At 37.7% G+C, this 72,089-nt stretch overlaps 1 protein-coding gene and 1 pseudogene across 4 annotated transcripts; both read right to left on the minus strand.

Moving 5' to 3' along the window:
* Nucleotides 1–10,372: 10,372 nt before the first annotated feature.
* LOC129561651 (UDP-glucuronosyltransferase 2B31-like) lies at nucleotides 10,373–22,704 on the minus strand (annotated as a pseudogene).
* Nucleotides 22,705–34,548: 11,844 nt separating this feature from the next.
* On the minus strand, nucleotides 34,549–54,487 carry LOC129562005 (UDP-glucuronosyltransferase 2B4-like). Of its 4 annotated transcripts, none has more exons than XM_055434935.2 (6): nucleotides 53,758–54,487; nucleotides 52,795–52,943; nucleotides 43,954–44,085; nucleotides 38,733–38,820; nucleotides 37,653–37,872; nucleotides 34,549–34,856 (listed from the first exon to the last, which is right to left on the minus strand). In XM_055434935.2, exons 1-6 carry the CDS (start codon nucleotides 54,485–54,487, stop codon nucleotides 34,577–34,579), a joined length of 1,599 nt encoding a protein of 532 aa, XP_055290910.2. In that variant the 3' UTR covers nucleotides 34,549–34,576. The 4 variants fall into 4 exon arrangements, with proteins under 4 accessions (XP_055290910.2, XP_088692198.1, XP_088692200.1 ...); XM_088836072.1 differs by having other exon boundaries at nucleotides 52,795–52,939; nucleotides 53,754–54,487; XM_088836074.1 differs by having other exon boundaries at nucleotides 54,010–54,478.
* Nucleotides 54,488–72,089: the final 17,602 nt, after the last annotated feature.

The following is a 72,089-nucleotide window of genomic DNA, read 5'->3' on the forward strand; positions in this document are numbered from 1 at the left end:
GTAGATTTAGAAAAATCAGAGCAACCAGAGATAAAATTGCCAGCATTCATTGGATCATAGAAAAAGCAAGAGAATTCCAGAAAAAAAACTGCTTCAACTTCTTTGGCTACACCAAGGACTTTGGCTGTGTGGATCACAAGAAACTGTGGAAAATTGTTAAAGAGAAGGAAAGACAAGACAACCTTACTTGCCTCCTGATAAATCTGTATGCAGATCAAGAAGCAACAGTTAGAACCAGACATGGAACCATGGACTGGTTCAAAATTGCGAAAGGAGTATGTCAAGGCTGTACATTGTCACCGTGTTTCTTTGTTTGTTTTTAAATTACATGCAGAGTACATCACGTGAAATGCCAGACTGCAACAATCATAAGCTGGAATTAATATTGCCAGGGGAAATATTAGCAATCTCAGATATGCAGTTGATACTACCCTAATGACAGGAAGTGAAGAGGAACTGAAGAACCTCTAGATGAAGGTGAAAGAGGAAAGTAAAAAAGTTGGCTTAAAACTCAGCATTCTGAAAACTAAGATCATGGCATTCAGTCCCATCACTTCATGGAAAACAGGTGGGAAAAAATGGAAAGAGTAGAAGATTTTTTTTTTTTCTTTCTTTTTTTAAAAAATTTAATTGGAGGTAACTACTTTACAATATTGTAGTGGTTTTTGCCATACATTGACATGACTCAGCCATGGGTGTACATGTGTTCCCCATCCTGAACTCCCTCCCACCTTCCTCCCCATCCCATCCCTCAGGGTTGTCCCAGTGCACCATCTTTGAGTGCCCTGTTTCATACATAGAACTTGGACTGGTTATCTATTTCACATATAGTAATATACATGATTCAATGCTATTCTCTCATATAATCCCACCCTTGCCTTCTCCCACAGAGTCCAAAAGTCTGTTTTTTACATCTGTGTCTCTTTTGCTATCTCGCATATCGGGTCATTGTTACCATCTTACTAAATTCCATATATATGCATTAGTATACTGTATTGGTGTTTTTCTTTCTGACTTACTTCACTCTGTATAGTAGGCTCCAGTTTCATCCATCTCATTAGAACTGATTCAAATGTATTCTTTTTAATAGCTGAGTAATATTCCATTGTGTATATGTACCACAGCTTTCTTATCCATTCACTTGCCAATGGTTGCTTCCATGTCCTGGCTATTGTAAAAAGTGCTGCAATGAACATTGGGGTACACGTGTCTCTTTAAATTCTGGTTTCCTCAGTATGTATGCCCAGCAGTGGGATTGCTGGGTCGGGACGACAGAGAATGAGATGGCTGGATGGCATCACCCACTCGATGGACATGAGTTTGAGTGAACTCCGGGAGTTGGTGATGGACAGGGAGGCCTGACGTGCTGTGATTCATGAGGTCGCAAAGAATCGGACACGACTGAGCAACTGAACTGAACTGAACTGAACTGATGGCAATTCTATTTCCAATTTTTTTAAGACTTTCCACACTGTTCTCCATAGTGGCTGTACTAGTTTGCATTCCCACCAACAGTGTAAGAGGGTTTGTTTTCTCCGCACCCTCTTGAGCATTTATTGTTTGTAGACTTTTTAATAGCAGCCATTCTGACCGGCATGAGATTTTACCTCACTATGGTTTTGATTTGCATTTCTCTGATAATGAATGATGTTGAGCATCTTTTCATGTGTTTACTAGCCAATTGTATGTCTTCTTTGGAGAAATGTCTGTTTAGTTCTTTGGCCCATTTATTGATTGAGTCATTTATTTTTCTGGAATTGAGCTGCAGGAACTGCTTGTATATTTTTGAGATTAATTCTTTGTCAGCTGCTTCATTTGCTATATTTTTCTCCCATTTTGAAGGCTGTCTTCTCACCTTGCTAGTAGTTTCTTTCATTTTGCGAAAAGCTTTAAGTTTAATTAGGTCCCATTTGTTTATTTTTGCTTTTATTTCCATTACTCTGGGAGTTGGGTCATAGAAGATCCTGCTGTGATTTATGTCAGAGAGTGTTTTGCTTATGTTTTCCTCTAGGAGTTTTATAGTTTCTGTTCCTATATTTAGATCTTTAATCCATTTTGAGCTTATTTTCGTGTATGGTGTTAGAAAATGTTCTAGTGTCATTCTTTTACATGGGGTTGACCCATTTCCGAGCACCACTTGTTAAAGAGATTGTCTTTTCTCCATTGTATATTCTTGCCTCCTTTGTCAAAGATAAGGTGTCCATAGGTGAGTGGATTTATCTCTGGGCTTTCTATTTTGTTCCATTGATCTATATTTCTGTCTTTGTGCCAGTACCATACTGTCTTGATGACTGTAGCTTTATAGTATAGTCTGAAATCAGGCAGGTTGATTCCTCCAGTTCCATTCTTCTTTCTCAAGATTGCTTTGGCTATTCGAGGTTGGCTTTTGGCTATTTGTATTTCCATACAAACTGTGAAATTATTTGTACTAGTTCTCTGAAAAATACTGTTGGTAGCATCATAGGGATTGCATTGAATCTATAGATTGCTTTAGGAAGTACACTCATTTTCACTATATTGACTCTCCTGATCCATGAACATGGTATATTTCTCCATCTATTTTTGTCATCTTTGAATTCTTTCATCAGTGTTTTATAGTTTTTGATATATAGGTCTTTTGTTTTTTAGATAGGTTTATTCCTAAGTATTTTATTCTTTTCGTTGCAATGGTGAATGGAATTGTTTCCTTCATTTCTCTTTCTGTTTTCTCATTGTTAGTGTATAGGAATGCAAGGGATTTCTGTGTGTTAATTTTATATCCTACAACTTTACTATATTCATTGATTAGCTCTAGTAATTTTCTGATGCAGTCTTTAGGGTTTTCTATGTGGAGGATCATGTCATCTGCAAACAGTGAGAGTTTTGCTTCTTCTTTTCCAATCTGAATTTCTTTTATTTCTTTTTCTTCTCTGACTGCTGTGGCCAAAACTTCCAAAACTATCTGAAATAATAGTGGTGAGAGTGGGCACCCTTGTCTTGTTCCTGACTTTAGCGGAAATGGTTTCAATTTTTCACCATTGAGGATAATGTTTGCTGTGGGTTTATCATATTTGGCTTTTATTATGTTGAGGTGTGTTCCTTCTATGCCTGCCTTCTGGAGGTTTTTTTTTTTTTTTAATCATAAACAGATGTTTAATTTTGTCAAAGTCTTTCTCTGCATCTATTGAGATAATCATGTTTTTTATCTTTCAGTTTGTTAATGTGGTGTATCACTTGATTGATTAAGAATCCTTGCATCCCTGGGATAAAGTCCACGTGGTCATGATGTATGATTTTTTAAATATGTTGTTGGACTCTGTTTGCTAAAATTTTGTTAAGGGTTTTTGCATCTATGTTCATCAGTGATATTGGCCTGTAGTTTTCTTTTTTTGTGTGGTGTCTTTGCTTTTGGTATTAAGGTGATGGTGGCCTCATAGAATGAGTTTGGAAGTTTACCTTCCTCTGCAATTTTCTGGAAGAGTTTGAGTAGGATAGGTGTTAGCTCTTCTCTAAATTTTTAGTAGAATTCAGCTGTGAAGCTATCTGGTTCTGGGCTTTTGTTTGCTCTAAGATTTCTGATTACTCTTTCAATTTCTGGTTATGGTTTTGATTTCCGTGCTTGTGATGGATCAGTTAAGATTTTCTATTTCTTCCTGGTTTAGTTTTAGGAAGTTATATGTTTCTAAGAATTTGTCCATTTCTTCCAAGTTGTCCATTTTATTGGCATATAGTTGTTGATAGTAGTCTCTCATCCTTTGTATTTCTGTGTTGTCTGTTGTGATTTCTCCATTTTCATTACTAATTTTGTTGATTTGATTCTTCTCCCTTTTTTTCTTGATGAGTCTGGATAATGGTTTGTCTATTTTATTTATCTTCTAAAAGAACTAGCTTTTAGCTTTGTTGATTTTTGCTATGGTCCCCTTTGTTTCTTTTTCATTTATTTCTGCCGTCATTTTTATGATTTCTTTCCTTCTACTAACCGTTGGGTTCTTAATTTCTTCTTTTTCTAGTTGCTTTAGGTGTAGAGTTAGGGTATTTATTTGATTTTCCTCTTGTTTCTTGAGGTAATCTTGTATTGCTATGAATCTTCCCCTTAATATCGCTTTTACTGAATCCCACAGGTTTTGGGTTGTTGTGTTTTCATTTTCATTCTTTTCTGTGCATATTTTGGTTTCTTTTTTGATTTCTTCTGTGTTTTGTTGGTTAATCAGAAGCATATTGTTTAGCCTCTATATGTTTGTATTTTTAATATTTTTTTCCTGTAATATTTGTTCTTGTGTTTGATCTTCATTAATTGGATTAATATGTGTCTTGGGGTGTTTTGCCTTGGGTTTATCCTGTTTGGGACTCCCTGGGATTCTTGGAGTTGGTTGGCTATTTCCTTCCCCATTTTAGGGAAGTTTTCAACTATTATCTCCTCAAGTGTTTTCTCATGGCCTTTTCTTTGTCTTCTTCTTCTGGAACTCCTATGATCCAAAATGTTGGGGCATTTGACATTATCCCAGAGGTCTCTGAGGTTTTCCTCATTTCTTTTCTTTTTTCTCTTTTCCTCTCTGCTTCATTTATTTCCACCACTCTATCTGCCACCTCACTTATCCTATCTGTGGCAGAGTCTCAGTTATTCTACTGTTGGTTCCCTCCAGAGTGTTTTTGATCTCATTCATTGCATTATTCAGTATTGATTGACACTATTTATTTCTTCTAGGTCCTTGTTAAACATTTCTTGCATCTTCTCAATCCTTGTCTTCAGATTATTTATCTGTAACTCCATTTTGTTTTCAAGATTTTGGATCATTTTTCCTATCATTATTCTGAATTCTTTTTTAGGTAGACTCCCTATCTCCTCCTCTTTTGTTTGGTTTGGTGGGCATTTATCATCTTCCTTTACCTGCTGAATATTTCTCTGCCTTTTCATCTTGTTTAGATTGCTGTGTTTGGGGCAGCCTTTCTGTAGGCTGGAAGTTTGTGGTTCCTCTTTATTGCGGAGGTTCCTCTCTGTGGGGATGGACCAGTGGCCTGTCAAGGTTTCCTGGTTAGGGAAGCTTGCATCGGTGTTCTGGTGGGTGGATCTAGACCTCATGTTTCTGGAGTGCAATGAAGTGTTCAGTAGTGAGTTTTGAGGTGTCTAAGGGTTTGATGTGACTTTTGACCACCTGTGTTTTAATGCTCAGGTTATATTCCTGCATTGTTGGAGAATTAGCTTGCTATGTCTTGCTCTGAAACTGTTGACTCTTGGGTGTAGCTTTGTTTCAGTATAGGTATGGAGGCTTTTGTATAAGCTCTTGTTGATTAATGTTCCCTGGAGTCAGGAGTTTTCTGGAGTTCTCAAGTTTTGGATTTAAGCCTCCTGCTTCTGGCTTTCAGTCTTACAGTGGTCTCAAGGCTTTTCCATCCCTCCTTTCAAAGAGAATGGGCTGCCTTTCTGGGTGTCTGGTGTTCTCTGACAGTGTTCAGAAGTTGTTTTGTGGAATTTGCTCAGCATTCAAATGATCTTTCAATGAATTTGTTAGGGAGAAAGTGGTCTCCCTGTCCTATTCCGCCATCTTCAGACCACTTCCAGATTTTATTTTCTTGAACTCCAAAATTATGAAAATGGTGACTACAGCCATGAAATTAAAAGATGCTTATTCCTTGCAAGGAAAGTTGTGACAAACCTAGGCATAATATTAAAAAGCAGAGTCATCAATTGCTGACAAAGGTCCATCTAGTCAAAGCTATTGTTTTTACAGTAGTTATGTACAGATATGAGATTTGGGCCATAAAGAAGCTGAAGGACAAAGAATTGATACTTGCAAACTGTGGTGTTGGAGAAGACTCTTGAGAGTTCCTTGGAGACCAAGGAAATTCAACCAGTCAACCCTAAAGAAATCAGTACTGAATATTCAATGAAAGGACTGGCACAGATGCTGAAGCTCCAATACTTTGGCAACCTGATTTGAAAGAGTCAACTTATTGGAAAAGACTCTGATGCTGGGAAAGATTGAGGCTAGGCAGAGAAGGGGACAACAGAGGACAAGATGGTTGGATGGCATCACTGGCTCAACTGGCTTATGTTTGAGCAACCCTGAAGATAGTGAAGGACAGGGAAGCCTAGCGTGCTGCAGCACATGGGGTTGCAAAGAATCGGACATGACTTAGTGACTGAATAACAACAAATTATCATGGGTATTATTAAGGGAGAACAGTAATTCAATATAAGCAAGGCTTTGTATGGAAAATGTCTTTACTCCTTTTAACCAAAGATTTTACTGTTTATTTTTACGTAGCAAGCCAGTTAGCACCATTCAGAATTTCTGAAAGCATCAAAAAATACGTGAAAAAATGTTTTGTTTCTTGAAGTTTTTGAACTCTAAACTCCTATACAGAACAAAGAAGATGCTTAAACACTGTGTTTAGAGATTTGACCAACTTCAGCCTCACTTCAACCTGTACTGTATTGTAGCTTGTGTCTGTAAAGATAACCCCAACCATTATGCTGAGTTTTGTTCAAGAAAATGTGATCCCACAAACCACAAAATGTACGTTGTCTATTGAACTTTGGCAAACCATTTTTGGTATTTTTTCCACTTACCTCTGTAGTGCTAGTGGTAAAGAACCCGTTTGTCAATGCAGGAGACATAAAGAGATGCAGGTTCCATCTCTGGGTCAAGAAGATCCCCTTTAGAAGGAAATGCAACCCCTAAAGTATTCTTGCCTGGGAAATCCCACAGACAGAGAGGTCTGGCAGGTTACAGCCGATGGGGTCGCAAAAAGTTGGATATGACTGAAGCGACTTAGCATATAAGGTACCACTTGACCTTTTTGTAATTTTCCATTTCTACATAGCACCTCATCCTTTTATTTTCCTTTTTTCACTTCCCCATAGTCTCTTTGTTCCTTATCTGTTCACCCTTTAAAGACCTCAGTCACCTGTGTCTAATTTGAAGCAGAACCTCAGTTTATACTGGAAACTCTCTCTCTTCCCTATTTTAGCAGTCTGAATAAAATTTGTCTTTTTGTTCTTTAATGTGTCTAGCTCTGTTTTTCTTTGATAAGGATATCTGTTATATTTTTGAATTTTTAATGCAGAGTATGTTTCTGAAAATACATAGTGAAAACAATCTGCTCAATCTTTTTAAATCAACAGACTGAGATCCTAGTCAGTCTCATTTTTTCATAGTTATGAAATTATATGTAAATTGGTATGAAAAGCAGAATTGATCACTGAAAGATTTATAAAGTTAGAATTGTAAATTGAATATAATCCACTCATATCTTCAGTTACCACCTTTCTTTGTTTTCATGAAAAGAACTGACCATTTCAAGAGGAATATTTAAGTATTTATAAAAAATTGCACAGAATTATTTCCACCCATGGAATTGAATGGATTAACAAACACAATACGTTTAAGCAAGAATGAAATCTTGCGGTAAATGAGGAAAACACACTTCTTGTTAAATGTGGAGGAAAATCTTGGCACAACTTGATCCATAGTAGTTGAATTAAATGGAATTATCTTCTCTGTTATGCCTACTAGCCTGAGATCTCAAAATCTACTTCTTTTTCTTCTTTCTTGTCTTAATAAACTTTTGATAACAAAGCAAGCAACACTTTATGACAAGGAAAATAGCAGTTGCCACACAACCCAGCCAGAACCCAGTTACATCCAGAGAATGGTACTGGTACAAGGTGATGTCATGGGTGGTGGGCCACAGGTGCTTAGCTCTTTTGTGGTACATGACAAACTTGAACCAGAAGACTGCTCAGGGACTTCATAGGCTAAGTGGTTGATAACCACATAGCATTCTCTTTATACCTGAATGAAAAACAATGTGATATCAATTTATAGATTGAATTAGAAAAGATAAATATGTGAAATTTCCATGCAGATAGAAGAAATATGTGCCTCATAGAGAGGAAAAAGGATAGATTATTTTCTTCAGACACTTTATCTTATGGGATAAAATTTATTAAATGAAAAGAATTTCAAGCTATGAAGAAAAGAGAACATGGGAGAGGAGAAGTATTTATAACCGAAAGAATGGGATGAGTTAAGGCTCACAGATGGAAAGAAGAATATAGAAAAGAAATGAGAAAGGAAAAGAGATACATGATCTCAGTGTTCAAAGCTTGAGTTATCCAGTAAGGTTTTGTTAACAGACCTAAGAGACAAGTTTTAAAATACAATCATAATCAAGAAACAGGAGGCAAATCCATGATGAGGTTCAGAGATGCATCCATTCAGAGCTGATCAGGAGTTGGTACTGACCAGGAATTGATATTGACCTTATTTTAGTTAGTAGTTGTAGTAGTTTTAGTCACTCAGTCGTGACTGACTCTTTGTGACCCCACGGACTATAGCCCTCCAGGATCCTTTATCCATGGAATTCTCCAGTCAAGAATACTGGAGTGGGTTGCCATTCCCTTCTACCAGGGGAAATTCCTGACCCAATATTGAACCCCAGTCTTCTGCATCACGGGGCAGATTCTTTACCATTTGAACTAAGTTTGGGTTTAGCCTATTTCAGTGAAGTAGAGGTTGAAAGTGTGGAAGTGGATTGTCTTGGTTTGAAGATATTTATCTTGTTGCCTACATTTTAATTCTTTCTGTTCCTTACTTTTTCCTTTTTAAATGGAATACATAGGAATAGTTTCTTATCTGAGTCTTTAGAGGAATAATAAATTGATTCTTAGAGATATTCCTAGCATATAGTAAACTTTTATAAAATGTTTGCTAGTTTTATTGTTTTTATTGTCAGTTACTTTAGAATCTGGAGAAGGCTCAACTTTTCACTTTCAGGTTTTGCAGTTACACTTGTTTCTACCGTTGAAATGATGATGGACAAGGAAGAAGGGGTAAAAAAGAAATATGGCTCAGGAACTCTGGATCAAAAAATGCTACAACATGGCACTGTAGTGAAAACTATTGAGTTAACTTCTCTCCATATTCTGTTGAAAATACAGGGAGAGCACTGGGATTTTGGGAAAAGGGCAGTAAACCAGAAACATTTTTGTTTTACCCTAGGAAAAGACTTGGGGCTACCTGGTGGCTCAGCGATAAATAATCCACCTGCAATGCTGGAGATGCTAGAGTCACCGGTTCGATCTCTGGATTGGGAATATCTCCTGGAGGAGGGCATGCAACTAACTCCAATATCCTGACCTGGAGAATCCCATGGATGGAGGAGCCTGGTAGGTTACAGTCCATGGGGTCACAAAGAGTTGACACTCCCTGCATGCACGCAGGGAATTACTATAATGAGAAGTTACTTAGTATATGCAAAAGACTTAGTACAGAGTGTAAAGTTTCATAAACATTCAGTATACATCAGGTAATGATTTATCTTCATTTTTGGACACCACCTTTACAGTATTAAAGATTAAGAAATGTATAAAGATACTAGAGAGATGTACTTCTACATAAAAACCACCATATGAAAGCTGTATCTCTTTTAAAAAAAAGAATAAAATGTGCTTCTTATGGTACTCATTTAGTCTAATATTTATGCTGAAATTAAAATTAAATAGCACTGATTTTAAGAGAGAAATGCTGATTGTGCTATTATTACTAATATATTCTCAAAATATTTTTTTCCCAAAGTCATTATGAAACAAATGGGGGAAAATATATACATCACAGTTACTATATTAATAATAAGAGTATTGTTGAAATTAATGTATATCTTTAAATGATTTGGTAACCCAGTATTCCTGATTTCAAAAAATCTGATTTTTCTACAGGAATACCTCAATGTATCTCTCAAAGTCAATTGCTTTTTGATTTTACATTCTTCCAAATAAGACACAATAAGCACAACAAAAAATCAGAATGTATTTTCACTTAAAAGTAAGTAGTATCTACATATTTGTAATTGGGTAAATCAAACAGTTCTATCTTTTTGCCACTTATTAATGATGGGGTCAAAATCACAATACATAATACTTAGAATGTCTTAGATGTAAAGGGAATTTGAGATTGACCAAATCATGGTGGCTTACTGAGAATAAACAATCTTAGAAGAGTTGAAAACATTTGAGGAGTTCATTTGATAAAAGAAATCTATGACTGTACAGCTGAGTACTCTTATAATATTAATTATTCCTGCTCTAATCTTGTTCTCAATATTTCCTGTTACTTTTGTTAATCCTCCTGTTACCATTGCAGTGATTCTTCTCATTGTAGTGATTAGCTCTTTCAAAATTTCTCCACTGTCCTTAAAACTCTGACAAACCTTTACCCTAAAAGCACCAGAAAAACTTTTGTGACCCTAACAATAAGTTACTGATTACTGTTTTCAAAGTGTTGAGCAAATCTTACTCCTCATTGTGTTTATATGAAGACTCACTGTTGCCTTCCTGGTCTTCCTATGAAAACTTCTCTAGAAATAGTATCTAGTAAAGAAAAAATTATACTCACAAAGGATTATTAATGGCTTGCTTCAATGCATTAAGAAAATCTTATCTTGACACTGTTTCCAAGTCTAATCTAACAGCTGCTCCCTTGACCTCATTTGAAAGATGTTATCAGGTTGATCAACAAACATGAGCAGTCTCACCATAGGGATCCCGTGGTACATTGGCTAATAAATGCCATTTATTCTACCATATAAAGGTTTTGGTTTTTCAATGTCCTAGGATTGAATAAATTTCAGTAAAATTATTAATTTTAATATTGAGAAATAAAATGAGATATTAACATTATAAAGTAAATGAAATAAAGTGGTGTCTTTTAGATAATGATGATTATACATAAGAAAACCCGTTTAAATTACTTCAGAACACAAAGCAAGAAGCCCCTAAGTCTGCTGAAGAGGTAAGTAAGTGAAGACTTCATGGAAGAAGTGCTTTGTCACTTAAACTTCACAAATGAATTCATGATTGCCAGGTGAACACCTGGAAAGAACATTCTGGGTAAAAGAAACCACATATGCATAAAAAGGGGACATTCAGAAATATATTCTCTTAAAGAAGTAGTGAAGTCATTTAGTCTGATTAGGAATGGTGTCAAGGCCACAGGAAAGGTAATGGTAGTGGCAGTCGAACCTGAGGAAGGAAAAATATTTTCTCATGAAATATGTAATTGCCTTGAAAAACTGATTGTGGATTTTTTTTTCCCTGCAAAAAATGAGAGTCACTAGTAATAAAAAAGGAGCTGTTAATTTTCAGTAGCTTTTAAAATACCGCTACACAGTAATGCCCAAAATTCTCCAAGCCAGGCTTCATCAATACATGAACCATGAACCTCCAGATGTTCAAGCTGGTTTTAGAAAAAACAGAGGAACCAGAGATCAAATTGCCAACATCCACTGGATCATCAAAAAAGCAAAAGAGTTCTAGAAAAACATCTTTTTCTGCACTATTGACTGTACCAAAGCCTTTGACTGTGTGGATCACAACAAACTGTGGAAAATTCTTCAAGAGATGGGAATACCAGACCACCTGACCTGCCTCTTGAGAAATATGTATGTAGGTCAGGAAGCAACAGTTAGAACTGGACATGGAACAACAGACTGGTCCAAAATAGGGAAAGGAGTCCATCAAGGCTGTATATTGTCACCCTGCTTATTTAACTTATATTCAGAGAACATCATGAGAAATGCTGGGCTGGAAGAAGCACAAGCTGGTATCAAGATTGCTAGGAGAAATATCAATAACCTCAGATATGCAGATGACAGCACCTTTATGGCAGAAAGTGAAAAAGAACTAAAGAACCTCTTGATGAAAGTGAAAGAGGAGAGTGAAAAAGTTGGCTTAAAACTCAATTTCAGAAAACTAAGATCATGGCATCCGGTCCCATCACTTCATGGCAAATAGATGGGGAAACAGTGGAAACAGTGGCAGACTTTTTTTTTCTGGGTTCCAAAATCACTGCAGATGGTGACTGCAGCCATGAAATTAAAAGATGCTCACTCCTTGGAAGGAAAGTTATGACCAAACCAGACAGCATATTAAAGAGTAGAAAGATCTCTAGTCAAGGCTTTGGTTTTTCCAGTAGTCATGTATGGATGTGAAAGTTGGACTATAAAGAAAGCTGAGTGCTGAAGAATTGATGCTTCTGAACTGTGGTGTTGGAGAAGACTCTTGAGAGTCCCTTGGGCTGTAAGGAGATCCAACCAGTCCATCCTAAGGGAGATCAGTCCTGAGTGTTCATTGAAAGGACTGATGTTGAAGCTGAAATGCCAATACTTTGGCCACCTGATGTGAAGATCTGACTCGTTTGAAAAGACCCTGATGTTGGGAAAGATTGAGGGCAGGCGGAGAAGGGGACGACAGAGGATGAGATGGTTGGATGGCATCACCGACTCAATGGACATGAGTTTGGGTGAACTCCAGGCACTGGTGATGGACAGGGAGGCCTGGTGTGCTGCAGTTCATGGGGTGTCAAAGAGTCGGACATGACTGAACCACTGAACTGAACACAGGAGAAAAAAGAGATGTAAGGAAATAATTCAGATATAGAACAATAACTCATGAAGTTACTGAATATTTCACTGTGAGAAGTAATTACAGGCAAAGTAAAGATATTTTTTATTTTGAACATAAGGGACATGACCAGATATAATACAGTACCAATTGTCATATTTTCTCCTTTCCCCTTCTAGGGTTGGGAGTAAAAATACAGAACTAAAGTTTTCTTTTTGAATGTTTCAATAATAAACAGTTGATAAGTTTGTTTCCTATTGAAGTACTATCACTCTGCTCAGCTGTTATTCATGTTTTTAGCATTTGTTCTGCCAATTTTTACCTAGATGGTCATTCTGGGGGATTCAGCTCTACATCCAAGTATTGGGTCCTAAGGTGTCTTGTTTCTTGCCATTGTATCTCCATAGAACCTGTTAGGGTAAAGGAAATACATTATTCAGTGAGTTTAAAGTTATAGCATTAAAATTCTGAAGAGATTAAAAGACAAATAGTTAAATGTCTTCCACATGGTGTGTCAGGAAACAAGGACAAGAGATCTTAAGTCATGACAACTACTAATGCACTGACATTAGTAGGAATACCCATATTTTACATACTTGTTACTATGTTCAGTCAGGTATGGAATATAATCATGAATTTCTACACATGATGGCATAGACAAATGAAATTTTCAATGTCAAATTTAGATACTTTAAAAAATTTCTAGACAGTCTTTATTCTAATGTAAAAAGACTGGGAAATTTCTAATAATCTATATACTTTATTGTTTATTTTATTTTCTTCTAAATTTCTTAATTTTTATATCTAATTTTCTTAGTTTTCTTAATTTCTTAAATTTTATATCTTCTATCCTCAGCCCTCATAGTTTTACACACATTATTGACAAAGTTTCAGAATTCATAAGTTTTATAACGCTTAGATGTTTGTTATATATATATCTTTGACTTCCTTGGTGACTCAGACAGTAAAGTGTCTGCTTACAATGCGGGAGACCCGGGTTTGAGCCCTGGTTGGGAAGATCCTCTGGAGAAGGAAATGGCAACCCACTCCGGTACTCTTGCCTGGAAAACCTCATGGATGGAGGAATCTGGTAGGCTACAGTCCATGGGGTCACAAAGATTCAGACACGACTGAGTGATTTCACTTTCATACACTAGCTGTCATTTTCAAATATGAAACTCACTGACATGCTACAGAAAAAAGTTAACTTATATTCAGTTGTTAATATATCTTATTACTCTTTTGATACACAAGGAAATACATGTGTAATTAGCCATTTAAGAGAAATAAATCTTTCTGTTCATTTATAATTTAGCAATAACAATTTAATGCTACCTAGAAAGCATACCTTTTTAGATTACAAATTGTAAGCATTACTTCCAAGAAAAATAGAAATTAGCAAGTTTTGTCATGAATCCAGAGTATTACCAAACTTACCAGGTTTGGAAATAGTTTAAATTTAGAAAAGAAGAGCTTGTTGGTAATTTATACATATCAATAAGGTTATTGAAAATATCCAACCTTGTGATAATAAAATTTATTCATCTGACCTTGAATACTTTAACAACAAAGCACGAAGCACTGATAGTAACAATCATTTAGTTTCTATGCTGCTGCTGCTGCTGCTGAGTCACTTCAGTTGTGTCCAACTCTGTGAGACCCCATAGACGGCAGCCCACCAGGCTCCGCCGTCCCTGTGATTCTCCAGGCAAGAATACTGGAGTGGGTTGCCATTTCCTTCTTCAATGCATGAAAGTGAAAAGTGAAAGTGAAGTTTTTATGCCCAGTACCAAAGTAAGGTACCAATTTTGAAATTCCCAATCAATTCTCATACACTGGATTATAATTTATAGTCTTTAACCTCTACTTGCTATGTGAATATAAAGTAAGTTTAGTTTCTCAGCAAAATAAAAATAGCATAGGTCATTAGGAGAAGACTACAATATCAGATGTCAAACTAAAAGAGTAGTTCACAAATATCCAAAGACCCCAGGGGTATTTGATACATTAGAAAATAAGGTATCACTCTATTTTATGGAGCAAGAGGCTGCTAAATCTTTTCCATGCCAGTCTTCCTTGTGCCTCACTCCTTCTTATAATCCCTTCTTCCTCCTCAATCAGGAGGGGCAATGTGGCAGGTTAGAAGCAGAGTCCATTAAGGGCCAGATCTTACAATGCATAGGGTTTACTAAAGGGCAAGGCCCCATCTTCCCACTTTCTCTTTAATCTTCCTGCTTCAGACTTTGGCAGGGTTCAGTCAGCCAGGGAGGCCGATATTTCTCTTTTTCTAAATCTTTGCGCTGGTTGGGTTTCTGGAGGCAACTTGGGGAGCCTTGGCCATCATTTCTCTGAAAAGGACCCTGAAAAGCACACTGATAGAGCTATTATAAAATTTAGGGGAAATGAAAGGGGCCAGGGCATATACAATCTGCATAATTCATTCTAGGCTTTTATCACTATTGCATAATATCATTGTGTTACTACACATCTAGTCAAGGCTATGGTTTTTCCAGTGGTCATGTATGGATGTGAGAGTTGGACTGTGAAGAAAGCTGATCGCCGAAGAATTGATGCTTTTGAACTGTGGTGCTGGAGAAGACTCTTGAGAGTCCCTTGGACTGCAAGGAGATCCAACCAGTCCATTCTAAAGGAGATCAGTCCTGGGTGTTCATTGGAAGGACTGATGCTAAAGCTGAAACTGCAGTACTTTGACCACCTCATGTGACGAGTTGACTCACTAGAAAAGACTCTGATGCTGGGAGGGATTGGGGGCAGGAGGAGAAGGGGACAACAGAGGATGAGATGGCTGGATGGCATCACTGACTCGATGGAGATGAGTTTGAGTGAACTCCGGGAGTTGGTGATGGACAGGGAGGCCTGGCGTGCTGTGATTCATGGGGTCGCAAAGAGTCAGACACGACTGAGCGAATGAACTGAACTGAACTACATGTATTGTTAAAATTTAACTCTTTAGAACATCTGTATGTGTACTGTCCTCAGGAGTCCTTCGTTTAAGAGGAACCAATGACAAAGCAGAATTTGGTGATTTACCTTTCAGTCCACAATCCCATTATAATACCAAAATTCACACCGTATCTCTTAAATATTTTTCTTTACAATGTTAATCCATAGTGTTGTTAATAAAAGATACTCTGTACTACTGTAGCACTTGCCATGTATATTTTGGCTTTTATAAATACCTGAGATAAGTTGGAGCTGTCATAGTAGTTTACATTTCTTGCAGAAATTGTCTGTAATCTTTTTACATTATTGAAGCAAGCCATTAAATAGCTTTTCACTATTAAGCTACTTTGCCTACCTTATGTGAAATCTGGGCAAGAGCTGATTCAATCATATTGGCTCTTTCTTCTTTTATGTTAGTGACCATTGACCCCAAAGAAAATATCCGTTCCGTTCCGTCGCTCAGTCGTTTCCGACTCTATGCGACCCTGTGGACTGTAGCCTACCAGGCTTCTCCGTCCATGGGATTCTCCAGGCAAGAATACTGGAGTGGGTTACCTTTTCCTTCTCCAGGGGATCTTCCCGACCCAGGGATCGAAGCCGGGTGTCCCGCATTGGAGGCAGACGCTTTAACCTCTGAGCCACCAGGGAAGCCCATCATAATACCTTTTTCTCTAGAGCTCTCGGCAAACTCTTCCATATCCTGTCAGAAAGAATTTGCTTCATCACAAAGGAGCAACAGCATAGTGACCAATATTGAGATAACTGCTGCAAACAATTAAAGAGAGAAAAATCAGTTATGGTCTGGAATTATTAGAGTTGTAGATTTTTAAAAGATATTACCGTCTTAATCATTCCTAAATGCGTGGTTCAGTAGTGTTAAGTGTATTCATATTGTGCAACCATTCACCAGAACTTTATCATCTGGTAAAACTGAAAATCTATGTCATTAAGAAACTCTCTGGCAACCATCACTCTGCTTTGTGTTTCTACAAATTTGACTAAGCTATATACTTTTGAATTTTATAGTACTTGTCTTTCTGGACTGGCTTATGGCACTTAGAGGAAGGTGCATCCAAGTTGTGTAGTGTTTCAGAATTTCCTTTTAGAGGCTGAGTAATCGTTTATTGCTTTATTGGTTGAGGGACACTTGGGGTGCTTCAGCCTCTTGGCTCTTGCAAACTGCTTTCATGAACATGGTGTACAAATATCTTGTTAGAATCCTAATTTGAATTCTTGTGAATACATTCCCAGAAGGGTAATTGCTGGACTATATGGCAATTCTGTTTTTAAGCTTTTTAGGAAACTCCATAGTGTTTTAAATAATGACTTTTTTTAACAGATCTCATCCCTGAGATTCTTGAGGTCCTTGGTATAAGGTAAATTTCTTCTAGTGTTATATGTATTTGTGCACTTGTGTGTATGAGTTAGGAAAGAAGGGAGATGGAGGCAACACACAGTGGTGAAGAGGAGATACTGTAAAACAGTGTTACACTTAGACTGTTCATCAACCTTGTCACTGGTTACTAACACAGATTATTGGAAGAAGACCACATAGCAACATAGTGACTTATATTTAATTGTTTATTATTATAGTCCTGCTAAATCTTCTCATAATTTATTCCAGGAAGATGTTCTGAATGCTTTTTAAAAATAAGTCATTAGAATTCCATTTCCTTATTAACACTAAGAAAAATTATAATTTGAATGACATAATTTTCTCATCTCTATACTTTAGCTTCAGTTCAGTTCAGTTCAGTCACACAGTCGTCCAACTGTTTGTGACCCCATGTACCGCAACACACCAGGCTTCCCTGTACATCACCAACACCCAGAGTTCATCCAAATTCATGTCCATTGAGTCTGTGAGGCCATCCAACCACCTCATCCTCTGTCGCCTGCTTCTCCACCCACCCTCAATCTTTCCCAGCACCAGGGTCTTTTCAAATGAGTCAGCTCTTCGCATCAGGTGGCCAAAGTATTGGCATTTCAGCTTCAGCATCAGTCCTTTCAATGAACACCCAGGACTGATCTCCTTTAGGATGGACTGGTTGGATCTCCTTGCAGTCCAAGGGACTTAAGAGTCTTCTCCAGCACCACAGTTCAAAAGCATCAATTCTTCAGCTCTCAGTTTTCTTTATAGTCCAACTCTCACATTCATACATGATCACTGGAAAAACAATAGCCTTGAACTTTGTTGACAAAGGAATGTCTCTGCTTTTTAATATGGTGGCTAGGTTGGTCATAACTTTCCTTCCAAGGAGTAAGCATCTTTTAGTTTCATGGCTGCAGTCACCATCTGCAGTGACTTTGGAGCCCCCCCACCAAATAAAGTCTGCCACCGTTTCCCCATCTATTTGCCATGAAGTGATGGGACCAGATGCCATGATCTCAGTTTTCTGAATGTTGAGTTTTAAGCCAACTTTTCACTCTCCTCTTTCATATTCATCAAGAGGTTCTTTAGTTTTTCTTCACTTTCTGCCATAAGGGTGGTGTCATCTGCATATCTGAGGTTATTGATATTTCTCCCGGCAATCGTGATTCCAGCTTGTGCTTCTTCCAGCCCAGCATTCCTCATGATGTACTCTGCATATAAGTTAAATAAGCAGGGTGACAATATACAGCCTTGATGGACTCCTTTTCCTATTTGGAACCAGTCTGTTGTTCCATGTCCTGTTCTAACTCTTGCTTCCTGACCTACATACAGGTTTCTCAAGAGGCAGGTCAGGTGGTCTGGTATTCCCATCTCTTTCAGAATTTCCCACAGTTTATTGTGATCCACACAGTCAAAGGCTTTGGCATAGTCAATAAAGCAGAAATAGATGTTTTTCTGGAACTCTCTTGATTTTTCAATGATCCAGTGAATGTTGGCAATTTGATCTCTGGTTCTTCTGCTTTTTCTAAATCCAGTTTGAACATCTGGAGGTTCATGGTTCATGTATTGCTGAGGCCTGGCATGGAGAATTTTGAGCATTACTTTGCTAGTGTGTGAGATGAGTGCAATTTTGCTGCAGTCTGAGCATTCCCTGGCATTCCCTTTCTTTGGGATTGCAATGAACCCCGACATTTTCCAGTCCTGTGGCCACTGCCGAGTTTTCCAAATTTTCTGGCATATTGAGTGCAGCACTTTCAAGGCATCATCTTTTGGGATTTGAAATAGCTGAACTGGAATTCCATCACCTCCTCTAGCTTTGTTCATAGTGATGCTTCCTAAGGCTCAGTTATCTTCACATTCCAGGATGTCTGACTCTAAGTGAGTGATCACATCATCATGATTGTCTGGGTTGTGAATATCTTTTTTGTATAGTTCTTCTGTGTATTCTTGCCACCTCTTCTTAATAACTTCTGCTTCTGTTAGGTCCATGCCATTTATGTCCTTTATTGAGCCCATCTTTGCATGAAATATTCCCTTGGTATCCCTAGTTTTCTTGAAGAGATCTCTAGTCTTCCCATTCTATTGTTTTCCTCTATTTCTTTGCACTGATCACTGAGGAAGGCTTTCTTATCTCTCCTTGCTATTCTTTGGAACTCTGCATTCAAACATGTATATCTTTCCTTTTCTTCTTTGCTTTTCGCTTCTCTTTTCACAGATATTTGTAAGGCCTCTTCAGATAGCCATTTTGCTTTTCTGCATTTCTCTTCCTTGGGGATGGTATTGCTCCCTGTCTTCTGTACAAGGTCACGAACATCCATCCTTAGTTTATGAGGCACCAGGTCTATCAGATCTAGTCCCTTGAATCTATTTCTCACTTCCACTGTGATGATCTGAGCCACGGTCAACTCCCAGTCTTGTTTTTGCTGACTGTATAGAGCTTCTCCTTCTTTGGCTGAAAAGAAAATAATCAATCTGATTTCGGTGTTGGCCATCTGGTGACGTCCATGTGTAGATCTTTTCTTGTGTTGTTTGAAGAGGGTGTTTTCTATGACCATTGCCTTCTCTTGGCAAAACTCTATTAGCCTTTGTCCTGCTTAATTCTGTAGTCCAAGGCCAAATTACTCCAGGTGTTTCTTGACTTCCTACTTTTTCATTCCAGTCCCCTATAATGGAAAGGACATATTTTTTAGGTGTTAGTTCTAAAATGTCTTTTTGGTCTTCAAAAACCGTTCAACTTAAGCTTCTTAAGCATTACTGGTCAGGGCATAGACTTGGATTACTATGCTATTGAATGGTTTGCCTTGGAAACGAAGAGATAATTCTATAGTTTTTGAGATTGCATCTAAGTACTGCATTTCAGATTCTTTTGTTGACTGTGATGGGTACTCCATTTCTTCTAATTGATTCCTGCCCACAGTAGTAGATCGGAGAAGGCAATGGCAAGCCACTCCAGTACTCTTGCCTGGAGAATCCCATGGATGGAGGAGTCTGGTGGGCTGCAGTCCACGGGGTCGCTAAGGGTCGGACACGACTGAGCGACTTCACTTTCACTTTTCACTTTCACACATTGGAGAAGGAAATGGCAACCCACTCCAGTGTTCTTGCCTGGAGAATCCCAGGGGCGGGGCAGCCTGGTGGGCTTCCGTCTATGTGGTCACACAGAGTCGGACACGACTGAAATGACTTAGCAGCAGCAGCAGCAGCAGCAGCAGCAGCAGCAGCAGCAGCACAGTAGTAGATATCTGAATAGGTCATCTGAGTTAAATTCACCCATTCCAGTCCTTTTCAGTTAACTGATTCCTAGCATGTCAATGTTCACTCTTGCCATCTCCTGTTTGACCACTTCCAATTTACCTTGATTCATGGACCTAACATTCCAGGTTCCTATGCAATATCGCTCTTTACAGCATAGGACTTTGCTGCTATCACCAGTCCCATCTGCAACTGGGTGTTGTTTTTGCTTTAGCTCCATCCCTTCATTATTTCTGGAGTTATTTCTCCACTCATCTCCAATAGCATATTGGGCACCTACTGACCTTTGGAATTCATCTTTCAGTGTCCTATCTTTTTGCCTTTTCATAGTGTTCCTGAGGTTCTTAAGGCAAGAATACTGAAGTGGTTTACTATTTGCTTCTCTAGTGGACCACATTTTGTCAGCTCCTGGTTACCAGTATGTTACTCTGCTTTTACCTTTCGACTCTTTCAGATTCCATATATAAGTGATATCATAAAGAATATGTCTTTCTCTGTCTTTTCAAAAAGATGAAAAAAAATGAGACTCTCTAACTAGAATAACCTGGAAAAAATTACAATCTTGTTGTAATTGAAAACCAATTTTGATTCAATTAATAAGTAGGCACAGGTGGCTAGTACACATTAGGTTATAGGTAGTATCTAATAGTAAAAAAAAATAATAGTAATAACAGCAGTTAATATTTTTTTCTGGATCCTTGAATATGTGCCAGTCACATTTTGGATGTTTCAAATGTACTAAAAAAAGTTTTCCCCCCAACAACAATGGAAGTTGGTACTATGATTTGAAGAGTGAATGGTTATACCTCTATGAACAGTGCAGTCTAGCTTTCCATCATTGTTGCCTATATCTTGCAAAAACCTGCTAAATGGTGTCCCTTTCTGCTCTTGCCCCTTTGCAATCCAACTCAATGACTACATCCTGTGATTTAAAAAAAAATAAAATGTGATCCTATCTCTCCCTTTCTTAACTCTTTTAACTTTCTCCCAATTCTTCTACTAGATCTTTCAAATTCCTTATGATGATCTCTCTTCAACTCATCTCTTCAACATCATCTGCCTCTTACTCAGCCTCTTTCCATTTAGACTAAGCTTGAACTTCTTGGAAACTGTCATTACTATTCTACCTGCTTTTCTTTCATGTTTTCCTCCACCCCTGCCCTATCCCTTCTACTTATTCCTGAACATCCTTCAGATTTCACCTTAATTATCGGTGCTTCAGAGATAATTTCCATAATTCCTACTGGATATTTCAAAAGCATGTGTGAAAGTGAAAGTGTTAGTCAATCAGTCATGTCCTACTCTTTGCAACCTCATGGACTTCAGCCTGCTAGCCTTCTTAGTCCATGGGATTCTGCAGGCAAGAATACTGGAGTGGGTTGCCATTCTGTTCTCTAAGAATTTTCCCGACCCAGGGATTGAACCCAGGTCTCCCGCATTGCAAATTCTTCACCATCTGAGCCACCAGAGTAGGAGTTTCCTTATTATGATACTGAGCATGCAATTTTATGACTTTCTTGTGTTCTGTCTTTCCAGGTAGAGCGCCAAGTGGCACAAGCTGGAGTTACACCATTTCTTATATTAGCACTTACTTCTGGAATATGCTAATCATTGAATAATTATTCTTTTAATGAATGTATGATGTTTTATTATGTGTTGAATAATGACTTTCATTTTTTCATATATTCTCAAAGTTTCCCAGGTATCCCATTTGATTCTGTAATGATAATTAAATTCAGACACTTGAGTTGGTATAAGAATTTCTTCGAGTTTCTAATTGGATGGTAATTTTATCAAGCTTCTCACATCTAACTCACTGTAATCAAACATTCTAAATTAAGAATGCAGAATTATTTCTATTGAAAATGCAAAGTAAACAAAGCAAAACAGGAATACCTTAGGCAGAGATCTGGCAGGTTTGCAGAGGAGGCCTCAACAAATTCAAAATTTGGCAGCACTGGGAGAGGAAATTCTAAATCCCAGTAGGTTCAAATAAGCCATATTTCAGCTTTCCAAACATTGTCTCATATGTTGTAGTGGGTCTTCCTGAAAGGAGAACAAAAACAAATCTTAGAGGAAGTGACAATATTGTCAAATGCATATATTAGGTAATTTTTGGAAAAGAGCTTGGAATCTTTTAGCCAAAGATGTTTTGAAGTGTCTGTTTTTTGATAAAACAAACATATATGTGCATGTATAATATACAATATGCACATTCCTGGCAAGTTTCTTCCATCATGTTTGATCCTTACGACCCTGTGGACCATAGCCAGTCAGGCTCCTCTTGGATTCTCCAGGCATGAATACTGGAGTGGATTGCCATAGTCTCCACCAGAGGATCTTCTGGACACAGGGGAGAGAAGTTGTGGTGGTGGTGGTGGGAGGATGTGGGGGTGGGATGGGCAAAAGACTATTTTTTGCCCTCAGTTTTTACAGATAGCTTTATTTGACATAGAATTTTTGGTTGACGGTTTTGTCTTTAAACATTTTGAATATATCATCTCACTGCCATAGAACATCCATAGTTTCTGATGAGATATAAGTAGTATCTTATTGGAGTTTACTGGTATGGATGTACTATCTTCTGTTAGTGCTTTAAGATTTTCTATCTTTAGCTTTCAACATTTCACTAGTGTCTGTGTATGACTCCCATGTTTATCCTACTTGGAATTGATTGAAACATTGGGATATGTAGATTGATATCATTCATCATATTTAGGAGGTTTTCTGCCATTGTTTTTTGAATATTTTGCTTGGCTATTTTTCTTATAGCACTCCTATTTTGTGTATGTTAGTGTGTTGGATTATGTCCCACAATTTGCTACCCTTCTGTTCATTTCTCTTTATTCTTTTTAATCTCTGTTCTTTTGACAGTATTGTCTTATTGATCTATATTGAATTTGTTGGCTTTTTCATCTGTGGCTTCAACTTGACTACTGACTCCCTCTGGTGAATTTTTTTCATTATTGTAATTTTCAACTCTAAAATTTTTATTTGATACTTTTGAAAACATGATTTCTATCCCCTACTTTGTATCTCTTACTTTCTTGGGCTCCAAAAATCACTGTGGGTAGTGACTGCAGCCATGAAATTAAAAGATGATTGCTCCTTGGAAGAAAAGCTATGACAAACCTAGACAGCACATTAAAAAGCAGAAACATTGCTTTGTTGACAAAGGTCCATATAGTCAAAGCTATGGTTTTTCCAGTAGTCATGTATGGATATGAAAGTTGGATGATAAAGAAGGCTGAATATCCAAGAATTGATGCTTTTCAACTGTGAGAAGGCTCTTTAGAGTCATTTGGACAGCAAGGAGATTGGAAGAATAAATATTGTGAAAGTGAGTATACTACCCAAAGTATTTTATACATTCAATGCAATGCCTATCAAGCTACCAATGATATTTTTCACAGAGCTAGAACAAATAATCTCACAATTTGTATGGAAATACAAAAAACCTCGAATAGCCAAAGCAATCTTGAGGAAGAAGAATGGAACTGGGGGAATCAACCTGCTGGACTTCAGGCTCTACTACAAAGCCACAGTCATCAAGACAGTATGGTACTGGCATAAAGATAGAAATATAGATCAATGGAACAAAATAGAAAGCCCAGAGATAATCCACGCACTTATGGACACCTTATCTTTGACAAAGGAGGCAAGAATATAAAATGGAGAAAAGACAGTCTCTTTAACAAGTGGTGCTGGGAAAACTGGTTAGCCACTTGTAAAAGAATGAAACTAGAACACTTCCTAACACCACACACAAAAATAAACTTAAAATGGATTAAAGATCTAAATGTAAGACCAGAAACTATAAAACTCCTAGAGGAGAACAAAGGCAAAACACTCTCTGGCATAAATCACAGCAGGATCCTCCATGACCCACCTCCCAGAATATTGGAAATAAAAGCAAAATTAAACAAATGGGACCTAATTAAAATTAAAAGCTTCTGCACAGCAAAGGAAACTATAAGCAAGGTGAAAAGACAGCCTTCACAATGGGAGAAAATAATAGCAAATGAAACAACTGACAAAGAATTAATCTCCAAAATATACAAGCAGCTCCTGCAGCTCAATTTCAGAAAAATAAACGACTCAATCAAAAAATGGGCTAAAGAACTAAACAGACATTTCTCCAAAGAATACATAAAGATGGCTAACAAACACATGATAAAATGCTCAACATCCCTCATAATCAGAGAAATGCAAATCAAAACCTCAATGAGATACCATTTCACAGCAGTCAGAATGGCTGCTATCCAAAAGTCTACAAGCAATAAATGTTGGAGAGGGTGTGGAGAGAAGGGAACCCTCTTACACTGTTGGTGGGAATGCAAACTAGTACAGCCACTATGGAGAACAGTGTGGAGATTCCTTAAAAAACTGGAAATAGAATTGCCATACAATCCAGCAATCGCACTCCTGGGCATACACACCGAGGAAACCAGAATTGAAAGAGACACATGTACTCCAATGTTCATCGCAGCACTGTTTATAATAGCCAGGACATGGAAGCAACCTAGATGTCCATCTGCAGATGAATGGATAAGAAAGCTTTGGTACATATACACAATGGAGTATTACTCAGCCATTAAAAAGAATGCATTTGAGTCAGTTCTAATGAGATGGATGAAACTAGAGCTTATTATACAGAGTGAAGTAAGCCAGAAAGAAAAACACCAATATGGTATACTAACGCATATATATAGAATTTAGAAAGATGGAAGTGATAACCCTGTATACGAGACAGCAAAAGAGACATAGATATATAGAACAGTCTTTCAGACTCTGTGGGAGAGGGTGAGGGTGGGATGATTTGGGAGAATGGCATTGAAACATGTATATTATCACATGTGAAACAAACCGCCAGTTCAGGGTTGAGGCATGTTACAGCATGCTCGGGGCTGGTGTGCAGGGATGACCAGAGGGATGATAAGGGGAGGAGGGAGGTGGGAGGGGGATTCAGGAAGGGGAACTCATGTACACCCAGGGCGGATTCATGTCAATGTATGGCAAAACCAGCCAATATATTATTGTAAAATAATTAGCCTCCAATAAAAAAGAAAAGGAAAAAATAAACTGCAAGGAGATCCAACCAGTCCATTCTAAAGGAGATCAATCCTGGATGTTCATTGGAGGGACTGATGCTAAAGCTGAAACTGCAATACTTTGGCCACCTCATGCGACGAGTTGACTCCCTGGATAAGACTCTGATGCTGGGAAAGGTTGGGGGCGGGAGGAGAAGGGGACGACGGAGAATGAGATGGCTGGATGGCATCACCGACTCTGTGGACATGAGTTTGGGTGTACTGAGGGAGTTGGTGATAGACAGGGAGGTGATTCATGGGGTCGCGGAGAGTCGGACACGACTGAGCGACTGAACTGAACTGAACTGAACTGAAGTAATTGAAAGTTTAAAAGTCCAGTTGGGTTCAGTTATAAAAATGAAAGGAGTCAAGTCTGTAACATTCTAGCATTACAATTATGTGTAATTTAAACCCAATGCAAAGTTACTGAGTTTTCAGTTCAGGTTGAATTTTAATAATTCTGTCTGTGTGTATGCATGTGTGCCCATGTGTGCTTTAATTTTTTTTGTTGTTTGTTTGTTTTTTTTAGTTTTGATTCACTTTTGAGACAGAAGAGGGTATTTTAATGAAACAATACAAAGTTTAGCCAGATAATATGGTTTCAGATTCTGTTTTTTTTTTTTTTTTAATATACCTCTGATTGCAGCCATGAAATTAAAAGACGCTTACTCCTTGGAAGGAAAGTTATAACCAACCTTGATAATATATTAAAAAGCAGAGACATTACTTTGCCAACAATGGTCCCTCTAGTCAAGGCTATGGTTTTTCCCGTGGTCATGTATGGATGTGAGAGTTGGACTATGAAGAAAGCTGATCGCCGAAGAATTGATGCTTTTGAACTGTGGTGTTGGAGAAGTCTCTTGAGAGTCCCTTTTACCGCAAGGAGATCCAACCAGTCCATTCTAAGGGAGATCGATCCTGGGTGTTCATTTGGAAGGACTGATGCTAAAGCTGAAACTGCAATACTTTGGCCACCTCATGCCACGAGTTGACTCACTGGAAAAGACTCTGATGCTGGGAAAGGTTGGGGGCAGGAGGAGAAGGGGACGACAGAGAATGAGAAGGCTGGATGGCATCACCGACTCTGTGGACATGAGTTTGAGTGAACTCTGGGAGTTGGTGATGGACAGGGAGGCCTGGCGTGCTGTGATTAATGGGGTCGCAGAGAGTCAGACACGACTGAGCGACTGAACTGAACTGAACTGAACCAGAAAAAAAAAAAAAAATAGTCAGGTTCAAACAAAGACTAAAAAAAAAAAAAAATCCTAAAGGGAAATCAACCCTGAATATTCATTGGAAGGACTGATGCTGAAGCTGGAACTCCAATACTTTGGCCTTCTGATGTGAAAAGCTAACTCATTGGAAAAGACCTTCATGCTGAAAAAGATTGAGGGCAGGAATAGTGGGTGATAGAAGATGAGATGGTTGAGTGGCATCACCGCCTTGATGTACATGAGTTTGAGCAAACTCTGGGAGATAGTGAAGAACAGGAAGCCTGGCATGCTGCAGTCCATGGGGTCACAAAGGGTCAGACACGACTGAATGACTGAAAAACAACAATCTCTGATTTATAGATTCTACTGTATGGGACATTATTTTTATACTTCTCTTTATTTCTTAAGAATGGTTTACAGAAGGTGGGTTGAATGCTTTTAGGAATTCAAAGTCCTCTATTTTGCTGTAATATAATGATTCACAATGGTCTAATGGTCATTTGCTTGTGTGTGTCTTATGTCACTTCAGTCATGTCTGACTCTTTGTGATCCCATGGACTGTAGCCCACCAGGCTCCTCTGTCCATTGGATTCTCCAGGCAAGAATACTGGAGAGGGTTGAATGCCCTTACTCCAGGGGGTCTTCCCAATCTAGGGATTGAGTCCACATCTCTCATGTCTTCTGAATTAGCAGTCGGGTTCTTTACCACTAGTGCCACCTGGGAAGCTGGCGATTGTTTATATGTGTATATATATATATATATAATATATATATGTATGTATATATACACACACATTAATGTATATATTTAGTTTATAATTTCATTTATTTGAGTGCTTTGCCTTTCTCATAGTTTCCTTTGGGTCACTGAATACAATTTGCAATAGCTAATTTGAAGTTTTTCCCTGTTTGAACAATTAGTCTCTCTCATAGTTTCTATTGCTTTTTTATCCCACATGTAGGTCACATTTCCCTTTTTATTTATATGTATGGTGAAATTTTTGTTAAACTGTAACATTTAGATAATAAGAGTATAGCAAGTCTGAATACCAATCCTCTCCAGGTCCATGTATTTTTACTGCTATTTGTTCAGTAACTGAATGGACTGTTTTAGTGAAGTCTTTTTCCTCTACTATGTTAAAGCTATGTTATGACTACTTGGAGGGTGCAGCCTTGGGCATACTCACATTCCCTGGGCTGACAGTGGTTACAGTGGGACACTCCTTTTAACTGTCTCTTTTTTTAACTGTTAGCCCTCACCATTTGTTGGGTGATTATACTATAGTTTTGGATGATATATTGGAAGTATAAATTGCTCCAGCATCTGACCCCAAAAAGTTCAGATTTTTTTGGAGGGATACTTTGGAAGTCAGTGTCTGGTGTGTGTTCTGACCTCAGAAAGGATCTTCTCAGCTGTGTCTTTCATTGGTTTTCTAGGGTTTCTGGTAACTTCCCAGTGGTTTAGCTTGTATCTGTCATGAAGCAACTAGCTTCCTTTTAGCTTCTTAGCAACAAATTCTTTCACAGTTTGTGGGCACTCATAGGCTTGAACTTCCCACTAAGTGCAAGATGCTCAGTCATGTCGACTCTGTGACCCCATGGACTGTAGTCCCTGAAATTCTCCAGGCCAGAATACTAGAGTGGGTAGCCCTTCCCTTCTCCAGGGGATCTTCCCAACCCAGGGGTCAAGCCAAGGTCTCCCTCATTGCAGGCAGACTCTTACCAGCTGTTACAAGGGAAGCCCAAAAATACTGGAGTGGGTGCCCTATCCCTTCTCCAATGGATGTTCCTGACCCAGGAGTCAAATTGGGGTTTTCCTGAATTGCAGGTAGATTCTTTGCCAACAGAGCTATCAGGGAAGCCCTGACCTTCCCACAGTCTGATTCAAATAAAATGAGTGCCTTGAGAATAGCTTGGAGCTCTGTGTTTTATGCTTTGAATCTCCCTCTGATCAAACTCTCTGAACCTTGGCTTCCAGATCTGGGGATATGAACAGTGGCACACTTTTCTCTCTGTTACACACTTCTTTTACGTGTAAATAATAGTGTCTATTTTTAGTTTGCCTCTTTCATCATGGAAGCTGCATTCTATGAGTGAGCTGAGGAAATGACTATCTGCAATTCACTATACTCAATATGTTGTACTTAAATAGAATCTTTGCCCTTTGAGTGTGGCTGGGTGGAAGAAGGGAGAACTTTGTTGACCACTTTTGACTGGAACTTAGCCTGTGTAATACACAGCTGAGATTGTGTGTGTGTGTGTGTGTTTGTGTGTGGAATTCAGTGGCTTGACCCTTCTAAGAAGATACTATAGCACTCAAAAGGAACTGTGAGGAGTCAGAGCTCTGTGTTCTTTCTGAACCTACTTAAAGTGGAATCTATTTTTCTGATTAAGGACAGTGAGAGAGGGAGCAATTTGAGGTTTAAATGGCACAGGATTTCAGTGGTTTTACTGTTGCAATGTTTTTCTGGAATAAATGTGTCTTTACTGTCTTCAGGACAATTTCTAGACACTTTAAATAGCTGTTTTAAAGCACAATTTCCACTAGTTATTCTTGTTTCATGTAAGAGCTGGTCCATGGACTATGTCATGCTGCCATTTAAGAAGAGGGAGGTTCAAGGTGTTGTGAAATTTCTCTACATTCTGCTGCTTTAATATAGTCAATGGAATGTAGATGTCAGTTGGGCTGAGGAATGAGTGAATGGGAAGTAACTATCTAATGGGTGCATAGTTGCTTTTGGGAGATGAAAAGACTCTGGATCTAGCTAGAGGTGAAAGTTGTACATTGTGTAATTCATTAACTGAATTATACAATTTATAATGGTTAAAAAAGTGAATTTTGTGGTATTTAAATTTAGCCTCACTGGTAGAATCAGAAATGGGTGCCACCAAGATTTGGCTCAGAGGCCATTTAAACCTCAAATTGCTCCCTCTCTCACTGTCCTTAATCAGAAAGATAGATTCCACTTTAAGTAGGTTCAGAAAGAACACAGAGCTCTGACTCCTCACAGTTCCTTTTGGTTTAATAGCCCCTGGTTGGTAATGTGAACCTATCATCTCTCTATGTATCTTTAAGTGTAGTTTTACAATTTTGTCTGAGTTTTAGGTGTTTAGCATCATGATTCAGGATTTTTTGTAGATTATACTCATCATCATTTATTACAAGATATTGGGTATAATTCTCTGTGCTAGTCAATAGATTCTTATTGTTTATTTTATGTTTAATAGTTTATATTTGTAACACTATACTCCTAATTTGTTCTTCCCCTTCTCCAGTTTGGTAACCATAAGTTTATTGTCTAAGTCTGTGAATCTGATTCTGTTTTATATGTAGATACATTTGTATTACTTTTTAGATTTCACATATAATTGATGTAGTATTTTTATGAATGACATATTTCACCATGAATGATATTCTCTAGGTTCATCCATGTTGCTACATTAAAATTTTATTCTTTCTAAGGGTGAGTAATATTCCTTTGTATATACATCCCACATCTTAAGACAATTATCTGTTGTTGGGCACTTAGTTGGCTTCCATGTTTTGGCTATTGTAAATAGTGCTGCTATGAATATTGTGATTCATGTAGTAGTTTTTCAGTGACTTAAATCAACACTGTCTTTGTTCAGAGTGCAACCTCTTAACCATTATGGTATGGTGACTCCCTTTTCTGGGTTACAGTTACTTCAAAATGTAACATTAGTAGTTTCCCATTATTAAGATATAGCATCACTATGATATGATAAAAGCATGATTATTGTTTAGGTTATGTATTAGTGCAAAAAACTGCCCTTAGAACAGCAATATTTATTTTATTTTTATCTCTCATAGTTCTGAGTGTTGGTGGGGCTCATTCAGGTGATTCTTGTAATAGGTTTCTCAAATGGTTCCAGTCTTATGATGACTGGGGTATAATCATGAGGACCTCTGGTAATTGCTTTTAAAAAACTCAAATTGCTGGAGGGCTGGAACTATTGGGACTTCTTAGGCATGTCTATGCATCTTTCCACAAATGGTCACTTATCATGGAAACTTTGAGTATGTTACAGACCTCCATGGTGAGTAGGCAGACAGAGAGATGAAATGGAAATAGTGATATAGATAGATAGATAGGTAGAGACATAGACAGGCCGAAAGACTGAGATAGAGAGGCAGAGATGGATTTGTGTTGTGTTCTGTAACTGAGCCTTGGACGTTAGGCTGAAACATTTGTGAGACATCTAGATTTACTAAAGTTCAAGAGATAGGGAATTAGTTGATGGGAGAGCTGGCAGAATATTTGTAGCTGTGTCTCACAAACACTATAAGTATAGATGTAAACTAGCAGAGGTCCCTTAACTATTGTAAAATTCATATAATGTTGAGTTAAAACCACAGTAAAATCAGTAGACTATGTGAGTTAAGATTTTTAAAAACTATTGGAATTATAAATAGAAGGTGTTCTAAAAAAAAAAGAAAGAGTCCTTGTTTGACATATTGGATAGTATGCCAAATTTCCAGTAGCACTGTTTTTTAAATTTTATTTTACTTTTGGCCCCACCATGTGGGATGGGGATCTTAATTCCCAGTCCAGGGATTGAACATGTGCTTTCTGCAGTGGAAGCTGGAGTCTTAACCATTGGACCACCAGTGTAAGTACGTGCTCAGTCACTCAGTTGTGTCCAACCAGGCTTGTCTGTTCATGGGATTTCCCAGGCAAGAATATTGGAGTTGTTTGTCATTTCTCTTCCAGGAGATCTCCCCGACCCAGAAATCAAACCTAGGGCTCCTGCATCTCCTGCACTGGCAGGCAAATTCTTTACCACTGAGCCACCTGGGGAGCCCCTTAGACCAATAGGGAAGTCCTCAATTCAAGTATTCTGAGTGAAACTAACACATTGATAACATGATATGAAAATCTGATGATTTAATATCTTAAGATAATAAGAACTGAATATCTTGAATCTATATATTTATTTCACTAATTATTTAAAATCACATAATTAATAAATGAAAAGATTACTGTGAAAGGTCAAGTAATGAAGAAGTATATAGAATAAAAATTTAAATTGTCTTCATTGGAAATTCAATGTATTCTAAAGATCATTTTCTCTGTGGTCTGCTGCTGCTGCTGCTAAGTCACTTCAGTCATGTCTGACTCTGTGTAATCCCACAGATGTTTAATTTCATTTCCAAAGACGAGTGTCATGCTTTTTTTTTTTTTAGAATTTCTGTAATGTTTTATTTGTTTAGTGATGTGACTTGGAGTATATTTAACAATATTGCCCATAATTTAACTGTTTTCTTTCAGGACTGTATAACTCATACCTATGTTGTAGATAAGTGTGTTCACAAATTGATAGCCATTTGAGTGCTAGTGGGAATATTCAGTATGTAATTATGAACATATGCAAGTCTTTCTGCATGACAGATAACTAGATGATGAGTTGCAATATAGAACAGTGGGCATAAATTTTATTTAAATGGTATTTCCATATTATACTCCCTCAAAATTAGTCCTACCAGATTATTTATTCTACAAATTATTTGTAGGAATATTACTCATTGACAATTTCAATTTCCCAGGTTTTCCATGTCACCTTTCATATGTCATTGGCCCTTTCGCGTCTGTGAGTTTCCTGTTCATACTTTTCATTATTTTCATATTGGACTGCTCGACTTTTCATTGGAGGTTTGTAGTCTTTCTTATTGCACAGTGACTACCAACCCTTTGTCTATTACAAGTGTTACTGTATAGATTTGAGAAAAATTTTATAAGCCTATATGCTTGATTTAAAAACATTTTCTACTATGGAAACATATGTTTCTATTTTCTTACTTTTCTGTTAGTTCTATTTTTTAAAAAAATATGTGTCAATTATCTAGGTGGGTTCTATGGAAAATTCTATGGTAAATTTTCCTATAATTCTCCAAACACCAATGTTTCATTTTTAAAATAAATTATGCCTAAGACTGAAGAATGTTTTGTTATAGGTTGTAGATGGTGGTCCCCTTGACCAATAAGACAAGACTCATTCCCTCACCTGGACATTTTGATTATAAACTGCTTTCCTGATGTATAGTTTTCATCGGTACCTTCAAGTTGTTTTCATTTGATTCAACAATTTTTTACAAAATTTATGCGATTTTTGTATTGTTCTCATTGTTTCTGATTATTTCAGTCACAGTGGACCTAGATTTAAAGGAAATAAAGTCTATAATATTTTCTGTCATGATAAAGGATTGAATGTTTACATGTAAGTGTTATGGGAGGGACGATGCAATAGCTTCCTGAGGAAAGAGACAAAAGAATGATAAATGCTGATCTAGTGTGGTTATGGTATAATATAATATGAAAGTGAAAGTTGCTCAGTCATGTCCAACTTTTTGGGACCCCATGGACTGTAGCCTACCAGGCTCCTCTGTCCATGGAATTCTCCAGACCAGAGTACTGGAGTGGGTAGCTGTTCCTTTCTCCAGGGGATCTTCCCAATCTGGTATATGAACCCAGGTTTCCCACGTTGCAGGCAGATTCTTTACCATCTGAGCCACCAGGGAAGCCCAAGAATACTGGAGTGGGTAACCCTATCCCTTCTCCAGGGGAATCTTCCCAACCCAGGAATCGAACAAGGGTCTCCTGCATTGCAGGTGGTTTCTTTACCAGCTGAGCTACTAGTGAAGTCCATATCATAATATAATAGTAAACAATTCAGTCTGTGTTCTACAAACCCATTGAATTTTTCATCATATTTGCAAGTAGCTAAGTGGTGCTGTGTCTTGAATTGTAAAAATATACATAGATTTAGATATATATATAGATATAGATAAGATCATAGATACATTCAGGTAGCTTTGGAGAGAATGAAAATTCAAAAGTCCCTTTAGAGTTCAGGTTATAATTTTCTTAACATACAGTTGAGAACTTATATCCATTACCAAAGGCTGATTATGGGAGTGAAAATAATAGGCGAATAAAAGGTGGATGACAAAAGAGAATTAGGTCATGACATTAAAGATTTTTGCAAATATCTCAATTTTATAATAGGAAGCATGCAGCAGTTGCTATACTTCTAATTCTACAAACACTCTTATGGCTGTCAGGGGACGTTCAACTTTAAAGAATCCAATATGTTTTCTTCCTTTGCGTGCCATTTCTCAAGGACTCTCTGTTCCTTATCAGTTCCTGGAAAACAGGAACGAGCAGATCCGCACACAGTTCTCAGGACTGAGACCATGAGAAAGAGCACCTGCTTGGATTCCCTTCAGTGACTCCCTTCACTGACTCTCTTCAGTGACCTTGTACTTAAAGGACTATCCATTTTGTTGCAACTGGTGAAGTTTCATTCTTTTTAAAGGCTGAGCAATCATTTTATTGAAGATATATAAACATGCATTTCTGCAAATAAAGTCCCCTTGTTTCACTCGAGACTTGGGTCCCCTGCGTCTTTCTTCTCATCGACTGCAGTCCGCAGGTCCCGGTCTATGAAGACCGTGACATATGGCAAATGAGTTTAACTCGATGAAGGCAAGTGTCTTGCCATGGCTTTGGGTAAGAAGTGATGTTGAGGATGGGTGCACAGTAAAAATGAACTACTAGTGGTCTCACAAATAAAATTAAAAGATGAATATTTTAATAGAATTCCAATTATTGAACAATTTCTATAGTTAGGAAAAGCTATAAAATTCTATACAAAAATGAAGGTAAAATTCTGAATATCTACACTGGAAAAGAGTCTAATGCTGGGAGGGATTGGGGGGTGGGAGGACATGGGGACGACAGAGAATGAGATGGCTGGATGGAATCACCGACTCGATGGACATGAGTTTGAGTGAACTCTGGAAGCTGGTGATGGACAGGGAGGCCTGGCGTGCTGTGATTCATGGGATCCCAAAGAGTCAGACACGACTGAGTGACTGAACTGAACTGAACTGAACAAAGTAATTTGGATACTATGAATAGACTTTTATTGTTCTTGTTTCTACACCCAACTTGTGAAAAACATTTAAATTCAATCATATTTTTTAGTATAACTTTTTCAGTAAAATAATAAATTTCAATACATATCCACATAGTTTTATGGAGGAGTTCTATTTATGAGGCAGAACTGCTAAAGCAGCAGTACCTAACCTTTTAGGCCCCAGGAACTGGTTTCGTGGAAGACAATTTTTCCATGGACTGGGGTAGGAAGCAATGGTTTTGGAATGATTCAAGCACATTACATTTATTGCTCACTTTATTTCTATTATTGCATCAGCTCCACCTCAGTCATCAGGCATTAGATCTCAGAGTTGGGGACCCTTGAACTGAGGTCTCAGATACAGCTAGTCTCTTTTCCCCTTCTTTCCTGTTTTAGCAAACTTCCAGTAACAAAATAGACAACATTTTGTGATGACAAATATGGCAGTTGCCACACAGGCCAGCAGGAACCCAATGACATCCAGAGAGTGGTACTGGAACCAGGTGAGGTCATGGACAGCTGGCCGCAAGTGCTTAGCTCCTTTGTGGCGCATGACAAACTCGATCCAGAAGACTGCTCTGTCCAAGGGCTTCATAGGCTGATCATGTTGAATGGCTGATAATCTCATCACATTCTCTTTGTAGCTGAAGGAAAATAAAACAGTGATCATTTATGGAATGAGCTATAATAGATAAATATGTGAAATTTTCTTGCAGATGGTAACAAAGAATGCAACACAGAATGGAAGAAAAACAGATAATTTTCTCCGAGGTGATTATTGAGATATTAGCTTATGGGCTAGGATTTCTTAAATGCATAGCATTTCAAGCTACAAAGAAAAGAAAGAAAATGGGAGAGAACAAGATTGTGTATTCTAAAGAATGGAATGAGCTGTCCCAAAGGGAAATAAAAGAAAAGAAATTCATAATATGTTTGTCCAAAGTTTGAATTATCTCATAAAGAATTGTTAGTAGACCTGGTAGACGTATTTCAAAATGTTATAATCCAGATATAGCAGGTAAGTCAGTGATGAGGTTTGGAAACATGTCCATACAGGGCTGATCTTACATTAGTGAAGTGGTGGTTGAAAGTGTGGAAGTAGATTGACTCAGTTTGATTCCTGACTCTTTGTTGGTTGCTTTTTCATTCTTTCTGTTCTTCAGATTTTTTTAAAAAATTACTTTTACTAACATTTTAAAACTTTTTTATTTTTTAAACTTTTAATTTTACTTTATAGGGCTCAATAGTGATAGAATCTGTTTCTCAGTTTTTCATTGTTGTATAAAATGGCTAGGAATAGTACCTTATCTAATTATTTTGAGACTATTATATTGATTCTTAGAGGCATTCCTAGCATGCAGTAGACACTCAGTAAATGTTTACTAGTATTGTTGTTCTGGTTCTTGTTCTAAAAATTCTGGAGAAGGCTCAACATTTCACTTTCAGGCAGTGCAGACACACTTGTTTCTACTGTTGAAATTATGGCAGACTAATAGACAAGAAGGAAGAATACAGAGATATAGCTCATGAACTTTAAATCACAAAGTGCTATACCATGGTAATGTAGTAATAACAATTGAAGCAACTTTTCTCCCTGTACTGTCAAAAACACAGGAGAAGCACTGGGCTTTTGCAAAGACTGCAGTAATCCTGGAAATATATTTTTAATACAATAGGAATAAACTAGAATAAAAAAGTTACTTAATATGTGTAAAGTAACACTGTTTTACTAAATACAACATGTAGCATATCATGAACATTCAGTATATCTTCATTTTTGACACCAACATTATATTATTAAAAATTAAAAAGACATATAAACATACTAGAGATATGTACATTTACATAAAAACAGCAAATGAAAGATTTGTTTCTTTTAAAAGAAGAAAAAAAGTGCTTTTTATGGTGCTCACTTAGGACAATAGCTGTGCTAAAATTAAATTTAAATAACACTTTATAAAACACAAAATGCATTTTGCTGCTATTACTGACACATTCTCAAAATGTTTTCTTTACAAAGTCATTATAATAAAAAGGCGGGAATATATACATCAAATTTGTGATATTGATATAATTGTGTCACTGAAATTCATGTACATCCTGAAGTGATTTGAAAATCAAATATTTCTGTTTTCAGAAAATGTCGCTTTTAAGTAGGAATATCCCAACATAACTATCTATTCCAAATAAGACAAAAACAAGCACAAATAAAAGAACTCTGAATATACTTACATTTATAAGCTGTATCTACATAGTTGTAATTGAGTAAACTAGAAAATTCTAGTTGTTTACCATTTATCAATGATGGGATTAAAATATTATTACAGACTAGCAGATATAGAGAACAATCTATTGGTTACCAGATTTGGGGGAGTAGAAACACACAAGTGGGGGAGTAGGAGGCAAAATTACTGGGAATAATATAAGCTCAAGGAGGTGTTGTATAACGCTGGAAATTTAATCAATATATTGTAATTACTTTAAAAGGAAAATAGTCTTTAAAAATGGTGTAACATTTTTAAAAAAAGGAATATCCCAACATATGGGCTTCCCTGCTGGCTCAGATGTAAAGAATCTGCCTGCAATGCAGAGACCTGGTTTGATCCCTGGGTTAGCAAGATCCTCTGGAGAAGGGAATGGCTACCTACTCCCATGTTCTTGCTGGGAAAGTTCCATGGACTGAGGAGTCTGGTGGGCTACAGTCCATCGGGTACCAAAGAGTCGAACACAACTGAGAAACCAACACTTTCACTTTTTCATATCAACATACTCTTCCCAAGTCAATTATGTTTAGATTTTATAATTCTTTCAAGCAAGACAAAATGATCACAGTAAAAAAAAAAAAAAACCCCAAGAATATACCCACATTTATAAATATTATATACATAGTTGAAATTGGGTAATTAGAAAGTTATAGCTGTTAATCATTTATCAGAGAAAATATTAGCATAGAAAACTTGGAAAGTAGTAAATGTAATTGGAATTTGAAATGGATTATGTCATGGTGGTTTACTGTGAATAAACCATCTTTTAAGAGTTTAAAACATTTGAGAAGTTCACATGCTGAAAGAAAGAAAAATGGACAGATGAGTATCCATAGCATTCATGGTTCCTTACAATAACTTTGTTCTCAATGCTTCTTAATCCTTCTATTACCAATTTATCATTTCAGTTATTCTTCTCATTCTGATGATTAAGTTTCTCAAAATTTCTCCACTGTCTTTAAAACACTGACAAACCTTTTCCATAAAACCATGAAAAAATCTTAATGTGACACTCACAACCCGTTATTATTGTCGTTTTCAAAGCATTGAGCAAATCTTACACCTCATTGTGCTTACGTGAAGACTCATGCCTGCCTCCCTGGCTTTCAAATGAGACCTTCTCTAGAAAGATTAGCTAGTAAAAAAAAAAAAAAAAATATATATATATATACTCACGAAGGATTATTAATGACTTCCTTCAATGCGTCGAGCAAATCTCTTGTTGACATTGTTTCCAAGTCCAACCTGATAGCTGTTCCCTTGGATTTCATTTGAGCAATGTTATTAGCTTGATCAGCAAACAAAGGAGTGCCCACCATAGGGATCCCGTGATAGATGGCCTCATAAACGCCATTGCTTCCACCATGAGTTATAAAGGCTTTGGTTTTTGGATGGCCTAGGATTGAGTGAATTTCAGTAAAATTATTAATTATAACTCAGAATAAAATGAGAAATGGGTATTATAAGGCACTGGAAGAAGGAGTATCTTTTAGATAATAGATTATTACGCATATGAAAGTGCTTTTAACTTGCTTTCAGAACTCAGAGAAGAAACGGCTATGTCTGCTGAAGGGGTAAATGAAGACTTTGTGAAAGAAGTGCTGAGTTACTTGAACATCACAAATGAATCCATGATTAGCAGGTGAACAACTTGAAAGAGCATTCTGGGTAAAAGAAACCACGTGCAAAAAAAGAGGAGGGCATGCCGGAATTTATTCTCCTAAAGATATAGTGAAGTCATTTAGTTTGATAGGAGTGGTGTCAGGGGAAAAGAAGGATAATGGTAGTGGCACTGGAACCAGAGGAAGGAAAAGCTAAATTTTATCATGAAGTGTGTTATTACTTCACAAAAATGATTGTGAATTTTTTTTATGGAAAGTTGAGAGTCATTGGTAATGGCAGGAGAGTTCTTATTTTTAGTAGCATTTAACATACCTCTACAGAATGGAAATGATAAGTATAAGGAAAGAATTTAGAGACAGAACAACAATCCAGGAAGTTATTGAAAAGTTCACTGTGAGAAGTAATTACAGCTAAAGTAAAGATTCTGGCTGTAAGGGATGTGACTACATAGAATAAACTGACAACTTTTATACGTTCTCCTTTTTTCCCATAGCAAAGAAAATTATAATAAAGTAGTAAAGTTTTCTTTTTCAGTGTTTCAATAATTGCTTTGTAAGTGTGTTTCTTGTTGAAGCACTCTCACTATGCTCAGCTGTTACTCATGTTTTCATTATTTCTTCTGACAAGTCTCACCAAGAAGGTCATTCTGGGGAAGCCATTTATACAACCGGGTATTGGGTCCTAAGGTATCTGGTTTTTTGCCATCATATCTCCATAGAACCTGTTAAAAGTAAAGGAAATACCTTATTCTATGAGTTGAACTTCAAAATTATACTAATAATTTCTGATTGACTAAGATACATATAATTACATGTCTTCCATATGACATGTAAGTAATGGTAACTATTAATACAAAGACATATATAGGAATACCTATGTTTGATGTATTAATTATGTACACATGATGGCACAGACAGTGAGATTTTCAATGACCAATTCAAATATTAAAAAGAAAAAACTGTTTTGTTGTTGCTTTTCAGTCACTAAGTTGTGTCCAACTCTTTGCACCCCATGGACTGCAGCATGCTAGGCTTCCCTGTCCTTCACTATCTCTCAGAATTTGCTCAGATTCATATTCATTGATTCGGTGTTGCTATCTAACCAACTCATCCTCTGTCACTCCCTTCTCCTCCTGCCCTTAATCTTTCTCAGCATCAAGGTCTTTTTCAATGAGTGATCTCTTTGCATCAGGTGGTGAAGGTATTGGAGCTTCAGCTTCAGCATCAGTCCTTCCAATGAATATTCAAGGTTAATTTCCTTAGGATTGACCGGTTTGATCCTGCAGTCCAGGGGACTTTCAAGAGTCTTCTCCAGCACCACGATTCAAAAGCATCAATTCTTTGGCACTCAGCCTTCTTTATGGTCCATCTCTCACATCCATACATGACTACTGAAAAACCATAGCTTTGACTATATGGACTTTTCCGGGCAAAGTGATGTCTGCTTTTTAATACACTGTCTAGGTTTGTCATAGTTTTTCTTCCATGGATAGGTGGTTTTGTTTCTAACACAATAAGTCAGTGGCAGATTACACATCACCTACACATTCATTTGCTTTCTTTATATGCTAGTGCTCATTTTCAAATTCAGCACTCACTGATTTATTTTTGACTGTTATAAAAGAGTTTACTTATATCAAGTAGTTATCTGGTATATCAAGTAGTTATTAGAATTTTACACATTTTGATTATAAAGAGGAAAATGTATCCAGTCAATCAACTAAGATAAATATTTTGGCTTATTTATAATTTATTAATCCCCTTCATATATCACAGCCTTGTCATGGTAAAGGGGCTTGTGTAACTCAATGAAGCTATGAGCCATGCTCTGCATGGCTACCCAAGGGCAGGTGGGTCATAGTGGAATGTTCTGACAAGCTGTGGTCCACTGGAGGAGGGAATGGACAACCACTCTAGTATTTTTGCCATGAGAACCACATGACAGTATGAAAAGGCAAAAATATATGACACTGGAAGATGAGTTCTCCAGGTCAGAAGGTGTCCAATATGTTGCTAAGGAAGAGTGGAGGGCAATTACTAATAGTTCCAGAAAGAATGAAGTGACTGGGCCAATGAAGAAATGATGCTCAGTTGTGGATGTGTCTGATGGTGAAAGTTTGATGCTATAAAGAAAATAGGATCCTGGAATGTTAGGCAAATGAAATCAAAGTAATTGGACATGGTCAAGCAGGAGATAGCAAAAGTGAATATCGTCTTAGGAATCCATGAACTAAAATGGACAAGTTCAATGAATTTAATTCAGATGACCATTATATCTATTACTGTGGTTAAGAATCCCTTAGAAGAAATGCAGTAGCCCTCACAGTCAACAAAAAGTTCTGAAATGCAGTGCTTGGGTGCCATGGCAAAAACAACAGAATGATCTTGGTTCATTTCCAAGGCAAACCATTCAACATCACAGCAACCCAGGTCTATGCCCCAGCCACTAATGCTGAAGAAGCTGAAGTTGATTGTTTCAGCAAGATCTACAAGACCTTCTAGAATTAACACTAAAAAAAAAAAAAAAAAATGAAGAAGAAGAAGTCTTTTCATCATAGGGATAGGAATGCAAAAGTAAGAAGTCAAGAGATATCTAGGATAATAGGCAAGTTTGGCCTTGTAGTACTAAAAGAAGCAGGCAAAGGCTAACAGACTTTAGTCAAGAGAACACACTGGTCATAGTAAACATCCTTTTCCAACAACTGATGACTCTATACATGGACCTCACCAGATGGTCAATACCAAAATCAGATTGATTATATTCTTTACAGCCGAAGATGGAGACGCTCTATACAGTCAGCAAAACAAGACCTGGAGTTGACTGTGGTTCAAATCATGAGCACCTTAGTGCAAAATTCAGATTTGAATTGAAGAAAGACTTAAATTGAAAGCAGGGAAAACCACTAGGCCATTCAGGTATGACAGAAATCAAATCTCATACAATTACACAGTGGAGGGGACGAATAGATTCAAGTGATTATATCTGATATACAGAGTGCCTGAAGAACTGTGGATAGAGGTGTGTAACATTGTACAGGAAGCAGTGATCAAAACAACCCCAAAGAAAAGGAAATGCCAGAAGGCAAAGTGGTTATCTGAGGGGGCTTTATAAATATTGAGAAAAGAAGGGTAGTGAAAGCCAAGGGAGAAAGGGAAAGAAAGATATACCCAACTGAATGCATAATTCCAGAGCACAGATAGGAGAGATAAGAAGGCCTTCTTAAATGAACAATGCAAAGAAATAGAGAAATCAATGGGATATGAAAGACTAGAGATCTCTTCAAGTAAATTAGAGATCCCAAGGGATCATTTCATGCAAAGATAGGCACAATAAAGGACAGAAATGGTATGGACTAATAGAAGCAGAAGATATTAAGAAGAGGTGGCAAGAATACACAGAAGAACTATACAAAAGTGGTCTTAGTAACCTGGATAACCGTGATGGTGCGGTCACTCATCAAGAGCCATACATCTTGGAGTGTGAAGAAAATGGGACCTTAGGAAGTATTACTATGAAGAAAGCTAGTGGAATTTCAGCTGAGGTATTTCAAATCCTAAAAGATGATACTGTTAAAGTGCTGCACTCAATATGCCAGCAAATTTGGAAAACACAGCAGTGGCCACAGGACTGGAAAAGGTCAGTTTTCATTCCAAACCCAAAGAAGGGTAATGCCAAAGAATGTTCAAACTACTGTAAAATTATGTTCCTTTCACATGCTAGCAAGGTAATACTCAAAAATCATTTAGCTCGGCCTGAGCAGTACATAAACCAAGAAATTCCAGCTGTGCAATCTGGGTTTAGAAAAGGCAGCAGAACCAGAAATCAAATTGCCATCATTAATTAGATCATAGAAAAAGCAAGAGAATTCCAGAAAAACATCTACTTCTGCTTCATTGACTATGCTAACTTTTGACTGTGTGGATGACCACAAACTATGGAAAATTCTTAGAGTTGGGAATACCAGACCACCTTAAGTGCTTCCTGAGAAACCTGCCTGTATACAGATCAAGAAGCAACAGTTAGAACCAGACATGAAACAACAAACTGGTTCAAAATGGGAAAAGGAGTATGTAAAAGCTGTATATTGTCACTCTTCTTATTTAACTTACATATGCACAGTACGTCATGTAAAATACTGGGCTAAGTGACTCACAAGCTGGAATCAAGATTGCTGGAAGAAATATTAACTACCTCAGATATGCAGATGATTCCACTCTAATGGCAGAAAGTGAAGAGGAACTAAATAGACTCTTGATGTGGGAAAGTGAAAGTGAAAAGTGGGAGGAGAGTGAAAAAGCTGTCTTAAAACTCAACATTTAAAACAATAAGTTCATGGCATCTGGTCCCATCATTTCATGGCAAATATATGGGGAAAATATATGGGGAAATATATGGGGAAGCTGTGACATATTTTATCTTCTTGGGCTCCAAAATCATTGTGGATGGTGACTACAGCCATGAAATGGAAAGACACTTGCTTCTTGGAAGAAAAGCTCTGACAAATCTAGACAGAGTATTAAAAGCTGAGACATCACTCTGCCAAAAGAGGTCCATATAATCAAAGCTATATTTTTTTCCAGTAATCATGTATGAATATGAGAGTTGGACAGTAAGAAGTTTAGGTAAGGTAAGATAAGGTGAAGTCACTCAGTCGTGTCCGACTCTTTGCGGCCCCACGGACTGTAGCTTACCAGGCTTCTCTATCCATGGGATTTTCCAGGCAAGAAGAGTACTGGAGTAGGTTGCCATTTCCTTCTCCGGAGGATCTTCCCGACCCAGGGATCGAACCCAGGTCTCCTGCATTGTAGGCATATGCTTTACCATCTGAGCCACCTGGGAAGTCCTTAAAGAAAGCTAAGTGCTGAAGAATTGATGCTTTTGAATTGTGGTGCTTGAGAAGATTCTTGAGAATCCCTTGGACAGCAAGGACATCAAACCAGTCAATCCTAAAGAAAACCAATCTTGAACATTCATTGGAAGTACTGATGCTGAAGTTCCAGTACTCTGGCCACCTGATAACTCATTGGAAAGACCCTGATCTGGGAAAGGTTGAAGGCAAAAGGAGAAGGGCTGGCAGAAGATGACATGGTTAGATAGCATCACTAAATCAATGGACATGAATCTGGGCAAACCCTGGGTAATAGTGAGGGAAAGGGGAGCCTAGCATGCTGTAGTCCATGGGATTGCAATGCTTCAGGTGACTTAACGACTGAACAACAACAGCATAATTTTTTAATAATAAGTTAATTAGTGCTGCTGAAGAAGTATGTACTTTTAAATGTATTTCTGTATAAGCAGGAAATAAGATAGAGCCAGTACTCAGTAGTGACAAGGAGATAGTATTAAACTATATTATCCTCAAACTCTTCATGTAGTTTTGGAAGTATGTACTTCCAAAAACAATGAAAAGTGGAATTGTTTGACTTGAATCAATATGGCATGACTACATTTATTGTTAAAATTTAACTCCCAAAAGCATCTGTATGTGTGTTGTGTCCTCAGAAGTCCTTCAAGGAAAAGGAACAAGTGACAAAGCAGAATTTACCGGTTAATCTTCCTGCCCATGCTGCCATCGTATTAATAACGCCAAAATTCACACTGTGTCTCTTAAATATCATTCTTTTTGATTAATATGTTGAATAATTAAAATTATTATGGATCAAAGGCACTCCCTGTATTGCCGTAGCACCTGCCTGTATATTTTGGTTTATATATACATATATATGTATATATATGAGATAAATTGCTTCTATCACATTATTTACCTTTCTGATAGAAAATGTCTAAAAGCAGATCTTTACAGAGTTTAACAGACTTATTAAATAGTTGCCCATGATTAAGTTATTGTATCTACCTTTTGTGGAATTTGAGCGAAGGCTGATGCAATCACATTGGCTCTGTCTTCTGACATGTTACTGACCATTGACCCCAAAGAAAACACCACAATACCATTTTCTCCAGAGCTCTGCACAAACTCTTCCATTTCCTGTGAAAAAAGAATTTGCCCCATCACAAAAGAGCAGCAGCATAGTATACATAATTGAAGGGATTGCTATAAGAAACTAAAGATAGAAAATCAGAAATTGTCTCGAGATATTGAGTGGTGATTTCTTACAAAAATATTGTGGTAAGATACATATGGCATAAGATTTACTTTCTTAATTGTTCCTAAGTGTATAGTATAGTAGTGTTAATTATACTCACATTGTGCAACCAATCTCCAGAATTTTTTCATCTGACAAAACTGGAAGTCTATGATCATTAAGAAACTCCACTTTTTTTTTCTCTAGCCTTTGGCAAGTTTCATTCTACTCTGTTTCTACAAATGAGATTAGTCTGGATACTTCTTATAAGTTGAATTGTACAGTATTTGTCTTTTTGTGACTAGTTATTTTCACTTAATGTAAGGTTCATTCATGTTGTGACATGTGTCAGAATTTCCTTTTAAAGGTGAGTAGTATTCCATTGTTTGTATATATGACATTTTGTTTATTGCTTCCTCTGTTGATGGACATTTGGGTTGCTTCAACCTCTTGGCTCCTGTGAATAGAGCTTTCATGCATATATTGTACAGATATCTCATTGGGATCCTAATTTCAATTATTTTGGATATAAGCCCAGAAAAGGAATTGCTGAGCTATATGTGTAGACATGTTTTATATTAGAAAGTACACATTATTCTTATCACATACTGTACAGTTAGCTAATAGAGTGCCAACCCACTCCAGTACTCTTGCCTGGAAAATCCCATGGATGCAGGAGCCTGGGTAGCTACAGTCCATGGGGCTGTAAAGAATCGGACATGACTGAGTGACTTCACCTTATCTTACCTTACCTAACCACTCCTCCAATTCTTTTGAACATGTTAAATTCACATCTTGGACTTTGGTCAGTTGTGCTAATAAATATTCAACACTAAAAAATCATTGAAAAAATTTTTTGAGGAACTTTATATTATTTTTTATAATGTTGCTTTTTTAAAAATCATTTTTCATCCTTGAGATCCTGGGAAAAGAATGGGTGATATGAGGTCAATTTCTTCCAGTATATATATTTGTGCAAATGTGTTTCTGTATAAGCAGGAAATAAGATAAAGCCAGTACTCAGTAGTGACAAGGAGATACTATTAAACTATATTATCCTCAGACTCTTCATTAATCTTGATGTTAATTACTGACATGGATTCTTGGAAGGAAGTTACTTGCTGGATTCAACTCCCTTTGGTTCTTTGTTATTATAATTCTGCTAAATTATTTATTTATTCCAGACAGACTTTTTGAGAATGATTTAGGTTATTCACTAATATTTCACTTCCTGAATATGAGCACTATGAAAAAAAATATGATCTGAATCACTTTATGTCATTCATTCAGCTCTGTAATCCTATTCTTCACCTTAAACTTTGTCATAATTTCCATATTCTGTCTAAATTACTCACTACTGACTTGAGGAGTCAAGTATTATAGTTTGGAAGTTCTATGAAATAGTTCTGTGAGTTCTATTTATAATCCAAAGCTATACTTGTATAGTTATTTATTTGAGTGACCATATTGCTGTGTTTCTTTACATATGATACCTTTGCCCTGAACTTGAATAATTAATGTCACAGATGGATGTGCTATGTTTAACTGTGGTGAAGGACATTCAACATGACTTCAGTGAGTCCCCCTGGGAGCACCTGCTCCACAGAGGAAGAGGTGCCCAGGGCTTTCTGAAGCACAGGTCTGGTCAGCTTTTGAGTCATTCACTTCTAACTAAATAAAGCTCCTGGTGAATCCGTATTTTCCAGGAATTGTTTCTGAATTATTTTGCTTTGTGATCCTCGAGCCTTTCTGATTACAAAAAAGTTACTTTCTATACTAGAATAATTCCAAATTTTAAATGGCAACCCACCCCAATATTCCTGCCTGGGAAATCCCATCAACAGAGGAGACTGGCTGGCTATAGTTCACAGGGTCGCAAAGAGTCAGACATGACTGAACATGTATGCGTATTCACTACTCTGTACCTTAGATCTCTAGTATTTATTTACTAAGAAATACAAATTTGTATCCTTAAACATTTCTCCTGTTCTTCCACCTCTCAGTCCTGGAAATCACCATATTATTCTCTGTTATTACAAGTTTGGCATTTTTAGATTTCATATACAAGTGATATCTTACAGTATTTGTCCTTCTCTGTCTTTTCAAAAAGATAAACAAAATTGACAACCTTTAGTTAGACTAATCAAGAGAAAAAGAGACTCAAATAAATAAGATTAGAAATGAAATGGAGACATTACAACTGATACTGAAAAATTACATAAGATCCCAAGACTACCATGAATAATTATAAGCTAAGAAATTATTAATACATATATGAGAAGAATGGAGAACTTCTTAAAAACAGACTGCATCAGGAAGAAGTAGAAAATCTGAACAGTCCTAATAAGTAAGGACATTGAATTGGTAATCAAAAACCTATCAACACACAAAAGCCCAGGACCTGATGGCTTCACTGAAATATTCTATGAAATATTATAAAATAATTAATGCCAGTTCTTCAAAAAATCTTTAAAAATTAAAGTGGAGGGTAGGAATATTTCCAAACTCATCCTACAAGGTCATCATCATGATCATGATACCAAATAGATAAGGACATTGCAAGAAGATAAAACTAAAGTCCAGATTGAGTATTGATGAAAAAATTTTCAGCAAAATATCAACAAGCAAAATTCCAGAACACATTAAAAGAATTATATACAAAGACCAAGTGAGATTTATCTCTGTGATGCAAGGATAAATAGAATGAACTATAAAATAACTTGATTATCTCAATAGATGTCCAAAAAACATTTGACAAGGTATGACATTCTTTGATGATAAAACCCTCAACATAATAGGGTATAGAAGGAACATACCTTAATGTAATAAAGAACATATATGACAAACCCAAAGCTAACATTATACCCAAAAGTGAACACTTGAAAGCTTTCTCTCTAATTAGAAACAAAATAAGGATGCCTACTCCCACACTGATTCAATACAGTAGTAGAAGTTCTAGCTAGAGCAACTAGGTGAGACAAAGAAATAAAAGACATCCTAAATAGAAAGGAAGAAGTAAAATTTTTATTTTTTACAGAAGACACGATTTTTTTTTTTTGTACAGAAAATCTCACAGAGTCAACAACAACAAAAAAACCTGAACTAATCAACAAATTCAGTAAAGTTGCAAGATATAAAATCACTATATAGAATTCAGTTTCATTACTGTGTACTAACAATGAAACTGGAATGAAGCTGGAATCAAGATTGCCAGGAGAAATATCAATAACCTCAGATATGCAGATGACACTGCCCTTATGGCAGAAAGTGAAGAGGAACTCAAAAGCCTCTTGATGAATGTGAAGGAGGAGAGTGAAAAGGCTGGCTTGAAGCTCAGCATTCAGAAAACAAAGATCATGGCATCTAGTCCCATCAATTCATGGGAAATAGATGGAAAAACAGTGGAAACAGTGTCAGACTTTATTTTTTTGGGCTCCAAAATCACTGCAGATGCTGATTGCAGCCATGAAATTAAAAGAACTTATTCCTTGGAAGGAAAGTTATGACCAACTTTGATAATATATTAAAAAGCAGAGACATTACTTTGCCAACCAAGGTCCGTCTAGTCAAGGCTATGGTTTTTCCCGTGGTCATGTATGGATGTGAGAGTTGGACTGTGAAGAAAGCTGATCGCCGAAGAATTGATGCTTTTGAACTGTGGTGTTGCAGAAGACTCTTGAGAGTCCCTTGGACTGTAAGGAGATCCAACCAGTCCATTCTAAAGGAGATCAATCCTGGGTGTTCATTGGAAGGACTGATGCTAAAGCTGAAACTGCAATACTTTGGCCACCTCATGTGACGAGTTGACTCACTGGAAAAGACTCTGATGCTGGGAGTGATTGGGGGTGAGAGGAGACGGGACGACAGAGAATGAGATGGCTGGATGGCATCACTGACTCAATGGACATGAGTTTGAATGAACTCCGGGAGTTGGTGATAGACAGGGAGGCCTGGCGTGCTGTGATTCATGGGGTCGCGGAGAGTCGGACATGACTGAGCGACTGAACTGAACTGAACTGAACAATGAAACATCTGAAAAAGACTATCCCATTCACAATAACATCAAAAGTAAGAAAATAACTAGAAATAAATTTAATCAGTGAAGTGAAAGATATGTGCAGTGATAGCTATAAGCAATTGTGAGAAATAGAAGAAAACACTAATAAAGGCAAAGTGATCGTGTGACATGGACCAAAATGTTGACATTACCAAGAGCCAAAAGAATCACGCCTTGAAATTTCATATTTACCACAAAGTTTCAATATTTCAAATAATAGTGTACTGGCCCCCAATTAGACACATAGACCACGGAACAGCATACAAGGTTCAACTAATATTCAACAAGGGAGCAAGGGAGACAAGAGCACCAATTGTGGAAATATTAGTCACTTCTTTCTTTTCTGAGAAAACTGGATAAACATACGGAAAAAAAAGAGACCTTTATCTTATACCACTCACAAAAACAACTCAAAATAAATCAATGACTTAAACATAAGACCAGATACCATAACATCCTTAAAAGAAAATATAAGGATGAAACTCCTTGGCACTGATCTTGAAAATGATGTTTTTTATATGACATCAAGACCACAACAAAAGGAAAAAATCACAAGTGGGACTACATCAAGCTTAAAAGCTTCTGAACAGTAAAAGAAATAATCAACAAGATGAAAATGTGATCTACAGAATGGAAGGAAAGTTTTGTAACACATATTGAATGAGGGGTAAGATCTAGAATACATACACAACTCATAACAAAATTCAATTAAAGAATGGGCAGATGAACAAAATAGACACTTCACAAAGATTTCCAAATGGTCACCAGGTATAGGAAAAGATACTCAACATCAGTAATCATCAAGGAAATGTATTTCAAAATCACAATCAGATATTACCACACCCCTATTAGAAAGTCTATAACCAAGAAGAGAAAAGTGTTGTGAGAATGTGGAGAAAAGTGAATCCTTGTACACTCTCAGTGGGAATGTAAATTGGCTTAGCCCTTATGGAACATAAATTGAAGATAGATCTAAAACAATTAAAGATAGATCTATTGTATGATCCAGCAATTCTACTTCTGGGTATACAGTCAAAGGAAATAAAAACAGGATATTGAAGAGGTATATGTGCTCCTAAGAATCGATGCTTTTGAACTGTGGTGTTGGAGAAGACTCTTGAGAGTCCCTTACACTGCAAGGAGATCCAACCAGTCTATTCTAAAGGAGATCAATCCTGGATGTTCATTGGAGGGACTGATGCTAAAGCTGAAACTCCAATACTTTGGCCACCTCATGCGATGAGTTGACTCACTGGAAAAGACTCTGATGCTGGGAAAGGTTGGGGGCGGGAGGAGAAGGGGACGACGGAGAATGAGATGGCTGGATGGCATCACCGACTCTGTGGACGTGGGTTTGAGTGTACTCCGGGAGTTGGTGATGGACAGGGAGGCCTGGCTTGCTGTGATTCATGGGGTCGCGGAGAGTCGGACACGACTGAGCGACTGAACTGAACTGAACTGAACTGAACTGAACTGATGTGCTCCTTGTTGACTGCAGCATTATTCACAATTAGCTAAGGGAAAAAACTTAAGTGCCCACCAATAGATGAATTATTTAAAGATGTTTCATAGATACACACAGACATACACACACACACACACACTCACAGACACACATGCTCAGAATGGAATGTTATTCACCCATGAGAAAGAAGGAAATTCTGCCATTTTCGACAACATGGGTGGACTTGAAAACATTATGCTAAAATTTGTGCTGTCATTTTAATCTTTACTCTATTCCTATAATCAAATATATACTATGATACATATCCTGAAAATTGTAATTCTAGCTTATGCTTTTTTAATCTTCAAGAAAACTGTGATCTTATTATATTTGTTATTTTCCAACTAGATATTTTATTATATCTGATTTAGTATAATTTAGCATTGTTTCCCGGAGAAGGTAATGGCAAGCCACTCCAGTACTGTTGCCTAGAAAATCCCACGGATGGAGGAGCCTGGTAGGCTGCAGTCCGTGGGGTCGCTAGAGTCAGACACGACTGAGCGACTTCACTTTCACTTTTCACTTTCACACATTGGAGAAGGAAATGGCAACCCACTCCAGTGTTCTTGCCTGGAGAATCCCAGGGACGGGGGAGACTGGTGGGCTGTCGTCTATGGGGTCACACAGAGTCGGACACGACTGAGTGACTTAGCAGCAGAAGCAGCAGCATTGTTTCCGGAGAAGGCAATGGCAAGCCACTCCAGTACTCTTGCCTGGAAAATCCCATGGATGGAGGAGCCTGGTGGGCTTCCGTCTATGGGGTCACACAGAGTCGGATACGACTGAAGTGACTCAGCAGCAGCAGCATTGTTTCAGAGAAGGCAATGGCAAGCCACTCTAGTACTCTTGCCTAGAAAATCGCATGGACAGAGGAGCCTGGTGGGCTGCAGTCCATGGAGTCGCTACTAGGACATGACTGAGCGACTTCGCTTTCACTTTTCGCTTTCACACATTGGAGAAGGAAATGGCAACCCACTCCAGTGTTCTTGCCTGGAGAATCCCAGGGACGGCGGAGCCTGATGGGCTGCCGTCTATGGGGCCTCACAGAGGCAGACACGACTTAAGCGACTTAGCAGCAGCAGCAGCATTGTTTGGGCTATCCTAAGCGGCTCAGATGGTAAAGAATCTGCCTGGAGTTCAGGAAACTGGGATTTGATCCCTGGGTCGGGAAGACTCCCTGGAGAAGGGAATGGCTACCTACTCCAGTATTCTTGCCTGGAGAATCCCATTGACAGAGGAGCCTGGAGGACTACAGTCCATAGTGTCACACTATGAAGTGATTTAGCAGCAGCAGCATTTAATGTAAACTTTTTTAATGTTAGGAATTTTTAAGGTTTTGGTGATCAGATGAAGAAGATGAAATACTAAAGTATTTTTGTAAATTTTAAGGCTTTTCACCACAGCACTAGCTAAAATAAATGCCTTTTTCCAGCAATATAATTGAATGTATATATAAATGTATGTTTCTATTCCCAACCCAGAGATTTATTTAAATTTATTTAAAGTAAATCATCCTGATTCATGTCAATGTATGGCAAAACCCACCACAATAATGTAAAGTAGTTATCTTCCAATTAAAATAAATTAATTAATTTAAAATAAAGAAAAAAATGAGTTAATGTGATATCTCTGTGAACACCGTACTCTAGTTTTCACTCATTGTCTATATCTAGCAACCATCTGCTAAATGGTCTCTTCCTACTCTTTACCATTTACAATCCAACCCAGTGACTACATCTTGTTTTTTATTTTAAAAGTTGGGAAGATCCTCTGGAGAAGGAAATGGCAACCCGCTCCAGTATTCACACTTGGAGAATCCCATGGACAGAGGAGCCTGGCAGTCTACAGTCCATGTGATTGCAAGAGTCGGACACAACTTAGAGACTAAACCACTGCCATCATCTCTTTTTATCTTAATCCTTTCAATATTCTTCCCAATGCCCCTACTAGATGTTTCAAATCTTTATAATTATCTGTTTCCAATTTCCCTCTACAGCATCATCTTCTTCTTAATTCAGCCTTTTCCTATCTAGACTAAACTTGGACTTTTTGGCAACTGTCATTACTACTCCACCTACCTTTCTTTTATGTCTTCTTCCAAATGAGCTATGAGGGAAGCCCATATCTTCTTCTACCCCTGCCCTATTCCTCTGTTTATACCTGAGCATCGTTCAGATCTCATAATTATATATGGATCAGAGATACTTTATATGATTCATGCTGAATATTTCTTTAGCACTTTGGTCTTTCCATATTATAACATTTTTTACAACTTGATTGTTGTGTTCTGTCACTCCAGGTGGACTTTCAGTTGGCAGAAACTGTGCCTACACCATTTGCCTATACTAGCACTCACTTCTGGAATATGCTATATACAAAATTACCCTATAATAATTATAATACAATTATAATGTAACATATTATAGTGAGATGAGATGGTTGGATGGCTTCACCAGGTGATAATATAACTATTATTTTATTTATATAAAATATATATTTTTATATAAAAATATGTGTCCTTTAATGAATGATGCTTCTCTATGTGTTGAATAATGAAATTGTAATTTAATTGACATATTATCAAAGTGTCCCATGTACTCTAGTTTATTCTGTAATGATAATGAAATTCACATAGTTGTGTTAATATAGAAATACATCACTTTCTAAGTGGAAGGTCATTTTATCCAGGTCCCCACATCTGACTACCTGCTGCTGCTAAGTCACTTCAGTCGTGTCCGACTCTGTGTGACCCCATAGACGGCAGCCCACCAGGCTCCCCCGTCCCTGGGATTCTCCAGGCAAGAACACTGGAGTGGGTTGCCATTTCCTTCTCCAATGTGTGAAAGCGAAAAGTGAAAGTGAAGTCACTCAGTCATGTCTGACTCGTAGCGACCACATGGACTGCAGCCTACCAGGCTCCTCCATCCATGGGATTTTCTAGGCAAGAGTACTAGAGTGGCTTGCCATTGCCTTCATTCTAAATAAAGAATACAGAATGATTCCTATTGAAAACACAAAGTTCACAAAGAACAACAAGGAGGAGTAGGTGACCTTAGGAAGGGGCTTCGCAGGTTTGCAGTGGAGCCCTCCAACAAATTCAACATTTGGTAGTCGTGGACGAGGAAATGACAAATCCCAGTAAGTTCGTAGGAGCCACATTTCAGCTTTCCCCATTGTCTCTGATAAAGTAGTAGGTCTTCCTGAAAGTAACAAGAAAAACAACAACAAATGTTTTATCAGTGATACTATTATCATGTGTGTATATTAGATAATTTTTGTAAAGGAAATTGGAATGTTGTGGCCAAAGATGTTTGAATGTGTCTGTTGCTTGATAAATATATAACATAGCATAGTATAGGATAATAAAGTATATGTGGAATACATCTGTTTCTACACAAGAAAAAACAGTTTCTAAAAGCTAACTGGATACTTGTACTAAAAATATGTGTATAACTTTCAATGTGCATGTCTTCATTTATCAAGACAGTTTATGAGATTCCTAATGACTTTAAATTAAAAAAAGAAGTTTTGTAAATTGGTTAGTCATTTGCAGAAGTCCTAGGTACTTCAATTTGTGGTAAATGACTTCCTGGTATCCAATACTAGTAATGGGCTTCACCCTACCCTATAATTTAAGTGTTTGCATAATATTTGTTAGATTGAGGGTCATTTTATATTTTTATTTCACTGTTTCACTTATTTGAGATAAATTTTTGTGAATTTCTATTTATACAAACTCAACTTCCAAGGCACTAGGAAAAATAAGACTTAATGCTACCAACTGAAATCATGAGTTACCTAGTAGTTTGGTTGCTAAGTGGTAACTGACTCTTTCCAACTTCATGGACTATAGCCCAACAGGCTTCTCTGTTCATGGGATTTCGCAGGCAAAAACACTGAAATGGAATGCCATTTCCTTTTCCAAGGGATCTTCCTGATCAAAGGATCTAACCTGTGTCTCCTGCATTGGCAGGTAGTTTCTTTACCACTGAGCTATCAGGAAGCCCAACTTACCTAGTACTTCACTGTAAAACTGATTCCACTTCTTCTCATTGTGTGTCTGGAAGAAAAGTTCAAAATAAATTGTATATAACATGTTTTTGATCCTCTCCATGAATGTCATGCGGTCACTTAATTCTGAAAGCATAACAGGTACATAAGATGGTGGGAATGGAAGTCTTCCGCTATTCTTTTCAATTATATGGCCAGGTGAGGTGTAATGACTGTACACGAATGGTATTTTAAGCAATTCAGCCAGCAGTTCACCACAGGGACCAACGGCATCTGCAATAAGGATATCAAACCTTGATTCCTGTAGTTTTGTCATTAATTTCTTGTTGGAAATAGCCTCTTTACAAATATTTATAGTAGTATCAAAAAATTCCCCAAATAAAATTTTCACTGTTGAAAAATAGGACCAAAAGGAATCTTTCGCCACATACGTCCATTTCTCAAGAAGATGTTCTATAAAATTCTCATAATCACTTTTTGTTAAAGATACAGGAAACATCTCAAATTTCATAGTAGATGGTTTGCTGGAATCAGGAATAGTGGAAGCTGAAGATATCAGAACGGTCACCTCATGACCCCTCGTGACAAGTTCATCCAGAATTGTCTTTACATTCAGCCAGTGACTAAATTCCACTGGCCACACCAGCACCTTTCCACAACTCCCACTGCTAAAGTAGCAAGTCAGCTGTAGCAGCAGCAGAAGCAAGAGCCTTTTCATAGACATCTTGCTCATATGCAGTACTTTTAAAATAATTACTGTAAACTTTTGCTATTGCTCAGGCTTATATCCAGAAGAAATTAACCAGAAGTTAAATTATAACTCCTATTCCTTAAAAAAGTAGATTACATGAATAGTCAGCAGATGTGGAAATCAAGTGAAAAGGCAAAGTTCAGAACACTTCGAGATTATACAGTGTGTTTAGTGTTGATTTGTCAGTGATGTCACCCATCTTGTACACACACATCAATTATATTTTGTGAGAAAGAAGACTAACTAGTGTAAAACAATAGCAAGTGAGAGGCTCTTGTGTCTGTAGTCGCTTTGACACAGAATTAGAGATAAGGTGACATCAACAAGATGGAGGGTTATGAGGTCACAACAATTGTGTCCCTCACAGAAATAACAAAAACAATAAATGACCAACTGCAAACCAATGTAAATTATTTTGGGAAGGTTCTGGACTAAAATGAAAAAGCAGCAGAAATCCTGCAGCTTGCAAAGACTGAAGATGTGTGTTCTGATTTTTTTAGTGTAATGTATTAATACTAAATATATCAATTAAGTTTGACTGGTCAGTTGCATAATTTATGATCACTATTGACATATTGATTTTTTTACCTGAACGATCTGCCTACTGATGACAGTGGGGAATTAAAGCAGAAGGAGACTATAGAACAAACTACGAGATGGTGAAGGACAGGGAAGCCTGGTGTGCTGTGGTCCATCAGGTGATATTATCAGGTTGATCAGCAAACATAGGAAAGCCCACCATAGGGATCTCATGGTAGATGGCCTCATAAGTGCCTTTGGTTCCACCATGAGTTATAAACCTTTTGGTTTTCTGATGACCTAGCATTAAGTGACTTTCAGTAAAATTATTAATTATAATTCAGAATAAAATGAGAAATGGGCATTATAAGGCACTGTAAAAAGCATTGATTTTAAGATAACAGATGGTTACACACAGGAAACTGCATTTAAATTGCTTTCAGAACTCACAGCCAGAATTTTCTCTCTGCTGGAGAGATAAGTGAAGGCTTCATGAAAGAAGCGCTTTGTCACTTGAACTTCACAAGTGAATTCAAGATTGGCAGATGAACAACTTAAAGAACACTCTGGGTAAAAGAAACCACATATGCATAAAAAGGGGGCATTCAGAAATATATTCTCTTAAAGATTAAATAAGTCATTTAATCTGATAAGAATGGTGTCAAGGTCACAGAAAGGGTAATTGTAGTAGCAGTGGAACCAAAGAAAGGAGAATTTTCATTTTATTAAGAAATATGCTACCCCTTCATGAAAAAGACTGGATGTTTTTTCTGTAGAAAATGGAGAGTCACTGGTAATAAATAAGGAGCTGTTATTTATCAGTAGTATTTAAAAAATTCCTACAAAGGAGAACCAATAGGTGTAAGGAAAGAATTCAGAGGTAGAACAATAACCCATTAAGCTATTCACTGTTAGAAGCAATTACAGGCAAAAAGAAGATATTTTAATTCTGGGCATGAGGGACATGACCAGGTATAATACAGTGCCAACTATGAGGTTTTCCTTCTCCCCTCTAGTGTTGGAGTAAAAACACAGAAGTAAAGTTTTCTGTTTGAATGTTTTAATAATAAACCCTTGATAAGTTTGATTCCTATTGAAGTTCTATCACTCTGCTCAGCTGTTAATCATGTTTTTAGGATTTGTTCTGCCAATATTTACCAAGAAGGTCATTTTGGGGGATTCAGTTATACAGACAAGTATTGGGTCCTAAGGTGTCTGGTTTGTGACATCATATCACCATAGAACCTGTTGCTGCTGCTGCTAAGTCACTTCAGTCGTGTCTGACTCTGTGCGACCCCATAGACGGCAGCCCACCAGGCTGCCCCATCCCTGGGATTCTCCAGGCAAGAACATTGGAGTGGGTTGCCATTGCCTTCTCCATAGAACCTGTTAGGGTAATGAAAATACCTTATTCAATGAGTTTAAAGTTATAGCATTAGAATTCAAGAGATTAAAAGATAACTAGCTAAATGTCTTCCATATGGCATGTAAGGAAGAAAGGATTAATGATCTTAAGCAATGATAACTACTAATGCAAGATGGTAGGTATTGCGAGGGGGCATCAGAGGGAAGACACACTGAAATCATAATCACAGAAAACTAGTCGATCTGATCACATAGACCACAGCCCTGTCTAACAAAATGAAACTAATCCATGCTGTGTAGGGCCACCCAAGACAGGCGGGTCATGGTGGAGAGGTCTGACAGAATGTGGTCCACTGGAGAAGGGAGTGGCAAACCACTTCAGTATACTTGCCTTGAGAACCCCATGAACAGTATCAAAAGGCAAAATGATAGGATACTGAATGAGGAAATCCCCAGGTCGGTAGGTGCCCAGTATGCTACTGGAGATCAGTGGAGAAATAACTCCAGAAAGAATGAAGGGATGGAGCCAAAGCAAAACCAATACCCAGTTGTGGATGTGACTGGTGAAAGAAGCAAGGTCCGATGCTATAAAGAGCAGTATTGCATAGGAACCTGGAATGTTAGGTCCATGAATCAAGGCAAATTGGAAGTGGTCAAACAGGAGATGGCAAGAGTGAACATCGACATTCTAGAAATCAGTGAACTAAAATGGACTGGAATGGGTGAATTTAACTCAGATGACCATTATATCTACTCCTGTGGGCAAGAATCCCTTAGAAGAAATGGAGTAGCCATCATGGTCAACAGAAGAGTCCGAAATGCAGTATTTAGATGCAATCTTAAAAACAACAGAATGATTTCTGTTCGTTTCCAAGGCAAACCATTCAATATTACAGTAATCCAAGTCTATTCCCTAACCAGTAATGCTGAAGAAGCCAAAGTTGAACAGTTCTATGAAGACTTACAAGACCTTTTAGAACTAACACCCAAAAAAGATGTCCTTTTCATTACAGGGGACTGGAATGCAAAAGTAGGAAGTCAAGAAACACTTGGAGTAACAGGCAAATTTGGCCTTGGAGCACAGAATGAAGCAGGGCAAAGGCTAATAGAGTTTTGCCAAGAGAACGCGCTGGTCATAGCAAACACCCTCTTCCAACAACACAAGGGAAGACTCTACACATGAACATCACCAGATGGTCAACACCGAAATCAGATTGATTATATTCTTTGCAGCAAAGACGGAGAAGCTCTATACAGTTAGCAAAAACAAGACCAGAAGCTGACTGTGGCTCAGATCATGAACTCCTTATTGCCAAATTCAGATTGAAATTGAAGAAAGAAGGGAAAGCCACTAGACCATTCAGATATGACCTAAATCAAATTCATTATGATTATACAGTGGAAGTTAGAAATAGATTTATGGGACTAGATCTGATAGATAGAATGCCTGATGAACTCTGGACAGAGGTTCATGACATTGTACAGGAGACAGGGACTAAGACAATCCCCATGGAAAAGAAATGCAAAAAAGTAAATGGCTGTCTGAGGAGGCCTTACAAATAGCTGTGAAAAGAAGAGAAGCAAAGAACAAAGGAGGAAAGGAAAGATGTAAGCATCTGAATGCAGAGTTCCAAAGAATAGCAAGGAGAGATAAGAAAGCATTCTTCAGCAATCAATGCAAAGAAATAGAGGAAAAAAACAGAATAGGAAAAACAAGAGATCTCTTCAAGAAAATTAGAGGTATCAAGGGAATATTTCATGCAAAGATGGGCTCGACAAAGGACAGAAATGGTATGGACCTAACAGAAGCAGAAGATATTAAGAAGAGGTGGCAAGAATACACAGAAAAACTGTACAAAAAAGATCTTCACGACCCAGATAATCATGATGGTGTGATCACTGACCAAGAGCCAGACATCCTGGAATGTGAAGTCAAGTGGGCCTTAGAAAGCATCACTACGAACAAAGCTAGTGGAGGTGATGGAATTACAGTTGAGCTATTTCAAATCCTGAAAGATGATGCTGTGAAAGTGCTGCACTCAATATGCCAGCAAGTTTGGAAAACTAAGCAGTGGCCACAGGACTGGAAAAGATCAGTCTTCATTCCAATCCCAAAGAAAGGCAATGCCAAAGAATGCTCAAACTACCGCACAATTGCACTCATCTCACACGCTAGTAAAGTCATGCTCAAAATTCTCCAAGCCAGGCTTCAGCAATATGTGAACCGTGAACTCCCAGATGTTCAAGAAGGTTTTAGAAAAGGCAGAGGCACTAGAGGTCAACATCTGCTGGATCATGGAGAAAGCAAGAGAGTTTCAGAAAAACATCTATTTCTGCTTCATTGACTATGCCAAAGCCTTTGACTGTGTGGATCACAATAAACTGTGGAACATTCTGAAAGAGATGGGAATACCAGACCACCTAACCTGCCTCTTGAGAAACCTGTATGCAGGTCAGGAAGCAACAGTGAGAACTGGACATGGAACAACAGACTGGTTCCAAATAGGAAAAGAAGTACGTCAAGGCTGTATATTGTCACCCTGCTTATTTAACTTATATGCAGAGTACATCATGAGGAACGCTGGGCTGGAAGAAGCACAAGCTGGAATCAAGATTGCAGGGAGAAATATCAATAATCTCAGATATGCAGATGACACCACCCTTATGGGAGAAAGTGAGGAGGAACTAAAAAGCCTCTTGATAAAAGTGAAAGAGGAGAGTGAAAAGGTTGGCTTGAAGCTCAACATTCAGAAAACAAAGATCATGGCATCTGGTCCCATCACTTCATGGGAAATAGATGGGGAAACAGTAGAAACAGTGTCAGTTTTTATTTTTTTGGGCTCCAAAATCACTGCAGATGCTGATTGCCATGAAATTAAAAGAAGCTTACTCCTTGGAAGGAAAGTTATGACAAACCTAGATAGCATATTAAAAAGCAGAGACATTACTTTGCAAATCAAGGTCCATCTAGTCAATGCTATGGTTTTTCCAGTGGTCATGTATGGATGTGAGATTTGGACTCTGAAGAAAGCTGATCACTGAAGAATTGATGCTTTTGAACTGTGATGCTGGAGAAGAATCTTGAGAGTCCCTTTGACTGCAAGGAGATCCAACCAGTCCATTCTAAAGGAGATCAATCCTGGGTGTTCATTGGAAGGACTGATGCTAAAGCTGAAACTCCAATACTTTGGCCACCTCATGCGACGAGTTGACTCACTAGAAAAGACTGGGATGCTGGGAGGGATTGGGGGCGGGAGGAGAAGGGGACGACAGAGAATGAGATGGCTGGATGGCATCACCGACTCGATGGATGTGAGTTTGAGTGAACTCCGGGAGTTGGTGGTGGACAGGGAGGCATGGCCTGCTGTTGTTCATGGGGTTGCAAAGAGTCAGACACGACTGAGCGACTGAACTGAACTGAACTGAACCTCTATTTGCTCTGGGAATGTAAAGTAACTTTATCAGCAAAGAAACAGCATAAGTCATTAGGAGAAGAGTACAATATCAGATAGAAAATTATAAAAGTAGTTCAAAATATCCAAAGGGCCCAGGGGAATTTTATGTATTAGAAAATAAGGTACCACTCTATTTTATGGAGAAAGAGGATGCTCAGTCTTTTCCATGCCAGTTTCCTTATGCTTGATTCCTTCTTACAGTCCCTCTCCCTCCTCAGTCAGGAGAAGCAATGTGACAGGTTAGAAGCAGAGTCCATTAAGGGCTAGACCTTACAATGCACAGGGTATTCTTAAGGGCAGGACTCCATCTTCTCTTTGACCTTCCTGATTCAAACTTTGGCAGGACCAAGTCATCATGGAGGCTGATGTTTCTCTTTCTCTAAGTCACTGTGCCTGGATGGGATCTGGAGGTCTCTTGAGGAGCCCTTACCATCTTCTCTGAATAGCACCCTGCAAAGCATATTGATAGGGCTACTTTAACGGATAAGGCAATGGAAAGCCACTCCAGTACTCTTGTCTAGAAAATCCCATGGATGGAGGAGCCTGGTAGGCTCCAGTCTGTGGAGTCACTAAGGATTGGACACAACTGAGTGACTTCACTTTCACTTTTCACTTTCACACATTGGAGAAGGAAATGGCAGCCCACTCCAGTGTTCTTGCCTGGAGAATCCCAGGGACGGGGGAGCCTGGTGGGCTTCCGTCTATGGGGTCATACAGAGTCGGACACGACTGAAGTGACTTAGCAGCAGTAGCAGGGCTACTTTAAAATCTAGGGGAAATGAAAGACGCCAGGATTATCTGGCAAGTACAACCTGCAAGATGCATTCCGGACTTTTATCACTATTGCATAACGTCTTTGTGTTACTGCACTTACTGTTAAAATTTAACTCTTGAGAATATTTGTATGTTTACTGTGTCCTCAAGAGTCCTTCAATAAAAAGGAACAAATGACAAAGCAGAATTTGATGGTTTATCTTCCTGCCCACAATCCCATAATAATATCAAAATTCATACTGAATCTCTTAAATATTTTCCATTTTGATAATGGTAATCCAAAGTGTTGTTAATAAAAGATACTACTGATTGAAACTACTGTCAGTCAGTCAGGTCACTCAGTCGTGTCTGACTGTTTGCGACCCCTGGTATCACAGCATAACAGGCCTCCCTGTCCATCACCAACTCCTGGAGTTCACCAAACTCATGTGCATCGAGTCGGTGATGCCATCCAGCCATCTCATTCTCTCTTGTCCCCTTCTCTTCCCTCCCCCAATCCCTCCCAGCATCAGGGTCTTTTCCAGTGAGTCAACTTTTCGCATGAGGTGGTCAAAGTATTGCAGTTTCAGCTTTAGCATCAGTCCTATCAATGAACACCTAGGATTGATCTCCTTTAGAATGGACTGGTTGGATTTCCTTGCAGTCCAAGGGACTCTCAAGAGTCTTCTCCAGCACCACAGTTCAAAAGCATCAGTTCTTCAGCGTTCAGCTTTCTTCACAGTCCAACTCTTACATCCATACATGACCACTGGAAAATCACAGCCTTGACTAAACGGACCTTTGTTGGCAAGGTAATGTCTCTGCTTTTTATTTTTATTTTTTTTGGCTTGATAAAAATTGATTTAACTTTAATTTTAAGAAAAATCATCTCAAGAAAATTCTATCTATATATTAAGAGCATTTTGATTGACCTCAGAAATACATTTTTGTTTGTTTACTTAAAAATTTCCTGGGTTAGTATAAAACAGGGTACCAAGACAATATGACAACAACTAAGTTACAAATGGAAACATGGTGATCTTTTAAATATTTAAATCTCCTGAGAATCACATCAATATGAAATATATGTGAATAATGGAAAAAAATACCATTGTTAATATTATGTTAGTGAATATTTTGACTTTTAAAGAAATGATTTTCTATAGAGTTGTAACAAATATGCTGCTGTAGCTCCTTGTTATCATTTATTTTTCCTTACTTTTATTCATGGGATATTACTCCCTATACTTGCCAACATTAATAAGCCTTCTCTGTTGACCACACAATTTTCTCCATTGATTCTGCTCTTTAATCTGATGCTGAACAGTGACTAAAGGAAGCTGCCTTTAATTGGAAAGAAAGCAACTCTACTAACTACTGCTGAATGATAAGTGAAATACTTTTGCATGTAGTACTCTGTTTATTTTATTTTTTAAATTTTTTTATTTTTTTCAAAAACAATTTTAGGAATCTTTACTTAAAAACAACCTTATCTTAAAATGGAGTAACTTTGGTTTTACGAGCAGCAAGCAAAGTACAGAAGCAAAAATGCATTACAGGAGTATAAAGTTCTACATTAGGTCACAGCGTCTAATATGAAATCACAACCATAATATCATTTTTCAGGATATCTGGGAAAAAGTTATTTCCCAGGATGTCTGAACCTTAGCTACTCTATTTTGACTTTTAATTGTAAAAAATGCCAAAGCAGATTTCACCATTAATGACGTCAGTGTTTTTCTAGGTATGAGAAGATGCAAGAATTGGAACTCATAAAACATTTTTCTGAAAAGATCTAACTATTCGAAGGCCTGTTCTGTCAGTTTTTTTTTTTTTTTTTCAGAGCACAGAGTTCCTCATTCCTGATTTTCACCCTGAACTTGTTAGACTTGTGCCATCCTAATGTCCTTAAACCATGGCAACAGTCTGCTTCTAAACTGGAAAATTAAAAACAATAGCTGGAAATATGAGTCAGGGCTATGGGAAATCCAAGATGGCTGGTTGGCTTTTCCCAGCTCCCTGACAAACCTCGTTTTTTATTTGATGGGTTAAAGCCTCCCTGGCTACAGGGCCTCCATAATGAAAAATCACGGAATATTAAGTTTTGTAAATTGTTAAATTAAGTTTCTAGTTTTGTTAATATCTAGTGTTTACTACAGAGAAGGCAATGGCAAGCCACTCCAGTACTCTTGCCCAGAAAATCCCATGGACGGAGAAGCCTGGTAGGCTGCAGTCCATGGGGTCGCTACGAGTCAGACATGACTGAGCGACTTCACTTTCACTTTTCACTTTCACACATTGGAGAAGGAAATGGCAACCCACTCCAGGGTTCTTGCCTGGAGAATCCCAGGGACGGGGGAGCCTGGTGGGCTTCCGTCTATGGGGTCACACAGAGTCTGACACGACTGAAGTGACTTAGCAGCAGCAGTGTTTACTAAGACTTACTGCTAAGACAGTTCCTTATTACGTGATACTGCTAAAAGATTTAATTAATTATTAAAAAGGACACGCTAGGTTAGTTTCTAAGGCTTATCTCAGTAACCAATGTTCAGATAAAGGTCGGCTGCTCCATAATGTACAACCAGGAGATTAACACCAGACTATAATCATTTAACGAATGAAGTCAGGTGACTTGGGGTATACCAAGCTTTATCTAATGAAAGTTCTTGACTTATAATTCTTATTTTACTAATTCAGTTCAGTTCAGTTCAGTCGCTCAGTTGTGTCCGACTCTCCGCGACCCATGAATAACAGCACGCCAGGCCTCCCTATCCATCACCAACTCCCGGAGTTCACTCAAACTCATGTCCACAGAGTCGGTGATGCCATCCGGCCAACTCATTCTCTGTCGTCCCCTTCTCCTCCCGCCCCCAACCTTTCCCAGCATCAGAGTCTTTTCCAGTGAGTCAACTCGTCACATGAGGTGGCCAAAGTATTGCAGTTTCAGCTTTAGCATCAGTCCTTCCAATGAACACCCAGGATTGATCTCCTTTAGAATGGACTGGTTGGATCTCCTTGCAGTCCAAGGGACTCGCAAGAGTCTTCTCCAACACCACAGTTCAAAAGCATCAATTCTTCGGCGATCAGCTTTCTTCACAGTCCAACTCTCACATCCATACATGATCACGAGAAAAACCATAGCCTTGACTAGACGGACCTTGGTTGGCAAAGTAATGTCTCTGCTTTTTAATATACTATCAAGGTTGGTCATAACTTTCCTTCCAAGGAGCAAGTGTCTTTTAATTTCATGGCTGCAATCAGCATCTGCAGTGATTTTGGAGCCCAAAAAAATAAAGTCTGACACTGTTTCCACTGTTTTTCCATCTATTTCCCATGAAGTGATGGGACCAGATGCCATGTTCTTCGTTTTCTGAATGTTGAGTTTCAAGCCAATCTTTTCACTCTCCTCTTTCACTTTTATCAAGAGGCTTTTGAGTTCCTCTTCACTTTCTGCCATAAGGGCAGTGTCATCTGCATATCTGAGGTTATTGATATTTCTCCCAGCAATCTTGATTCCAGGTTGTGCTTCTTCCAGCCCAGCGTTCCTCATGAGGTACTCTGCATATAAGTTAAATAGGCAGGGTGACAATATACAGCCTATCTCAGATATTTATAAAAACCAAAATAAATATGGTAAGTGCTACAGTACTTTAGAATATCTTTTATTAACAACACTTTGGATTACCATTATCAAAATGGAAAATATTTAAGAGATCCAGTATGAATTTTGATATTATTATGGGATTGTGGGCAGGAAGATAAACCATTAAATTCTGCTTTGTCATTTGTTCCTTTTCATTGAAGTACTCTTGAGGACACAGTAAACATACAAATATTCTCAAGAGTTAAATTTTAACAGTAAGTGCAGTAACACAAAAACATTATGCAATAGTGATAAAAGTCTGGAATGCATCTTGCAGGTTGTACTTGCCAGATAATCCTCGCCTCTTTCATTTCCCCTAGATTTTAAAGTAGCCCTATCAATGTGCTTTGCAGGGTGCTATTCAGAGAAAGGATGGTCAGGGCTCCTCAAGAGACCTCCAGATCCCATCCAGGCACAGTGACTTAGAGAAAGAGAAACATCAGCCTCCATGATGACTTGGTCCTGCCAAAGTTTGAATCAGGAAGGTCAAAGAGAAGATGGAGTCCTGCCCTTAAGAATACCCTGTGCATTGTAAGGTCTAGCCCTTAATGGACTCTGCTTCTAACCTGTCACATTGCTTCTCCTGACTGAGGAGGGAGAGGGACTGTAAGAAGGAATCAAGCATAAGGAAACTGGCATGGAAAAGACTGAGCATCCTCTTTCTCCATAAAATAGAGTGGTACCTTATTTTCTAATACATAAAATTCCCCTGGGCCCTTTGGATATTTTGAACTACTTTTATAATTTTCTATCTGATATTGTACTCTTCTCCTAATGACCTATGCTGTTTCTTTGCTGATAAAGTTACTTTACATTCCCAGAGCAAATAGAGGTTCAGTTTAGTTCAGTTCAGTCGCTCAGTCATGTCTGACTCTTTGCAACCCCATGAACAACAGCAGGCCATGCCTCCCTGTCCACCACCAACTCCCGGAGTTCACTCAGACTCACAGCCATCGAGTCGGTGATGCCATCCAGCCATCTCATTCTCTGTCGTCCCCTTCTCCTCCTGTCCCCAATCCCACCCAACATCAGTCTTTTTCAGTCTCCTTTAATCTCCACCTGCTTTTGCTTCATGTGTTTTGGTCTAGATGTACATGCATCTTTATAACTGATGTTTATTCACACTGATGGATTCACACTTTTATAATAAAATGTGTCTCTTTATCTATTGTAAGATTTTTGGTTTTAAAGTTCATGTGGCTGATATTAGTATAGTCATTCTAGTTCTTTTATGGTTGCTGTTCATACGATATTTATCCTACTCTATTCTTTTATTTTCACCTATTTGTATCTTTGAATTTATACTGTATCTTTAAGTAACATAGTTGAATATTTTTATTACAACCTTTAATATATGTCTTTTAATTGAATTTTTAATTTATTTACATTTTGTGTTGATATTGCTACTGTTGGATTTATATCTGTCATTTTACTTTTATCTGCACGTCGTTTTATTTGCTTAGTTTTTTTATGTCTTTCTTTTGCATCAAATGAATACTTACTAGCACAACATCTCAATTCATTTAATGATTTTAAATTATTTTTGTATTGTTCTATGGTTTATTATATATACATGTTAAATTATCAGAATTTTATTATAATTTTTATAATTTTAATATAATTTTATACTAACTTAATTACTGTTCAGTACAGAAAAAAATGTTTCTAAAAGCTCTATTCTATTGCAAACTTTTGTGCTGTCATTGTTATACATGCTATATTCATTCATGTAATTACATACTAGTTTATGTATTGTATACTAATATTTACATAATTTTGTACTTTTTAAAGGCAAAATGAGGCAAAAATGAGAATAAGTATATATTATTTCAGAGGTTATGATAACCTTTTTAGTTACCTATTCTTATTTTCTATGTTTGCTTCCATGTATTCATGTTATCATACAGCATCATTCCTTTCTTTAATACAGCTTGTTACCACCACCTACTTTATCTTGATTTTGACAAATATATTAGCTATATGTCATACCTCTAACAATACAACTATGTACATGATTTACGCTTGTTTTTTATATTTGTTAAGAGAAGAAAAAGAAAAAATATGTACTTGTACTGTCTTATAAAATTACTTATCTTTACCAGTGCTCTTTGGTTTCTCATGTGGATTAGAACTGCAGGCTGGTTTTACCATCCTCAGGCTGAAGAACTTCCTCCAGTTTTCCCGTAAGGTGGATTTCCCAGGAATGAAGTCTTTTTTATTTTTATTTTTTGGCTGGGGGTGGGGGAGGGAAAGGCATGAGGGGCAGAGGACTATCTATATTTTGTTCTCATTTTTGGAAGATAGCTTTGTTGACATAGAATTTTTGACTGACAGGTTTGTCTTTCAGCACTTTGAATATGTCATCCCACTGCCATAGAGCATCCATCCTTTCTGATGAAATATAAGTAATATCTTATTGCAGTTCATTTGTATGGCTGTATTATCTTCTCTTAGTGCTTTAAGATTTTCTGTCTTTAGCTTTCAACATTTTACTAGTGTTGATGTATGACTCTCCTATGTTATTCCTAAAGTGAAAGAAAGACAGTGAAGTTGCTTAGTCGTGACCGACTCTTTGCGACCCCGTGGACTGTAGCCCACCAGGCTTCTCCGTCCATAGGATTCTCCAGGCAAGAATACTAGAGAGGGTTGCCATTTCCTTCTCCAGGAGGCCTTCCGGACCCAGGGATCGAACCCAGGTCTCCTGAATTGCGGGCAGACGCTTTAACCTCTGAGCCACCAGGGCAGAACCCACTTTGAACTAATTGAAATACTGGGCTGTATAGATTAATATTTGCCATCATATTTAGGATATTTTCCAGCATTATATTTTTGAATATTTTGTTTTACTCATTTTTCTTATGGCACCCCTATTTTGTGTATGTTAGTGTGTTTAATTGTATTCCACAATTTGCTATACTTCTTTTCACTTTTCTATTCATTTTTATCTCTGTTCTTTTGATTATATTATCTTACTGTTCTATTTTAAGTTGGCTGGCTTTTTCATCTGCTGCTTCAAATCTACTACTGACTCCCTCTGGTGAATATTTTCAATTATTGTAATTTTCAACTCAAATTTTCATTTGGTACTTTTGAAAAATATTATTTCTATCTCTTACTTATAGACTCTGTTGATGGGACATTGTTTTTATAACTTTCTTTACTTCTTTAAGCTTGTTTTACAGAAGACACATTATATGTTTTTAGAAATTTATCCATTTCTTCTAAGTTCTCCAGCTTTTTAGAATATAATGATTCATAATGTTCTCTTATGATTGTTTATATATATGCATATATTTATACACACATATATATTTAGCTTCTCATTTTATTTATTTGACTGTTTTTTTTTTGTTGTTGTTGTTGTTATAATCCCCTTTGGGTCATTGAACACAATTTGTGATAGCTAGTATGAAGTTTTTACCTGTTAGAACTATTAGTCCCTATCACAGGCAGTTTATATTGCTTTTTTTCCCCATGTAGGTTACATTTCCCTGTTTCTATGTACTGTGAAACTTTTGTTAATCTCTGACATTTAGATAATGAGTATAGCAACTCTGGATACTGGTCCTTTCCAGTTCCATTATTTATTACTATTATTTGTTCAATAAGTAAATGAACTATTTTAGTGAAGTCTCTTTCCCCTATCTGTTGGGGGCTATTTTGAGGGTGCAGCCTTGGGCATATTCACATTCCATGGGCTGACAGTAGTTTTAGTAGGGGACTCTTTTTGACTGTCTCTTTTCTTACTGTTAACTTTCATCAACTGCTGACTGATTGTGCTATCAGTTCAGTTCAGTTCAGTTCAGTTCAGTCGCTCAGTCTTGTCCGACTCTTTGTGACCCCATGAGTCACAGCACGCCAGTTCTCCCTGTCCATCACCAACTCCCGGAGTTCATTCAAACTCATGTCCATCGAGTCGGTGATGCCATCCAGCTATCTCATTCTCTGTCATCCCCATCTCCTCCCACCCCAAATCCCTCCTAGCATCAGACTCTTTTCCAGTGAGTCAACTCGTTGCATGAGGTGGCCAAAGTATTGGAGTTTCAGCTTTAGCATCAGTCCTTCCAATGAACACCCAGGATTGATCTCCTTTGGGTTATGTTAATATCTTGGGAGCATAAATTTCTCCAGAATCTGACTTCCAGAAGTTCATTTTCATTTGCAAGGATGTTTTTGGAAGTCAATGTTTTAGGTTTGTTGTGACCTCAGGAAGACTCTTCTTAGCTGTGTCTTTGTTTTTCTCTGATAAACTAGCTTGCCAATGGTTTAGTTTGTATCTGTCATGAAACAATTAGCTTATTCTTAACTGTTTACTAACAAATCTTTCATAACTTGTGGGCAATTATAGGCTTGACCTTCCTTCCCACAGTCTGATTCAAATAAAGTGAGTGTCTTGAGAATAGCTTGGAGCTCTGTGTTTTATGTTTTATATTTCCCTCTGGTCAAACTCCCTGAACACTGACTTCAGAACTTGGGATATGGACAGTGGTAGACCTCTGTCTCTGTGACATCCTTCTTTTAGGTGTAAGCAGTAGTATCTATTTTTAGTCTGCCTCTTTCATCCTGGAACCTCCATTCTATGAATGAGCTGGGGAAATGACTATTTGGGATTTAGTATTCTCAATATATTTTGCCTAAGGAGATAATTTGCTCTATGAATCTGTCTGGGTGGAAGATGGGAGAACCTTGTTGACCACACTTGTCTGGAACTTTGCCTCTGTTAGACACAGCTGAGATGTGTATGTGTGAGAAATTCAAGTGACTTGACCCTTTGAAGAAGATACCATAGCAGTCAAAGGAACTGTGAGGAGTGAGAGCTCTGTGTTCTTTCTGAACCTACTTAGAGTTGAATCTATTTTTCTGATTAAGGAAAGTGAAAGAGGGAACAGTTTGAGGTTTAAATGGCATAGGCTTTCAGTGATTTTACTGTTAGTACACTCTTCTGAAATGTGTCTTTATTTACTGTATCTTCAGGACAATTTCTAGACATTTTATTATTATTGGTTCTTTTTTTTCAAACTTTAAACTTTTTATTTTGTTTTGCGTTATAGCCAGTTAACAGTGTTGTGGCAGTTTCAGATGAACAGCTAAAGGACTCAGCCATACATATACATGTATCCTTCCTCCCCCAAATTCCCATCCTATCCAGGTTGCCACATAACATTGAGTAGAGTTCCATGTGCTACCCAATAGGTCCTTGTCAGTTACTCACTCTGAATATAGCAATGTGTACATGACCTTCCCAAACTCCCTAACTATTGAAAGGTTGTTGCTGAACCATGAAAAGATGCAGGGATTCTTGGCCTCTGGAGGAGAAGAATTCAATCTGGGGTCAGAGACGAGGCTTGATCGCTCAGAGCTTTTGTGTAATAAAGTTTTATTAAATTATAAAGAAGATAGAGAAAGCTTCTTACATAGGCATCAGAAGGGAGCAGAAACAGTACCCTCTTGCTAGTGTTAGCCATGGAGTTATATACTCTCTAATTAGTTATTACAATGAATCGAAAGAATGTCTGGAGGTTGTAAAAACCTCACTAGACCTACTCCCATATTTACTCCCATAATTACTCCCATAATTTACAATTTAAGATGACAGGATTAGCCAGAAAGTTTTTTCCAGAGACTGTCTTCAAGCAGGATACATTATTGTTATATAATCCTAGGGAATGTAGAGGGACAGAAAAGTTTGTCCTTTCTTCCTCCTTGAGAATGCCAGAACCCTCTCTCTTTGGGGACCTCAAGACTTCTTATCAACCTGCCTAGGAAATGACTCTCTCACTATCTCCTTCCCTCAGCAACCATAAGTTCATTTTCTGTTAGTCTTTCTCTATTTTGTAAGTTCATTTGTATAATTCTTTTTTAGATTCCACATATAAGAGATGTCATATGATATTTCTCCTTCTTGGTTTAACTTCACTCAGTATGACTTTCTCTGTGCCCATTAATGTTGCTGCAAATGGGATTATTTTCTTTTTAATGGCTGAGTATATTCCATTGAATATATGTATGTCTTCTTTACCTATTCCTCTGTTGATGGACATTTAGGTTGCTTCCATGTGTTAACTATTGTAAACAGTGCTGCAGTGAACATTGAGGGTGCATGCATTTTTTTTTTTTTTTTGGATCATGTTTTTCTTTGGATATATACCCAGGAGTGGGATTGAAGAGTCAAATGGTAAATCTATTTTTAGTTCTTTAAGGAATCTCCATACTGTTTTCCATAGTGGCTGTACCAATTTACATTCCCACCAACAGTGTAGCAGGGTTCCCTTCTTTCTATACCCTCTCCAGTATTTATTTGTGAATTTTTTTGATGATAGTGATGAGTGTGAGGTGATATCTCACTGTAGTTTTGATTTGCATTTCTCTAATAACTAGTAATGTTGAACATCTTTTCATATGCTTATTGGCCATCTGTATGTCTTCTTTGGAGAAATGTCTATTCAGATATTCTGACCATTATTTTGAGTGGGCTGTTTGTTTTGATGCTGTTAAGTGAATTTCTAGACACTTTAGTTGTTTTAAAGCATAATTTCCACTAGCTATTCTTACTTCATGTAAGAGCTTTTCCATAAAATATGTCATGTTAGCATTTAAGAAATGGGAGATTCAAAGTGTTTTGAAATTTCTTAATATTCTACTGCTTTAAGCAGCAGGATGTAGATGGCAATTTGATAGGGTTGAGGAATGAATGAATGGGAAGTAACTAATTGGTACACAGTTTCTTTTGGAAGATGAAAATACTCTTGATCTAACTAGAGGTGATAGTTGCATATCATGTAAACTTATTAGCTGAACTATATAATTTATAATGGTTAAAAGAGCAAATTTTGTGTTATATACATTTAACCTCACCGGTAGAACCACAAATGGCTGCCGCCAAGTTATGGCCCAGAGGCCATGGTTTAAAAGTCCTTTGGTTTGTAACATAAGTGTATCTATCTATCCCCTATCTATCTATCTATCAATCTTTAAGTGTAGTTGATTTACAATTATGCATTAGTTTTAGGTGTATAATATAACAAATCAGGATTTTTGTAGGTTATATTTCATTGTTGTTGTTGTCCAGTCACTAAGTTGTGTCCGAATCTTTGTAACTCTGTGAACTGCAGCACGCTAGGCTTCCCTGTCCTTCAGTATCTTCTGGAATTTGCTCAAACTCACGTCCATTGAGTTGGTGATGCCATCCAACCATCTCATCCTCTGTTGTGCCCTTCTCCTTCCCTCAATCGTTTCCAGTTATCAGTGTGTGTGTGTGTGTGTGTGCGCGCACGCACTCAGTCGCTCAGTTGTGTCCGACTCTTTGTGACCCCATGGATTATAGCCCACCAAGCTCCTCGTCCATGGAATTTTCTAGGCAAGAATACCGGAGTGGGTTTCCATTTCCTTCTCCAGGTGATCTTCCGGACCCAGGGATAAAACCGGTGTCTCTTGGGTCTCCTGCTTAGCAGGCAGATTGTTTACCACTCTTCTCCTGGAAGGTCCCAGTATCAGGTTTTTTTTTTTCCAGTGAGTCAGCTCTTAGCATAAAGTGGCTAAAGTATTGGAGCTTCAGCTTCAGCATTAGTCCTTCCAGTGAATATTCAGGGTTGTTTTCATTAAGAATTGACTGATTTGATCTTGCTGTCCAAAAGACTGTAAGAGTCTTCGCCAGCACCACAATTCAAAAGTATCGGCTATTTGCTGCTCAACCTCCTTATGTATGTTCCAACTCTCACATCCATCCATGACTACTGGAAAAGCCATAGCTTTGATTATACAAACCTTTGTCAGCAAAGTGGTCTCAGAATTTTAATACACAGTCTAGGTTTGTCATAGCTTTTTTCCAGGAAATAAGCATCTTTTAATT

This window comes from Moschus berezovskii, chromosome 5 (genome assembly GCF_049115385.1).
Source record: "Moschus berezovskii isolate FMDL1 chromosome 5, NW_MosBer_1.0, whole genome shotgun sequence".
Taxonomy (NCBI): Eukaryota; Metazoa; Chordata; class Mammalia; order Artiodactyla; family Moschidae; genus Moschus; species Moschus berezovskii.

Bases quoted from the DNA above. Each gene is read 5' to 3' on its own strand.
- LOC129562005 (XM_055434935.2), bottom strand. From the start codon at position 54,487: ATGAGCAAGATGTCTATGAAAAGGCTCTTGCTTCTGCTGCTGCTACAG. The intron at 38,821-43,953 runs GTAGATACAATA...TACTTTTAACAG, and splicing joins TCGCTCAAATTCCACAAAAG to GTTCTATGGAGATATGATGG. The intron at 34,857-37,652 runs GTGAGTATATAT...ATTTTCCTTCAG, and splicing joins GAAGTCATTAATAATCCTTC to CTACAAAGAGAATGTGATGA.